Source organism: Mus musculus, chromosome 2 (genome assembly GCF_000001635.26).
Source record: "Mus musculus strain C57BL/6J chromosome 2, GRCm38.p6 C57BL/6J".
Classification (NCBI taxonomy): domain Eukaryota; kingdom Metazoa; phylum Chordata; class Mammalia; order Rodentia; family Muridae; genus Mus; species Mus musculus.
This window is the reverse complement of record NC_000068.7, coordinates 164521722-164574198: the sequence shown is the minus strand read 5'-3', so window position 1 is coordinate 164574198 and position 52477 is coordinate 164521722. Positions and strand designations below refer to the sequence as shown.

Below are 52477 nucleotides of genomic sequence, written 5' to 3'. Positions count from 1 at the left end.
CTCTTTCAAGAACAGCACCTCCAGAGTACCTTGTACTGAGTTCCACCTCTTGAAGATTCAACCATCTCTCTGCAGTGCCACCTTGGGGACCAAGTTTCCAAGACTTGGACCCCCTTGTTGACACCCTCCCATCACGTCCAAATCTTCCTGGGCTTCTGTGTAAACTTCTTAGACAAACAGTGTATGAAGTGTATTCTGTGTGGTGCTTGGGAACACAGAGGCACACAGTCAGTAGTAACTGCTGTTCAGTTCCTGTTGCAGGGGCTTCTGTAATGAAACGGTGGTGGGTTGGCTTTGGAGGTCAGATCAGATAGATATGTCCAGGAGGAAAGAGACTGGACTGTTCCAGAAGAAGCCAGCCTGGTGTGCCCCAGCAGTGAGAGGTTAGTGAGCAAGGTTTGGGGTCAGCCCCTCCTCTTAGTCTCTTGTTGTTGGAAACCGGGCCGCGACTAACATGAACTGGGTTACACCTGAGAGGCAAACTGGGGCTGAAAAGAGCGGGAAAACTAGGTGGACGAGAGAGAAATGGAGCCAAGACAATGTTCTGATCAAGGCTCAAATGTTTAATAAAAGTCTGCACTTATAAAGAGGGAAACCCATCCCCTGTCATGCCAAGTTTCTTGATGTTGAGATGCTAAGTTGTCAGCACAGCCTTTTAGCAGAAAGTCACCAAATTCACAGGTTGCAGTTAACTTGGAGAAAATCTTGGAGAACCAGTTAGACCTCATGGCAGGTGGCAGGCAGTGTTACATCAGAGGAAACTAGTTGAGTCGGAGAAGCAGCACCTCGGGTGGCCCTGCCTCAGTGGCATATGGTCTGAACCAGCCTGCCTAGGCTGAAGGAGGTTACATCTTGTCTCTCTAAATAAGACAGCCCCAGGCTGGGCCACTGCTGGCAGACACCATGCAGCTCCAGGCCTACTTCTTCTTGTTCCTGATCCTCATCTTCTGCCAAGAGCTTTGCGCAGAACCAAATAATGGTAGGTATGGAATGGAGGTCTCAGTGTAGAGAGGCCCTGCGGTCAGGATCTAGTTCTGATCTCGCAGGATGGGGAGCCAGTTCAAGTCATCGACAGATACGGTCAGGTATCTGCTATGTGCCAGGCACCGTTCTAGGAGCTGAGTTACAGCCAGCAGCCAAGGACACCGCCTTTACAGAGTTTAAATTCTAGTGGGGGACAAAAGGCATTTAGCATCTGTGATTGCATAGTAGACAACGAGGGAGCCATAGCTAAAAAGAAAAGACCTCGTGGGAAAATGGGTTTTAAAGTTTGGATTTGTGGTGGTCAAAGTTAGACTAGGCAGGAGAGATATAAGCTCACATTTGATATTGAGAGAATTAGCTCAGTTGGACCTCCCTCCAGGCTCCTTCCTGGCTTTCTCAGCTGTAGCTTAAAAAGTGGCTGTTAGAAGATGAGCTCAGTGGGGAAGCACTTATTAGCATGTGCAAGCCCTAGGCTCCCAAATCAGTGGCATCAGGGTTCCGATGTTGGCCCCACTACTTAGAAGGCCCAGGTGTGTTGTTTGGTCTCTCTCTGAATGTCAGTTTCGTCCTCTAAAAGTTAAGAGTAATGGTTGTGTCTGCTTTCTTGATCACATCTGGTGTGTATAAGTGTGTTCGTGTAACAGTTCTCAGTGGCTCCACACGGAAGACTCTAGTCACATTTAGAACACACACTGTTACACACAAAAGTAAATGATTAAGTGATTTCCTCTTGGCTTTAATAGCAGGGAAACCAGGACTGAGAAATTTAAAAGCAGGTGGGACTTCACCTCCTGTTGAGTCCCCTGGGGTTAAGGAGGATGCTACTGTGACCAAGATGTCCTGGGAACACTCCAGCCTCCCCCCTATACACACACACACACACACACACACACACCACAAACACACACATCTGTTTCCATCCTGACTGGATACACTCTTTGGCTCTTTTCCCTTATCTTTTGTCTATCTTTCCCTTATCTTGTAAGGCAGGAGAGAACCTAAACCTTCCCCTGACTAGGCTGCTGCCAAAATTCCACCAAAGATGTGTTCAATAAGGGAGACAAGATGAGAATCTGCAGACCTTTGCTATGGACTGTGCTGGCTTTGTATGTTGGTACCCACCCCTGGCAGTGGGCTGCTCTTTCTTCACATAGCATCCTATGTCATGGCAGCTGCAGGGAAGAGACCCAGCGGTGCAGTGCAGAGGCAGAGACTTGCTCAGTACACACACACACACACACACACACACACACACACACACACACTCTAGGCAGGCCCTCGGCATCTTCCACTTGCCCCAAAGTTACTGTGAAGAGTAATTGCAGGGACTGAGGAGATAAACCATTCTGTAACGTGCTTTCCTTGAAAGCACAAAGATTTGATCTGCAGAACCTATGCCAAAAAAAAAAGGAAGGAAGGAAAGAAAAAAGAAAAAAGAGAGCCATGATGGCATGTTTGCAATCCCAGAGCTGGGGAGACAGAGACAGGGGATTCACTGTCCAGCCAGCCTTGCCTATTTGGTGAGCCCCAGACTAGTGAGTGACTTTGACAAAAGAAAGAAAGAAAGAAAGAAAGAAAGAAAGAAAGAAAGAAAGAAAGAAGAGAGAGAGAGAGAGAGAGAGAGAAAGGAAGGAAGGAAGGAAGAAGAGAAGAGAAGAGAAGAGAAGAGAAGAGAAGAGAAGAGAAGAGAAGAGAAGAGAAGAGAAGAGAAGAGAAGAGAAGAGAAGGAAAGAAAGAGAGAGAGAAAGAAAAAAAAAGGGCCAGGCAGTGGTGGTGCACGCCTTTAATCCCAGCACTTGGGAGCCAGAGGCAGGTGGATTTCTGAGTTCGAGGCCAGCCTGGTCTACAGAGTTCCAGGACAGCCAGGGCTACACAGAGAAACCCTGTCTCGAAAAACCAGAAAGAAAGAAAGAAAGAAAGAAAGAAAGAAAGAAAGAAAGAAAGAAAGAAAGAAAGAAAGAAAGAAAGAAAGAAAGAAAGAGAGAGAGGGGGGAGGGAGGGAGGAAGGAAGGAAGGAAGGAAGGAAGGAGAGAAAGAGAGAGAGAGAGAGGGAGGGAGAGAGGGAGGGGGAGGAGGGGGAGGGAGGAAGGAAGGAAGGAAGGGAGGAAGGAAGGAAGGAAGGAAGGAAGGAAGGAAGGAAGGAAGGAAGGAAGGAAGGAAGGAAGCAGGCTGGTCTGAATAAAGACTCCTAAGCTTTTACTTTGACCTTCTCACCATATGCGTGTGTCCAGTACACACACACACACACACACACACACACACGCATACACAGACAAAAATAGTAATTATGAAGATAAAACACATAGTGACTACGTCTTTGTTGAGTGCTTGCTGTGGGCAGAGGCTGGCCTGTGCTGGGGGCTAGGGCTGCAGGTTAGTGAGTAGGTCTGTGTTGCTGGGTCTCATTGCTTGAGAAGGAAAGGCTACTTAGTTCACTGTTATCCACTGACTTTTGAGCTGTTGGATTTCCTTGTTCTTTCTATCATTTGTTTTTGTTCGGTTTTGTTCCCTGTGTGTTGCAGTGATGGTGGTATTTTGTTGAGAGGGCTCTCACTGTATAGTCCTGCCTGGCCCGGCGCTCTCTACATAGACTAGGCTGGACCCCAACCCACAGAAATCCTCCTGCCTCTGCCTTTCCTGAATGCTGGGATTAAAAGTGTATTCCAGCACACCCGGCCTTTATTAATTATCTTTAGACTCTCAATTAGCCCCGAAGTGTGAACATTAGACTCCATTTGACAGTGAAGAAAACTGAAGGGATAGGTCCTTTGTTCAAGCATTGAACAAGTCTGTCTGTTCTGAAACAGACCGTGGGATGGGAGGCAGAAGCCTATGGGGTCCGACTATGGGAAATCAAATCTGAGGGGGCAAAGGAGACACAGTGCCCTGCTCCTTGTGTCAAAGACAGCAAACTGGAGACGTCCAAAAGTGAAGAGATGTCTCCAGTCTCATGCAGTAGTACGTGGCAAAGCTAGATGTGAATCCGTCTGAGTTGGGAATTTAGGTAAGGGAGTCTCTCCACTTCCAGAAGCACAGACCTTGGCTTCTGTAGAGCTGGATAAGGCTGGATGGGAAGGGGTGGCTGTCCTGGGTGACCTTGACCTTGAACCTTGTGGCCATGGAAACCTCCAGAAGAAGAGAGAGCAGCCGAGGGGCCGGGACAGGGATGGATTTGGTCTCCTTAACCACTCTTCTTCTTCCAGTGCCCAGGAAGTCCTTACCGCCTATGTGCATCCTTCCTAAGGACATAGGCGGATGCCGAGCTGTGTTTGTGAGATGGTACTATAACTCCAAAACTGGCAAGTGTGAGTGGTTCCGCTATGGAGGCTGCAAAGGCAACGAGAACAACTTCCCGAGCAGAAGTCAGTGCCAGGCAGTTTGCACCAACACCTGACTTGTCAAGCCAAGCCAGCCCTCCATGGAGTCAAGCTCCCTGGGGACCCCTGAAGGGTTTTGTTTGTGAATAATAATAATAATAAGTGCATTTCCCTAAATACATTTCCCTAAGATTCTGTCTATCTCCGAAATTGTACAGATGTTGTCATCATGTTTAAAACTCCTTCCTTACGGAGTGCACATATTGAAGTACATTGGGAAAATTTAGAAGTGCCATTCACTTCTTAGTATGAGTTACTCATTTTACCCGCCCAAAGAAAAATGCTTCAGCGTGAGTGTGCGAGCTGGAAGTCAAAGGGCCTAAACCGAACTCAAAAAATGACCCTGGGTGTAAGGGATGTTGGTGCCAGGCCCACGCTAAGCAGAAACAGGAAGAAAGGGGAGAAGGCACGGGAAAAAAACTGAAGATTTTAAGATCACTCTTAATGTTTAAAATAGGGAAGTTTTACCTATTACTAAAGTCGAGCCATGTCTTTTTGTCATACGGGAAGAGAGCTAAAGAGCCTTGATCCCAGGGTCATCTGGTCTTCCTTAAGCAGCAATCATTACCCTCTGAAGGAAGAGGAGGGTGGCATGGAGCTGGACCACTGTTATTTCAAGGATGCACAGGTACAAAGGTAGGCAGGGACTTCTTTTTAAACCACGGGGTGGGGCCAGCGAGATGGCTCCCTGGGTAAGGGTGCTTGCCACCAAGTCTGACCACCTGACCATGATCCCTGAACACTCACATAATGGAAAAAAGAGAACCATTTCCTGCAAGTTGTCTCTTCCTGAACCTAGTACTTGGCTAGCCTGGCTGACCAAGAAGATCTGGGAGTTAGCCTGTCTCCAGCTCCACCCCCGGGTATTCTGTTGCACTTAGTTGTTTTATACACGTGTGCTGGGGATTGAACTCAGGTCCTCTTGCTTGGACAGCGGGCACTTAGCTGACAGCGAGCATTCTCGCCAGCCCCCTGGATTGCTATGAATTACCCTGAGGGCTCGGAGTGTGTCTCTCAGCACTGTGGCTGGCACATAGACGTGCAACACATGGAGCAGTGGGTCTGAGTGATTTCAGAAGCATTCCCACACCTCTCTGAGGCCACGTTGTCTCCATGACCCTTGGAGAATAAATAACCAGCCCCACAGGCCTGGTGTAAGGACCCACTGGAGAAATCCTAACACCGCAGGGGCACACCTGAATTACTGTTCACAACTTCAGAACCAATCCCTCCCTGGATTTTGTACCTTGATGGCCCAGTTGTCCCGCACTGTCCCACCCATCTAACCCAAGTCAAGAGAAACAGAAGAAAGTGAGGCAAGCAGGTGTTATAGCTTCTCCATTGCTGAAAGCGATCACTTTATTGGTTAGAAAAAGGAGATGCTTTCATCGGACCAGGAAGAAATGCAAAGACCAGAGAGAAAGGAGGCCACAGGAACGACTCCAGATGCACAGTCCGGCAGAAACAACCTCTCTCCATTCCTCAGGCTGCTGGAGGCTGAAGCTGGAGGGAGAGACCATGGCGCTGTCATCAATAACATGTCATACTAGACCCAAGGGTCACCCAGCTCCCACCAAGCCTGTCACACTTGCACACACAGCAAAGCACTACCTTCTTGTGGCCTCTGTCTGCATCTCCCAGCAAGTTCCAGGCTTGCCTCTTATGCTTCAAATCAAACCTGTTCCAGGACCTACTTGGATATACAATGGTCCTAATGACCGTTGTGGCCTCTCTGGAGACCCATAAATATTTATTTCCCTAAGAATCTTTCTTCTATCACCAAAAAGCCCCACCATGCCTTCATTCCTTAGATTGAGCTGAGTTAAATTGACCAAATAGATGCTCTTTATCCCCATACCGAAAGCACATAACTGTGGGCAAGGAGATAAAGAGGCTAGGTAAGGGTCAGAGCTGGAGTCTGCATTGTGGTCATCCTACTTGCAATGCCCACTGTGCAGTTTGGCATTGAAGGAGATAAGAGACCATTAGCCTCATAGCAGAGTTCAGGAAAACTATAGCTCTCTCCTACCCACTGAAAAGCATATCAGGCATGAAATAACAGGCATGAGGCCTTGGGCACGCTCCCCCTCTTTGGGTTTCAGTTATCTCTGTGTGCACTAAGGGAGTCCAGCACTCTGTGTTTGCAACCAAAGGCTTGTCCAAGTTCTTGCTCAACCTGCTCCCTCAGCCTCAGACAGCATCCCCGCCCTGAATCTCACCAAACCAACAATCATTGCCTCACACTTTGATGCCAGCTCACGATAACCCCCCCCCCCCCGGGAAGCTTTCTCTGGCTGCTTCTACTCCATCCTCCCTCGCTCAAGCCTGGGTGACATTTCCTCATCTGTTTCCCACAATAGTGGGCACTGATGCACTCATTGATGACACAGACCGTGTCACCAATCACTGCACTGCAAGCTGGGGGGGAGGGGAGAAGAATGGTCACCTTTCTGTCCTAGGAACTCAGACAATCACACTGCAGGATCACCTAATGGGACAACCAAGTATCTGTCTCAGTTTCTCCCTTTTTAACACTTGCCGTGTGGCATAATTCCTATTCTGTGGTTATTTTCAGTGAATGTATGTTTTTCCTGTGTGTATCTGTGGGTACCTCATGTGTATGCAGTACCCTTGGAAACCAGCAGAGGGCATCTGAGCCCCTCAACGGGAGTTAGAGATGGTTGTCAGCCACTGGGTGGGTACTGGGAACCAAACCTATGTTCTCTGCAAGAGCAGTAAGTGTTTTTAAGCACCCACATCACCTCTCTAGCCCAATTAACAGTATTTTAGTATTTAGTTTAATCACATACAAAGTGAAGGGTGACTCACAAATTTCTCCTTTTAGTGCCTGAGACACTAAAGGTACTGAATTTAGTCCTAGCTATCTCAGATTAAATACTTAGCCCATTATCAGACACAACTAATAAATGCAACCAACATTAGCGACCTTGACCACATTTGTCCACAAAGGTGGGCCTTTGGAGGAAATGCAGATCGACCCTTCTGACTCTCACTAACCTTGCAAAGGGATACCATCTCCTCAACTCCACCAGCCATTGTCCCCTCCCCTAGGACACAGCTACCCACTACCACATCGTAACTTACTCAAGTCCTGTTAAACAAAAAGGAAGTTCTGATACTTATCAGCAAACCCCCATTGTTCATCATGAAATGGTGAACTGGCCACTGCTCTTCCCTGCCTCCATCCTGAGGACCCTCTCATCTGTCCGTTCTCTGGTGAGTCTGGGAATCTTCTCCTGTCCTCTACAGTCTAGCTACATGGTAGCATACTCTAGGAGAGTCCTTTGGAAACATTGGGACGAGTGTCTTTCTAAGGACTCACCTCTCTGGGTGTGCCTCGAGACAATGACCTTTAAGGCTCTAAGATAACTGTCCCAGGCCCCATATACCTTTGATTTCCTTTTACACATCTATCCAGCCAGCCTTCCTGTTCTTCCTTAAATGCCCCAGCAATGCTCTTGACTTCATCTCGATCGCTGCCTCCTCTGCCTGAGTGTGCTCACATTCCTTCTTTTGTTTCACGCCTTCTTGGTGAGGCTTCACCCACTGTCCCACGTACAAGTTACAGTGATGCCCCTTTCGTCCCCCTGCCCCGGGTACACTTCGCTCCTGTTCTCCTGTCACACAGCATGCACCTTCCTGTGACACGCTATAGAAACAGCTTGCTTCTTTCTCTCCTCACCACTAGACAAGAAAACCTAGCAGCCAGCCTCTCTAGTCTGCTTCGTCGGCTTGCACATTATCCGCATAGTGTAGATAAATAGTAGTTAAATTAATGAAATGGGTGGACAGGTCTGTTATCAGCCTCTTCCTTTTCAACTTACTGTAAGGGCCCCATACCTAGGCGTTTCTGAACCTTCTCTCCTGTTCCCACCTACCTCAGAATTTGGGTGTGGTGCAGGCCATCTTCCCACATCCATTGCGGCAGCATTTCATGTTGCCAGAACACTGGCTGTCCACCTGACACTGGTCCTCACAGAGGCCGAGCTTGGGTATGTCCACGCTGGGGCAGGTGCCCTGCTTTTCTAGGTAAACAAGGGAGTAAGGAGAAACTGAGGGATCCAGGGAGACAACCAGCAAAGCCCGGCTGAGCACCACCCTGGTTCACCAACAGCAGAGCTGCCTATCTGAGTTCATCATGGGACCCTGAGCTGCTCTCAGGGGTCCCAGGGAGAGACTATCTACAAACCTCTATTCCTGCTCCAAGATAACTTTGAAATCACAGAACCTCAGTTTGAGTCCCACCTCAGCCATTTTCTATCCTGGTGGCTTAGAGTACAAATCTCCCAGAGCAGCAGTCTTTAGATGTCGCATGGAATCTCTGTCAGCACACTGTGGGGTTGTCACAAAAGCAATTGTCCCCCCCCCCCACAGCCCACCCAGAAAGATCAAACTCCTTGGTCTGAGTATTCATAAGTGCCCCCACCTAACCAGCTCCTGTGGTGAGCCAGACACCGATGAGGCCCGAGTTCATCCAGTTCACCCAAGAATCTTAAAACAGCTAATGGTTCTGCTAATCCTTCCTTCCATTGTGGCTGGAAACGGAAGCAGTAAAGGGTTAAGTGTTTTGCCTAAGGCCATGGAGGACAGAGGCAGGATTTGAACCACAGATCTGGCTCCAGGGTGTATGCATTTGCCACCAGGCTCTGTGCTACTTTATAAGCTATAAAGTGCAGTGCCCATGAGAGAGGTGACACACATTCCCCACAATGACTCCTATAAGTCCACCGCCAGGTACACTCACTCAGAGCCACGGCCCTCCATACGTACATGGTCACCCATGCATATGCAAAAACCACCACCACACTCCACACACACCAACCCCACACCATGTTCCATTCCATAGAAGTACCAGGTGGGAGGCAGGCCCAGCGAAAGGAAAGATGCATACAGTGAAGTGTGTAGGCAGGTAAAGGAGAGGTGGACAGCATCCTGGCCTTGCTAGTACAGGTGCTCTTGGTGGCTACCCTGAGACAGAATGAGAATAACCAGGAGAGAATGTAGTACAGAAGGAAGCAAGCTATCTTGTGCAGAATTCGCACTCTTTTGAGAACCTTCGCATCTTGAGTACCATTGCATTTAGCCCCCACACCTACAGGTGGGTATTAACGTGCCCACTTTGCAGATGAGCAGGCAGAGTTTCAAAGAGCAGATTATTCAGGCTCACGCACTTAGGAAATGGCTATGATTCAAGCCTCCAGGCTCCTCCCGGGCTCAGGAGACCATCTGCCCTGTCCATCTGACACAAGGAAGCAATATCTTTATCCACCTGACAGCTGGATGTGCCAGTTGGCTCAACTCCATCTTTCCTGGTCCCTCTTTGTCCAGGTCCGTCCATAGCACATCCACAGCCAAAATCTGCCCTCCGTGGGCAAGTCTCATTTCCCCCTTCCACCTTCCTGTTCATAGCACCTTAGGACTCCTAAGTATAAATTGCTTCCAGTCATTCCTGGCATCTTTGAGAAAAATAATAAAGGCAAAAGAGGGGCAGGGGCTGTAGCCCCCCCAAAAGACCAGAAATTACAAACTTTGGTTTCTGTTCCCCCACCCCACCTCCTAGCCTCAGCTTTTCCCTCTTGGAAATAAGATGCTTAGATTCCACACCTCGGACACCTAAGCCTTCCCTGGTCACAGCTGGTGGCTTCGTGGAGACTTGACCTCCCGGTGGTTTAGTAGTGTGGTCAAGGCCCGCTGATTGAGTAGTAGTCCCAGTCTCTGAGAGTTTAGTATCTGTCCCTGAGAGCTCTCCTTCGCTCGGTCCTAAAGGTTGTGGAAATAAAGATACAAGAGGAAAATCCAGTGTCAAAGAAAGAAACGGAACCTCTGCCAGCCACAGGATGGCGGTGTAACTTTGTGCGAGAACATTTATTTTGGCGGCTCACTTCCACAACCTTAGGATGTGGCAAAAGATTTCTCCCTCCCTCAGGTACAAATCTTGAGTCTTGCTAGGCCAGACCGTTGAGGGCCCTGCGGGAAGAACCCCAAGGGGCAACAGGTCCCTAAGGCTCGGGTCCCGGCACTGACGCCACCCAGGGTTTGCCCTCCAACTCCAGCCTAGGAAGCCACTGCTCTCAGGTCCCGGAACAAAGTCTCGCTGTGCGTGCCCGGAAGCCCTTCATGCACCAGAGAATCGAATCCAGCCAGGAATGGGGGGGAGGGGGGCTCCTTCCCCTGGGCCGCGCCTCTGTGACGCCTTTGTCCCTCGCATTTACCCCAGGCCAGACAAGGGAGGCACGTGTGGATCGGGTTTCCACCGCTTTTCGGGCTCCCTGGATCTGGGATGCCCTTCTTCGCCAAACCCAAACCCGGGCCGCTCCCACCTCTCACAACCCCGCCCTGTCCCCGCCAGGTCACCCCGGGGCTACCATTAGGCTTGGAGCAGACAGAGCTGCAGCCCGCCTGGCAGCACTTGCGGTTGTCCGCACAGTCCTTGTCCAAAGTGCACTCCAACACACAGTCCGTAATTGGTTCAAGCTGGGGGCACTCGCCGGGTTTCTCTGCATCGGTGCCTTGGGATGGGTGGGTGGGAGCAGAGACTTGTCAGGGAGAACCGAGCCCAGTCCCACCCGCATATCCTCTCCCTGCTCCGAGATCCCCAAATTTCAACCCCAAGGATTTCGGATTCTTTGGCCCAGGGGCCCCCATAATATCATCCCAGAGAGCCTCACCCCCGAGCCAGGGGTCTCTGACACTAGAGAACTCCCCAATGCTTGGCTTCAAAGTCCCCAGTCCTCTGGGACTTGAGCCTCTGCTTGGAAGCTTCCGCCATCCCGGGAGTTTCCCGCTCCTCTTCATCAGGTCTCTGCTTTCAGAGCTGAGAGAGCCCCCGCCCTTCCAACTTTAAGCCTTCATTGATTCCCCCTCCCCCCTTCCCAGTACATTCCCCGGACCCTAAGCTTCAAGGATAACTAGCTGTAGGCCCCAGAGTTGCAAAAATTAAATATTCACTGGCCTCTCACCTTAGTCCCAGAACCCCGGCTTCTGAGACTCCGGCACTCTGGGCTGCACTCACCTGTGGCTGAGATGGGGGTGAACAGTAGCAACCCTAGTAGGAGGCCAGCGGCCAGCAAGCAGAGGCGACAGGCAGGCATGGTGCAGGTGTGACCTGCAGCCAGGATGGGGGGGATTTAAGCACTCGCGCGGGGAGGGGGGCGGGGCCGAGTGAGGGGTACAGGAGGCGGGTAGGAAGCACAGCGGGCAGCGCGGGCGCCCTGCCACCTCACGCCATTTCACAATCCCCCTGGATCAGGTGTCATTCTTGGCTCTGGTGGGAACCAGGAACCGAGACAGCTTCCAAGCCGGCTGCAGCCGGACACTTGTCCACCCCTCCCTCTCTTCCTACCTTTCTAAGGCCTGAGGGCAAGGCAGGGCAGTGAGAGCTGAAAGCTCCCTGGGATCAGTTTTAAAGAGTCTGTTGACTCCCCAGGAGTCCAAGATTAAGGAGAAAACGGCAAGGCTGCAGTGATGGAGCCAAAAGGAGGCAAAAGATGCTGGGGATTAAATGGCTGAGATTGGGGCCAGATGAACCACAGCATGCAGAGCCCTGTTCAAGGATTAGTAGAGGCTGGTGTAGTGGAGGCTACAGAAATAAGACTTATTAACAAAGGAAGCCAGCTGACAAGGAACACATCCAGGAAGGAGCAACACCCGTGCAATTTCCAGCTCTCTCGGGCATTTCTTTTGCCTTTTCTTACCCCAGTCCATTGGGGCAGGATAGAGTGTTTCACTACTATGACTAGAGAGTGATGCACAGGCTGGACCACTTCAGAGGCTTGTCCCCAACCGAAGTTCCAGGCTAAAGTTTTTGGATCTCCATTTCTTCCTCCAGGCTCTGTTTCCTCCAGATGCCTACCAAATGACACATAACAGAGAGAGTGTTATGGTGGTGACTATGCAACGCTGGCACTTCAGGATATCCTTCCCTTTATTATCAGGTAAAACTTAGCAGCGCAAACCGGGTGTCTTAGCATTTTACTGCTGTGAACAGACACCATGACTAAGGCAACTCTCATAAGGACAACATTTAATTGGGGCTGGCTTACAGGTTCAGAGGTTCAATCCATTATCATCAGGGTGGGAGCATGGCAGCATCCAGGTAGGCATGGTGCAGGAGGAACTGAGAGTTCTACATCTTCATCTGAAGGCTGCTAAGAGAAGACTAACTTCCAGAAAGCTAGGGAGAAAGGCCACCCCCACAGTGATACACTTCCTCCAACAAGGCTACCCCTCCAAATAGTACCACTCCCTGGGACAAGCATATTCAAACCACCACACTGGGCATGTGCAGGAATAGACTTTTCTCTAAGAACCTCCCTGTTTGGATTTGTATAGGCTTCCATAATAAATTCCTCACCCTTTCTAACCTTCCTTTGTTGCTTGATAGTAGACTCCTTGTGGAGTCTACTATCGTGTGCTCCTGGCCTCACATGATGTCAACCACCATATCCGGTTACCGTAATCAAAAGGGGGCTGTCCGGTGCTGGTCCTGGAGTGACAGGGACCAGGTTCCACCTCCTCCACTTCCCATTTGAAGGACCTTGGGTGAAACTCCTCTCCTTTTTGAAGAGCCATTTTTGTCATCTGTAAAAATGATGGTCGAGGGGTGGGGGATGTGTCTCAGTGGACATGGCATTTGCCTGGTGTGTGTGAGGCCCTAGGTTCAATGCTCAGGGCTACAGGGAGAGGGAAAGAATGACGATTAAAGTCATGCTCCCGCCAGGAACAACCGTGAATTCCGTAGTTGTTGACATAGGAACCCTAGGGCCTGGCGTGTGACTACCACATACAGAGCCACGAGTCCCCAACAAATAATAAATGCCCACTGTTACAAAGGAGCCTGATGAGTGTAGCCTACCTTCTATGTTCCTGAGCCCCATGTCCTTGGATTCAACCGACCTCTGGTGGAAAATATTTGGGGATAAAACTGCACCTGGACCAAGCACATGCTGGCTCTCATTCTTCTTGATGTTCCTTAAACAATACAGTGCCCAGTCCTTTATGGTGGAGGGTGTTTCGCAAGATTGAAAGCGCACCAGAACATACATGTGTTGTAGGCAAACACTGCAGATTTTTATTTAATACATTTTATCTTGAACCCCACTCCCCCCCAAAAAAAAACCATTTTATTTTTCTAACCATACAGCCCATTGAACCTGTCCGTGCATCTTTGCCAGTGGCTGGGCCTTCTCCACACATTGTGTTTCTGATGTAAGTTACTGGGGTTCAGTGTTTTGAAGCAGTTTGATAAGACCTTTATTAAATTGTTCCCGAAGGGCTTCCTGACCAGGGAACCCCAAGATTAGCATCTCAAAGACCATAAACTTGTAGTCAGGACCTTTCTTACAGAGCTCTGTTGCTGTTGGACTAGGTGATCATAAACTCGTAGTCAGGACCTTTCTTACAGAGCTCTGTCGTTGGACTAGGTCCCGCTGAGCACATCCTGACCTGGATTTGGGCTCCTTGTCAGCCTTGCCCCAGGATCTGTTTCTGTGACTTCATCTTTCTTGGCCAGCTCTCTGGCATCTTTCTCTTGCCGTCCTTGGGCAGTATGACACAGTTGTGAGAGCAGTGGTACCCAAGGTCACCTCACTAAGAGGCAATGACAGACAGAGGTGACAGATGACTCCAAGGGGGCAGAATCTTCCAGGTGTAACATGTATCATCCGATACGCGTAAGAACTCACAGAGGCCGGGGCAGCAGAAGCAACACCTGCACAGGTTCACAGCAGACAAAATCCCTGTGCTGAGAAAGGAAGTGGGCATCGAGTCCCAGCCCTAACTAAGAAGCTAGCTGAGCTATTTGCCATAGGCACCTGCAGAGAGAGAGAGACAGAGACAGAGACAGAGACAGAGACAGAGACAGAGACAGAGACAGAGACAGAGACAGAGACAGAGACAGAGACAGAGAGAGTTTTTTCCAATGCAGTGTTGCTTGGCTATATCAACCATACTCTGGGACAGGCTCCATGCCAGGGGATAGTGGGCCAACACAAAATGAACTCTTTTGTGTGTGTGTGTTCTTTTTGTTTTGTTTCAGCATTTTATGTCTCTCTCGGGTTTTTTGTTTGATTTGATTTTCAATTTTTTGGGGGGGAGCGGGAGGGTGGTGAGAGAGAAAGAACAGGAAGTTGGGTGGGTAGGAAGATAGTGTGGAGGGTCAGGAAGTCGGGGGAGGGGGAGAATGTGATAAAGATATATTATTTATTTTTTTTAAAAATTAGAACATTAACAAAAAAATTAAACAAAAAAATTAAGACAAGTATTGCGAGGAGAAAATGTCAGGTAGGATGTGAGGGCCCACTCTGCTTTATAACAGGGGACTTGGGCCTGCAAATGCCAAAACAATGACTAAGGGAGTTACACAGGAAGCACCCTGTAAGCGGCTTCTGGCTCCTGGGATCGAGAGTCTGTAAGGCCCCGGAGGATTCTGCTGCTGGAGACGAGAGACTTCTGCAACATTAAAAGCTCTAAGTCAGATGGGTAGCCTTTGCCGACATGAGTGCATCCAACCGCTGAGCTAAAGAAGGACGTTGGTAAAGTGGCCCGAAAAGGTTTCCTCCAGCTTTGCAGGCCCAGGCGGGGACCGGAGACATGCCATTGTTGGGAGGGGCTGAGGCTATTTACTCTGAGCTCAGAGAAAGTCAACCGCAAGGAAGGTAAGAGCTAGGTGGGGTCACGGTTGGTTGTAGGCAGGCAACTGAAACCCAGGGCACATGGAGGACACTTTGGTGAACAACTGGTTTAGCCTGTGGACCAAATGGCTACTGAATGTTTATTCCTGGGCACGGCCGCACACGAATTTCTTCCAGCTTCCTTGGACTGGGTATCATCAGGTCCAACCCCTCCCAAACTCTCATAGGATCCCTGGCTGACTGGCCCCTCTCTTACCGGAATGTGGATTAGTGTGAGGGGGAGGGGAAGGCAGGTAGAAGATGGGAAGGAAGGTTCTTAAGGTCGGGTTTATTTGGGGGTGACAGATTCTGAGCTGGGCTGGCATACAGTTTCTCTTCTGCATACACAAGAAGAGCAGGGGCACCAGTATGGGCTTGCGAGTGAGGAGTGAATGGCTTCTGGCGTGTGGCTCAGAGCAGTGCTTCACCTTCAGGATCTACGACGTCTTCCACAAAGCAAGCATCATTGCAACATCTTGTAGGACTGACTGTTCAGAGGATGAAAGAAAAGAGCAGAAAGCAGGGGGTGGCAGATCCAGCTGGAGCCCGTATATTATTAGCTCACACGGTTCGTTTCGAAATTTTGAACTAGTTGCCAATGTTTAAAAATGGAGTTTCACATAAAGAAAAGAACCTTCTCAATTCTCTCAGAAATAGTATTGGATCTGGCAGCAAGTCCTAAGATTCATAAAGCAATCATCACTCAGAACACAGCCCTCAGAACTGGGCCTGCACCATAGTCACCTGGAGGGCTTGTTCGAGTGTAGCTTGTGGGGAACTAGGATTATAACACAGTTGGTAGATTGCTTGCCAATCATACAGGAAGCCCTGGGTTCCGTCTCCAGAGCTCCATAAAGTGGGCATGGTGGTACATACCAGGAGGCAGGAGCATCCCAGTGGAACTTACCTGGAGGCAGGAGCATCCTCTTGGTACACACCTGGAGGGAGGCAGGAGTATCCTGGTAGTATACACCTGGAGGCAGGAGCATCCCAGTGGTACACACCTGGAGGGAGGCAGGAGCATCCCAGTGGTACACACCTGGAGGGAGGCAGGAGCATCCAACATTCAAACTCATCCTTGACTCCATAGCAAGTTTGAAGCCAACCTGGGCTACATGAGATCACCTCCAGAACAGGTCTGAGTGGAATCTGAGAGTACACACTTCTAGCAAGATTCCAGATGCTGCTGGAGAAGCAGCCACATTCTGAATGCTGTGTCATAGAGCTAAGCTGGCATGCTTTCTCCTTATGAGAGAAACCATCATTCCTTGTCCCATGTGCTCTACTGACCCGTTGTTCCTAGTAACCACTGGTCCCAGTACATTTAAATCCGTGCTCTGTGGAGTGGGCATGCCCTGGAGCTCACTAGAAAGTAGCTTGCAGTTATTTAGCAGTACTATGGATTCAGAAACATCACTCCTATTCTGCAGATTAAAAACCTGTGGTTTGGTAAGGCAGAGTGACTAGCTGGCGGGAGCCCAGCCCATCAATCAAAAGACACTTGACGGTACCTTTTGTTCCTATGGCTTCGGTTATATCAATATTAAACCCACCCACCCCATTCCACACATACTCCTGAGTTTTTAAGAAAAAAGAATTGCATGTTATTGTGAGGCATGCCTTTAATGCCAGAGTTTAAGAAGTAGAGGCAGGCAGATCTGTTGAGTTTGAAGTCAGCCCAGGCAAGCCAGGGCTAAAAGGTGAGAACCTGTTTCAATAAATAAATAAATAAAATTTTAAAAATAAAAGTTAATGTATTGGGTTTCTGAAATGGCTCAGAGGGTTATAAGCACTTAAAATCGCTTGCCCTACAAGCCCTGGCAACCTGAGTTCAAGCCCCAGAGACCACGGGATGCAGAGAGAAGCAGCTCTGCCAAGGTGTCCTCTGACCTCCAGCCGCGACACATGCACACACACCCCAGTCACACACAAACGGTCCAGAACTCTGGGCACCGCTCCATGAGCATGGAAGAATATTCATGAGAGAAGGAAAAGAAAGGATGAGAGGGAAAGAGAGAGATACAGGGAGAGAGAGAGGGAGAGACTGAGGGAGGGAGAGGGAGGGACTGAGGGAGGGACTGAGGGAGGGAGGGAGGGAGGGAGGGAGGGAGGGAGGGAGGGAGGGAGAGGAGGAAGGGAGGAAAGGAGGGAGGGAGGGAGGGAATGATTTACAATGGGAGCACTCACCTGCATACATGTGCACTCTAAAATACTGTGACCAAGTTCACTGTGAAGGTTTGAGAAGTTCCAAGAGCAGCCAGGCTGTCTGGACCACATAGTCCACATAGTGGCCTACTCTTCTTGAACTAATGAATGCTACTAAACTTCCCTTCAGTTCGTGAAAATATCTCTTTCTGGACGTATCGGTTATTTTGTTTGACCACCCAGCATGCGTCTATCTCTTTCTGGACGTATCGGTTATTTTGTTTGACCACCCACCATGCGTCTATCTCTTTCTGGACGTATCGGTTATTTTGTTTGACCACCCACCATGCGTCTATCTCTCTTCTGATGAAGCGCCTTGATTTATTTGGGTTAGGAATGTTCTTCCTACATCAGGATAGCGGGCAGGATGGTCATGCAAAGCGCCTTCTCTACCCAGACAAAGCGCAGCCAATCACATGCTGTTCTGGGGATATTAGTCTTGAACAAAGGACAGCAGAAGACCCCAGCTCCCTCACAGGTGTCCTGGGAAGGCCTCAGTTCTTCTGCCTTGCCACCCTTACAAGGCAGGGTGCCTTTTAACCTTCCCTTCCATTCTATGAACCAAGCCAAGTCAGTAATATTTTAGTTGCCCGCAGTGAAACCCATCCCTAGTTCTATCAGGAAGGGAGAAGGGCCTGCTGCATCTTCACACCTCTTTCATAACTTTCCTGGTCGACTCAGCCTCTGCAAGAGTAAGATTTTCCTGGGGCCTTAGGAATTGCAGGTCAGGAAATGTGGGTTCAGATACTTCTGAGATGCTGTTCAAAGAAAGATAGGGAAGAGGGCAGCTAACTGGGCAGGAAGAACAAGGGTGCAGAGATTCCTTTGTAGGGGAATTTAGAGAGTTCAGGTGATAAGGACCATTTCACCAGGAAGATGGAGAGAAGAATGCACAAGCTTAGTCAGAGTATCTGAAAGGTAAGGGCCTGGCCATGTCTTGACGTGTATCTTGAGGAGCCCCTGGGTTAGAACTAGGGTTAGACTCATACAGCCTAGATGCAGGCAGAAGGAGGTGTTGCATGGCTCAGTCCTCTGTGGCTGTGTGAGAAGTGTGGGGCTCCTGTGTTGAAGTTATGCCGGGTTCTGTCTCCCGGCCCCATGTTCCCAGAAATAGGTCTCAGACTCAAAATATACTTACGAATATCCTGGCCACACAGCTAAGCTCTTCTCTGACTAGAATCATAATTTAAGAGAACCCACTTATTTTAACCTACATCCTGCCACATAGCTCGTTACCTGTGCTCAGGTACCAGACATCTGTCTCCTCACATCTTCTGGACTGATCTCCCTGTACCTGGCTGTATCCTAGAATTCTTTCTCCTCCTGGATGTCCCACCTTCAATTTCCTGTCTAAGCCATAGACCATGGGTTTTGTTTTGTTTTGTTTTTTGGTAAGATTTTTTTATGTATACGAGGACACTGTAGCTGTCTTCAGACACACCAGAAGAGTGCATCGGATGCCATTACAGATGGTTATGAGCCACCATGTAGTTGCTGAGAAAACTTGGGACCTCTGGAAGTACAGTCGGTGCTCTTAACTGTTGAGCTGTCTCTCCAGGCTTTCTAGTTGACAGGTGATGCATTCATACGATACATAAGACATCCTCTCTACAGTCCTGTCTCCAAAAGACCTTATAACTCATGGGGAACACGCTCTTCATGCTGCTTTCGGACATTTCCCGCTTCAATTTCACACCGTTGCTTTCTGGCTAGCAACCAATGTTACCTGGCACCCTGTACCAGGGTAGACACTAAGGCCCCCATTTGTTTTTACAACTGCCGGCTTTTTCTCAGTCTCCCTCCTTTTAGACGCATAGACAGTGCCCTCATGGCACAAATACAATAATACTCAAGGCAAATCCTTTATATAAAAGTCAACTTTCTCCACATAGTTTCAGTGTGAATGTCCACAAAAAGCACAGCATCTGTTTTGAAGTCTCTTGACTTCTCTGACTGGGTCTTCAGGATTCTTAAAAGACAAGACTTTAAGCATCACTTGAGAGGCAGAGGCAGGCAGATCTCTGTGAGTTTATGGCCAGCCTGGTCTAACAAGTTCCAGGATAGCCAGGACTCTACATCGAGATTCTGTCTCAAAAAAGCAACAACAAAACAAACAAACAAAAGCAGAAATTATTTTATTTTAAAGCTTTTCTTCACAGGACAGGGCCTGAATCGTGGTCTTGAAGTTGAATCTTCTATCAGTTTACTTTTCTTGTTGCTTTGAAAGAAAACCCAACCAAGCAATTTAAGGAAGGGAGGGTCGATTGGACTCAAGGTTGAGGCTACACCCTATCACAAAGAGGAAGGCATGGTGGGAGCCTCTGGATACTCAGCCTCCACTGTGTGGAAGCAGAGCATGGTGAATAATGATGCTCAACTCACTTTCCCCTTTGTCCTCGGTCCAGGACCTCAGCCCATGAAATGGCTCCACCCACATTTAGGATGAATCTTTCTACTTTAGCTGACCCAATCTAGAAACTCCCTCACAGGCTCACCAAGAAGTTTGTTCCCATGGTGATCTGACAAACTATCAAGCCAGCACTCAGTATTGACCACCAAGGACACCAACTGCACCATCATTGCCTACATCCCCCTGGAAACTTTGCTCACCCTACCAACTCCACCTTGTTTGACTCTCACATGGGGACCAAACTCCTCAGACTTTTGGAGTTTGCCACAAAATACAGACCCAATAAGTGGGAGTAGGTCTTTGTCCCTGTCTTCTTCTTGAAGATTCTCATTGGCTCGGTGGCCTTCACCATTGCCCCAGGACAGGAAGGCTACTCTGCTGCTATGTGCCATTAGTGATGTCCAGGAATTGCCTCACCTTCTCTGCGTCTGTTACCTCACATGTAAATAAAACTATAACACCCTCCCTAGCGGTGCCTTTTCCATTTGCTTGTTTGTTTTACCTACAAATGTGCCTGTCTACTACACGTGTACCTGGTGCCCAAGGAGGCCAGAAGAGAGTGTCCGATCCCCTGCAATTGCCATTGAGGATGGTTGTGAGCCACCATGTGGTTGCTGGGAATCAAATCTGGGTCCTCTGGAAAAGCAGTCAGTGCTCTCAACCACTGCACCATCTCTCCAGCCCCTGGAGTCACCTTTAAAGAGTTGCTTGTGACCATCCCTGTGAGGCACCCACATTATGTCAGGCACATGGTGAATGGAGTCCCCATTGTTTTACATCCCCTACCCCTCCTCAGAGTCTGTAGGACTCACTCTTGTTCTCTCTCTCTCTCTCTCTCTCTCTCTCTCTCTCTCTCTCTCTCTCTCTCTCCCCCAGTTGTCTATTGTCCAAAACCTCATGGGTTGAAAGTTTGGTCTCTCAGAGGTGACATTAATGGGGAGGTGACAGGATCATGACATTATCAATGGATGGTTTAATGGCTGAACAGGCTTTTAGCAAGTGGAGCCTCCTGGAGGAAGCAGGTCGCAGGGAACATGCATTTGAAGGGCATATCTTGTTCCTGAACACCCCTGCCCCTCTCTTGGCTTCTTGGCTGACTGGGGTGAGCAGATTTCATCCTTGTCACCTTTCCACCACAGGCCTGGGAGTAATGAAGCCACCTCTGAAGCCATAAGCCACAGCAACCCCTCCTCTGCGTTGTTCCTCTCAGGCATATTGTCTCAGTCCCAGAAGGCTGAGGGGCAGTCTCACGCCAACACCCCCAGTCAAGGCAGCCGAGATCCCTCTAACACTGTCCAGTCTCCCTTTTCTTCCTTGTCCACCTTGCCAAACTCAGTCTTCCTTCTAACTCCTCTCACGACACTCTTCTTTCCATTACCGCCTGTGCCATGCAGGCCCTTTTTACCCAAAGCTTAGATGACAACCTGCCCCTGTATCCCCCTCAACGCCCTGCCATTGTACGCCCACTGTGCATCCCAAATACACATCCAAACTCACATGATATGTCTTTTTTCATTTTTATGTAGGCTTTGTGCTGTGTGTGTGTGTGTGTGAATCATCTTTAATTTCTCTTCTACCTTATTCAATGAAGCACATCTCTCAAGTACATCCAGGGCTCACAAATACAGCCTTACAGTCTTACTAGCCAGCTTGCTCTGGGGATCTCTCATGTCTGCCTCTGTAGGGTGGAGTTACAGGCAGATAACCCTGCCCACCTGGCACAGACGCAGCTTCTGGGGAATCAAACTCTGCTCCCTACAGTGGTGGGGCAGATGCTGGAACCACTGAGTCATCGCCCCAGACCCCTAAGCCATGTTCTTGATCCCCACCACTTTAACCTGCCTATCCTGTCTCCCAGGAACTGAAGCCAAAGGCCTGGTGGGCATCCTCAGTTGCTACCGGATCAGCCCAGGTTCTCCTGCAGAACTCAAGATAGGAATGATGAAGGAAGAAGCTACTCCAGTTGAGCAAGGCTTTCTAGGGCCTATGCTTGAGCACAGAGAAATAGAGTCTGGGAGATGGAGGGGGCGGGGGGGGGCAGTCTAATCCACATTATATGAGTGAGCCTCCGACAGTCTGACAGATGTGGTACGGAGTAGCTTGCTCTTAGCTCTTGGGACTGCACTAGGCATGGTGATCTGCTCATACATAGTGGGCTCGTGTGTATTCATCTCGCAGACAGCCAGTAGAGGGATCATCCCTACCATCTTGGGAAGGTCATAGAGTGGTCAGAAACAGGTATTCGGCTCCTATAAATGTGTTAGGACATATAGACATAAATTTTTTGCAACTTACTTTTAATAAGGGTTCAACCTCTCCTCTCGCCCACCACCTAGCAGAGGTCGTGGAAGAGAAAAGTTGTTAGGATCTGAGGGAAGTGGACCTGTTTAGCAATAGTTCTTTGGAGGCGAGCTTGATCTTCTTGGGCAGCAGTTCAGTCCCATGGCAAACACCAAATACAACTCAGCCGCTGCAGACCAGTCCTCTAGGCAGGCAGACAGCAGACATGAACCAGCAGCTACAGTCCAGTCCTTGCTACAGGCAGACACGAGCAGTTGTAATTCAGTCCTGAAGAAACCACCATGCGGGCCAACTGGCCTGAGGCGAGGCTACTGAAGTGGCAAGCTGCCCCAGTAACCTCACGAGCAGTTCTTGGACAAGTTTCTCTTAATGGTGGCATTATCACAAGTTGAACCAATACATTCGTGTCTTTAGCAAAGAATAGTGAGGCAGAGCAAACCAAACCAAGGCTCAGTGCTCCTCTCCCACTGTCCGTGGAGTCATATTTATACTCTTTCATCAAGAGTCCTTTCGCGTGTTTGCTATAGCCAAACATCCTTTCACGTGTGTCTGCTCCGGGAAAACAGTCTTTCACGTGACTACTTTAAGCAAAACATCCTTTCACCTGTGTGCCCCAGCAAAGCATCACTTGACATAACTGACTTTCCGAAGCACTGGAAACTTCTACCTCAGAGAAATCCCATTTTCAAGCCTTAAAGGAAAAGGTTTTGAAAACCCCTGACTGTCCTGGAACTCACTTTGTAGACCAGGCTGGCCTGGAACTCAGAAATCCACCTGCCTCTGCCTCCCAAGTCCTGGGATTAAAGGCGTGCACCACCACCGCCCGGCTCCACCAGCTCCTCATTCAGAACAGAGCATGGAGGTCCCCAATGATTCATCGGACTCTGGTCCCATGGAATGGCGCCTTTCTGACTCTGTCCCACAGTTACTCTCTGTTAACCCACACAGGACATTGGCTCTGGCTTCAGGTATATAAACCTGTCCAGAATTCATTTCTTACCATTTCCACCTCCCTGTCTGGTGCTGTCACACTGTGTGCATGCACCTTCTCCACTGTGATGCTTTGTGAACTGTAGACTTGTGTATCTGAGCACACCTTTAGGAAGTAGAGTGTCGCTGGAAGAAGTGCCTTATTTGGGGATGGGGCTTTGAGGTTTTATACAATTGCCCACTTCCTGCCCACCCCGCCCCATGTGGGGATGAAAATGTGACCATCCAGCTTCCTGTTCCTGCTGTCACACTTACCCCCTCTGCTGTCATGACTGCCCCATCCCCTGCACCCCTACTCACCCCTACCCCTATTCCCACCATCTCCCTGCCCCCATACACACATATAAACTCTATCCCTCTGGCCCTGTAAACCCAAACAGCTCTTCCTCCCTTAAGCTGCTTTTGTGAGCCTATTTTATCACAGCAACAAGAAAGTAACTGAGGTGCCCACCTTCCATCTGTGCAGCCCTTTCTCTGCACACAGCCAGAGGGATCCTTTCAAATGCACTCCAGACCAGCGCTCCTCAGCTCCCGCGCCCCAGCAGCTCCCATAAGTAAGAGCCAGAGCCCGAGGTGGCCCATCCTGTCAGCTTCCAGTCTCCTCTTCTGCTGCTTCTCCTTCCAGCGCTGTCTAGCAGGGCTGGAAGAGCCGATCTCCCTGAAGCCTGCCAGCTCACTCCCGCCTCAGTGCTCTGGACTTCTTGGTTCCCTTCTGCCCAAAGCTTCAGCCCCTCCCCCACCTCAGAGGCTGTCAACACTTGTTCAGCATCCTCAGTGAGACACTTTTTGATGGTTCCATTTAAGATCACAGCTCCCCCTGCTCTGATGTCCATACACCTGTGGTTCTCTCCCCTGGCTGCTCTTACCAGTAAGAAGCCATGCTTGCTTATCTGGCTGTATTTCACTATGCAATATAAAGTCTAGGAAGCCAAGAGTTTGCTTGTTTTGTTGACAGCTATACCCTAGGTTCTGGGCTGGAGATGCTTGGGGGTGGGGGGCGCGGAAGCGCAGGGCTGAAGATGTAGCTGAATTGGTAGAGTGCTTGTCTAGTGTGCAGTCAGCCCTCTCTGTCCATCCCCAGCACTGCATAAACCAGTCACATGCCTGTAATCTCAGCATGTGGGAGGTAGAAGCTGGAGGATTAGAAATTCAAGATCATCCCCAGCAGCCTAGAGAGGCCATCCTGGGGAGAGGTGAAGGTGCAAGAGACCCTGTCTCAAAGAAACAAAAAGGGACAATCAAAAGGGAGGGGAGGGGAGGGGAGGGGAGGGGACAGGACAGGAGAGGACAGGATAGAGCAGGAGAGGAGAGAAGAGGGGAGGGGAGGGGAGGGGAGGGGGAAGGGGAGGGGAAAAAATCCGAAATGCTAAAGTGAGCTCCCAGACTCTGCCTCACTTGATCCCTGTCCCTTTCTGAGCCTGGGTTTCCCAGCCTTCTCCCTCTGCCCTCCACACTGTTTGCCCTGGGGTCTCCGTGCCTATCACTTCCTCTGCCTGGAATTCACTCTCACCAAAAAGCCACCAGCTTACATCTTCCCTATGTTCTGGGCTCAGCCCGATACAGTTTCCTCTAGAGCCCTTGGCAGATGGCTGCATGGAAAACAGAGCCACCCCCCCTTCCCCACTCAGCTTTCCCACCCTCCATGGCACTCCCCACCAGTGGCTACACTGTGCGTTTATGGACTCACTGTGAGTCGCCTCTCCCTTGTAGGTCATCAGGAATGCTTTGGGTTCTCTGGCATCTCCTTAAGCCTTTGCCAGGTGCATTGTGGTCATAAGCACTTGAGCAATATTTGTTGAATGGATAAATGGAATAACTCATTCTAAAAATAACTTTCATTGTACCCACTTCCTGGCTATCACGCTTTTCAGAACCAGTCCCTTAACCTTTAGAGCAGTTCTTCCAGGTGATTATTCTTGACTGCTCTGTGAACTGAAGACAAGGACGAGATTCAGAGAAACAGAGAGGTTGCATCCATTTCTCAGGGCCCAGACGGTGACACTAAGGATGAAGACCTAGCTCTGTTATCCTTCAGGCTTTATACCCTTCCTGTACTGGTTCCAATCCATAGCAAGAAACCACCCTTGAACAGGTAAGGATTCTCTGTGTGGATTCCCTGAGTGTAAACTTTGCTGACCCTCTGTTGCCATAAGGAAAACACTGGCCTGGTTAGTCTGATTTCACTTTTATTTTAAATGAGTTTAAACATTATATATGTATGAGTGTTTTACCTGTAGGTGTGTCTGTGCACCAAGTGCATGCTGGGTGCCCAAAGAGGCCAGGGAAGGATGTCAGATCCCCTGGGACTAGAGCTAATGGCAGTTGTGAGACATTAGCTCTGTGAGGTGAAGGGCTGGGAGTCAAACTGGAGTCTTCTCGAAGAACAGCCAGTGCTCTTAACCCCTGAGGTACCTCTCCAGTCTAATGAATTGTGTCAGTCTGGCTCTAGTCCTAGGCATAGCCTTTGCTCTGCAAGGCACAGACCTCCCCCAAGACACTGTCCTATCACAGGTCCCCTAATCCAGCTGACACGAGAGTCTTCTTTTGCAAAGGTCCCCAGAGGCTGTTTCATAGCTACAGTCAGATTATCCCTCGGTACAGAATCTCTGCTACATGCCACAGTGAAGTTTTTGTTTTGTTTTTTTTTTTCTCTAACCCTGAAGATCAGGATTAAGAAAGTAAAATTGTTTTTGCCAAAGATTGTAAATAGTTCTTTGTTTGTTTATTGGGCCAAATTTTCACCACTGAGACTCTGCATTTAGCTAGAGCTTCATTTTTATACCAAAGATTAACAGCAAATGAATTATAAAAAGGTTTCTATAGAAAATAGAAAAAAATAAAGTAAAAGGGCTTCAAACCTATGCAATAAGTATTTTCTTGTGGGTAAGTTTTTCCTCCCCATTTAATTCACTCATTAAACAAATATTTGTTGTATCCGTAACACTGCTGATACAAGAAGGGATGTTGAAACTGCAACATGCAAGACTGTTTTCTAGAGACTATGGCAACAATGTCTCCCTTCCATAATTCTTCTACAGTATAACCTAGCTATTCACCTTTTATGAGGTGCAACTGGGGCTACTGGGATGGCTCAGTGGATAAAGGTGCTGTTGCAAACCATGAAGATCTGAGTTCTATCCCCGGGACTCGCATGGCGAAACTCTTGCAAGTTGTCCTCTAACTGTCATCTCAATGGCACATGCTTGCACACACACCCTCACACATAAACGCACAGAGGAATAACTGCAAAAACATTTTTTAAAGAAAACATGTGGTTGGTTGTTTGTTTGATAAGTGAAATTGACTTCCCCATTCACTTGAACGCTGGTGGATCTTCCAACTGTTCCCACTCAGAGAATAGAGCAGTAGGTCTGGAGGTATAGCGCAGTGGTAAAGCACTTCCCTGGCATATTCAAGGCCACATGGTTGAGCCTTGACATTGGAAAAAAAAAATACCAAAAATCTAATTCATTGAGTATTCAAGACTTGATTGCTGGGGATTAGCAATCCATAGCTCTCTGACATAACCACATGTTAGAGTCATCACCTCATCAGCATCTATGGCCTCTTATTTACAAGAAGTGAGAAACCAACCAGGCATGGTGTAGCACAGCTTTAATCTCAGTACTTGGGATGCAGAGGCAGATAGAATTTGAGGCCAGCCTGGTCTACAGAGCAAGTTCCAGGACAGCCAGGACTACACGGAGAAACCCTGTCTTGAAAAACCAAAAGAGAAGAAGCATGAGACCAGCAGCATGGAGAACCTGGAAATGGAGATGTTCCGCTGGTCAGGGGCTACCACAGTTGAGTCGCTTGTTGGCGGAACTCTCTCTGGTCAAAGCTCCAACAGTAAAACCACGCAGCCATGGTGACGGAGTGCTGAGATTATTACAGGGAAATCATGAAAACCATCACTCATGGAAACCTAACTTCACCAAAGGAGTCCTTGAGACATACGGCCACCATGACAGGAAATCTATTGGATGAAACTGGAAAGAGAGAAGCCAGAAAAAGAAAGACCAAAGCTTTGTTCCTGTAGGCGGGCACCAGGAAGCATGGCTACTCTACTGATGGCTGTAAGGGTGGAATAGCCCCAGGTACAATTCTCATTAGAGCGAATGGGAAGTGTGAGGCAGATTCAGCCATTGCTTTGGCTCTAACATCTGTCATCGTAACTGGTAGCTACTTGTCATCCATATGGTCCCTCGGCTTAAGACAAGTGGGACCAATGTCATCTTGAGTTTCTCCTTTATTTTGATTGATTTATTTGGGTCTGAGGACAGAGACATTGGTTTTAAGGAAGAAGGTAACTTGGAGAAATAAAACATCAAGTCGTTTGAAGGGATGAGATGATGGGTAAAGGCATCCAGCCATGCAAACGTGAGGGCCAGAGTTCTGATCCTCTGCATTCCTGTGAATGCTGGCCCTTGTGTCTCTAATCTCTAGAGATGGAGACAGAGGCTCCTAGGGCAAGCTGGCCAGCTAAACTAGACATATTGGCAAGCTCTGGGCTCAAGCAAGAGACCCTGCTTCAATATTCAAGGTGGGCAAGAGTTGAGGAAAATGAACATGTATCCCTAGACAGACATGCACCTGCACACACACATAGACTCATGCACACATAGACACTAATACACATACAACGTACATTATACACATGTTAGTAACTCAATGAAATTTCAGTAAATCGAATAAAGTAAATGAATAAACTCTCTGAAATAATGTCTCTTATTTAACTGAGTCCAGCCCATAGCATCATGGAGAATCAGGAAACTGGTGGGTGATTGCTAGGAAGAACAAGACCGCCTTCAGTAACTTCTGTGGTGAAAACCGTTTCTGAGTCTGGGATAGCAAAGGTACCAAAGATACCAACACTCTAATTCTGAGCCTCAGGAAAGTGAGAGACTATGCTGAATCTGACTTGGGGCCTTAGACACTACATCACCCTCAACAGAAATAATCAATGCTGGAAGATATAGCTTAAAGAGTCAAAAGAGGCTAATTCAGATGGACATCATTTTAACAAACTATAGTTAATCACCATGCTCTGGGGTGGTTCATTGTACAGCCATAAACACTGTCTTAGTCAGGGTTTCTATTCCTGCACAAACATCATGACCAAGAAACAAGTTGGGGAGGAAAGGGTTTATTCGGCTTACACTTCCACACTGCTGTTCATCATCAAGGAAGTCAGGACTGGAACTCAAGCAGGTCAGGAAGCAGGAGCTGATACAGAGGCCATGGAGGGATGTTCTTTACTGGCTTGCCTCTCCTGGCTTGCTCAGCCTGCTCTCTTATAAAACCCAAGACTACCAGCCCAGGGATGGTCCCACCCACAAGGGGCCTTTCCCCCTTGATCACTAATTGAGAAAATGCCTTACAGCTGGATCTCATGGAGGCATTTCCTCAACTGAAGCTCCTTTCTCTGTGGTAACTCCAGCTGTGTCAAGTTGACACAAAACTAGCCAGTACAAACACCATAGAGATAAACCATATGAGATCTCTGTTCCCATGGACCACAGGCCTGTAGAGATCAGCAGATAAATTATAGTGAGAGCCCCCATCGCCAACAAATGCCATAAAGAAAGCAGTCTGAGTCATGTGCGTGTAAGCTGAAGGTGAGAAATCCAGGAAAGGCTCTCTGAGAGAGTGACGTTTAATCTGAGCTCCGAATTGTCACACAGACATCTAGGGAGGGCCTGTGAGTTATAGAGAAAAGGTTAAAACAAGTCCAAACACTTCCAGCCAGAAACGAGGAGCCCTGGGTGCAGAGGCAGACAGAAAACTTGCATGGCTGGGACAGAGGGGACAGAGATAAAATCAAAAAGGGGGGGGGGAGAGAAAGAAGGAGAGAGGGAGAGAGGAGCAGGAGAAGGGAAGGGAGAAGGAGGAGAGGGAGGGGAGAGTAGGGGAAGGGGGGACAAGGTTATGTTCGACCCTGAAGACTGTATTGAACCATATGGGATACCTTCTATATGCAATGGGGAATCATAGGCTAGTTTCAATTGGGAAGTGAGGTTACAAAATTATCCAGTTTGTAATTTTTGAAAATTATATGGTTGCTCTAAAGAATAAATTACAAGAGAGAAGCTGTAAAAACTGGAGAATTGTAAGGTTGATTTTTTGTTTTGTTTTGTTTTGTTTTGTTTACTGTTGTCTTGGCAAAGGATTGGTACTAATGACCTCTTTTATTGGCCAAAGGAACAAACAGGAAGCCTTTGGTCCTAGTCAGTCTGTTACATCTAGAAGACAGATCTGACTGACTGGACTGCACCCTGAGGTGAAGTTACACGGATGTGGTTACCTCCTTGTGTGTGTTACCAGTGTACCAGCCTATCCTGCTACCCTTTCCTGTAATGGGGAGGCTGGGGACACACAGAACTTCCGAAAAAGCCACAGCCCTGACAAAAGGAAGCATGCTGGGGACGGGAGAGATCTCCTGTCCCTGAGAGTGATGTGGGAGTGTTGAAATGCAACAGTATTAAATGTACAGTGATTTCGGAAGTGAAGGCTGAGGACTAGAGGGTGCGGTTTGTAGATTGTTTGCCTAGCATGCAGGGGGCCTTGGGTTTCACCCCTAGCACCACACAAACCAGGTGTGGTAACCCTCACCTGCAGACTTGGCAGGAGGGTTTGAACTTCAAGGTCATCCTTTCCTTAGTTACTTAGAGAGCTGGAGGCCAACCAGGGATATATGAGACATTGCCAGAGGGAGGGAGGGAGGGAGGGAGGGAGGGAGGGAGGGAGTGAGAAGAGAAGGAGAGAGAGAGGGGAAGGGACAGAGGGTGGGAAGAAGGGAGGAAGGAAAAGAGAGGGAGGGAAGGAGAGAGGGAGACCCAGAGGGAGAGGTGGAGGAAAGGAGTGGGGGGCGGGGGGAGAAGGGAGGGAGGGGAGGCAGAAGAGAGAAACGGTGTCTCTCCTTTGCTTGGCTGAAGGAGGTTTTTGCTTCAACTAACAGAGCTTAGTACAAGTAGCTTAGTACAGAGCAGTACAAGTAAATGATGGAGCTTTCTCACAAAAGCTCAGAAAGGGCGGTTTCTGCTCTTTTCACCAGAGCTCTTGGAACCTGAGCCTGCCTGGAGTTAGTCTAAAGAAGCCTCAGTCCTAGACCTAAGAGGCTAGTTCACTCACACCCTACCAGCTCTTCGTGCCCAGGACATATTTGTGTGTGTGTTGATTTCTGGGTTTGTCTCCATGGGAGTCTGACATAATAGACAGCCTCAGGCACCTACCTCAACCGCTGCACTTCTGAGCACACATTCCTTAGTGCTATGACTTGAGGTCTTTCCCTCCAAAGTTCAGTCACAACCCATTAGCAATGAGATGATGTGGAGTGGCCAAGCCAGCTCTGAGACTGAGGCAGGTTTAATTTTTTACCAATCTGCTTTTATACCATTTTAACTACATGCAAGTATTAAAGTCAGCTCTAGGTTGTGAAACAAGCAAGGCACAAAGTCCTGTGATCACTCCCTTGAGGTCTCTGTTTTTAAGGGCTTATCAGGATGGCCAAAATATCTGAGCCTACTTTCCTGTCCTAGCCTCAAATCAGATTCTTGCCTGAAGCCTAGTTCTTTGGTCCACCCAAAACTAGATTCCTGCCTGAGCTTACTTCCTTGCCATGGTCTAATGTCAGGTTCCTGCATGAAGCCCATTTCCTTGTCCTTGGCCAATGTCAGACTGCTGCCAAGCAACCCCCAAAGCTATCCACAGTCGAGCTGTAAAAGATGTTAGATTAGTCCAGCAAGATGGCTCCTCTGGGAAAGGAACTTGCTCCACAGGCGTCGAGACCTGATTTCCATCCTCAGAATCCAGGTAAAGGCAGAAGAGGACCAACTTCACAAGCCTGCCTTGACTGTGGCACAAACCACATACATACATCACACTCATGCAGTAATGGGAACCAAGACTTTTTAAGATGTGTAAGTCGTAAAAGTAACTTTCATTGTCCTTGCTGGTGAATGAGCTTGCCCCATTCTAGTTCTTTCTAATCTTTGCCTGGCTGGTCACCTCATCTCTTCTGACTCAAACTCTTCTCCAAGCTGACTGATACAGTCTAGCTTCTCTGAGTTTCTGACTTAATTGCTCTGCTTGGCCTCTTTCTAACTGGCAATCTGTTCTAATCTTCTGGTTCTTTCTCATTCTCTGGCTTGTTCTATCTTTACCTGCGTCTGAAATGCTCTCTTTCTGCAACTTGTCTCTGTACCACTGCCCCAGTAAGACTGCCTGCCTCTTCTTTCTTCTGTCTGCTCTCTTAAGTAGTTTCCCTTTCCTCTCTCAGTTGGGCAGATCCTAGTCTGTCAAATCTTTCCCTGATTCATCACTTTGTCTGCCACTCAATTAGACAACACTTTCAAACATGGATGCTTCCTTCTACAAACTTGCGGGAAGTGGGTGTGGCCGTAGGCCCCGTGAAACCCACTTGTTTACTGCCTTGCCCGAGCATGAGCATGCGCAGTGAGGTTGCATGCGTGGGCTGCCTGCCAGGCTGGACAGTTCCTAATGATCCAGACCTGTCAGCCTATCAGTGACCGACCTGAGCTAGTGCCTGGCTACAAACTAACTTTACTTTGTTGTTTGGGATTAGAGGTATGCACTAAAGGTGTGTCTGTATTCCAGCCAGGAAGATTAAAGGTGTGTGCTGGGGGCTGAGCCATGCTACAGCAAGAAAAACAGCTTTTTTTTTTTCCTTTTTCCAGTAAATAACACGATCTTGGGGTTCATGGTGTGTTCAGATATCCCGCAACAGCAAGTCATTCAGACGATCAGTGCTGCTCTCTTAGCAGGGGACACTCCTCAAGCAGGACTGGATTAATCCATGGGAGCGAGCAGCTGAGCCGTGAGAAGCCAGAAAGCCTGATGTGGTCCACCCCTTTCCCTGGAATCACTCCTTTCCATGTGGGCTGAATGCCCACGTGCAGCTGTCTGATCTCAGGATTTCTATCATCCAGAGTGTGAGTCAAGATAACACTCTTTCTTTATAAACTCCCCACTCTCAGTGTAAACTAACACACACACACACACACACACACACATACACACAGAGCCTCATTTTGGGCAGTAGCAACAAGTACCCTGCAGAAAAGCTGGGCATCATCAGCTCTCTGAAGCTGAGGTTGTTCATGGCTCACAGCTCTGCCCATGGAACACAGGCTGTATGTCCTAGTGAGGGTTGCCCACCTCCAAATAAAGATGTGAAAAAAAAAATCACAGAAAGGAAGTATTAAAGCACCTCCATTTTATTGGGAACAGAGGCATAATGTGTAAAGACCAGCTGTTGTGTGACCAACCATAAGGTGACAAGCAGGAACAGGGAATCATTGTGAGCTGGACATCACTGGGTCCTATCAAGAAAGATGCCAAATGAGGATCGCGTGTGCCAGACTGCTTCATACACAAGACAATTAGACTCTCTACTTACTTAAGCCATGGTCAGGTTTTCCATGGCTCGATGCTTTCCGAGGTCATGTAGAGAGTTACCAGTTCCCTAAGCCTGCTGTCACAAAATTCCATAAACAGGGAAATTTAAACAATAGGAACTTACTCTCCTTCACTTTCCTTTGGAGAGTCAAGACCAAGATGTGGCAGAGCTGGTTCCTTCAGATGTCTGTGAGGAGTCTTGTTTCTTGTCTCTCCCCCACCCACCACCACCTATTTCCTGGTGGCTTGCTGACAAACATTGCTATCTCTGGATGTAAAGGTCCATCACCACCCCCACCACCCCCATCCCCCATCTCTGGCTGCATCCTCACCGCTGCCCTCCCTGGATGCATGTCAGCCTCGAGTCCTCTTTGTATAAGGGCTCCATTCTGATTGGACTAAAGCCCACTCCGGAACTACAATTCCACCTGATTCCCTCCCCCATAAACATCGCTTTGAATAAGGTATCATTCTGAGCTCCTGAAGTTCAAAATGAAAGCCAGGGACGGGGAGGCTACCATTCAAGCCATAACGGAAACCACTGTTGTGTGTGCTCAGTTCAAATCGTTTCCGCAGATTCTCTGGAAGCTCCAGCGGGGTTGGCCCAGCTCCTGGCTTCCTCTCCTGGCAACAGCCTCAGGTCTTTTTGATGAATTGAATGAGAAGTGGAGCCCTCAGGTCCAGTCCTGATCCTGCAGGTAAGGTGTGTGTGACTTGCCTCAGTCTCTACCTCTTGCCAAACAGCTTGCCAAACAGCATCACTCATCACAGAACCAGCAATTACATTTAAATGGCTGCTTTCTCCAATGGCCTGAGGGCTCTCATAGAACAGGGCTTGAGCTAGTGAGTTCACCTCCTGCTATGGCTCCCAAGCCTAGGGACTCAGGAAACAAACCCAAGGAGTCTCTAACCCACACTGGTGTGTGCCCTCTGTGTACTAGAGACACAGATGTTGGCCTCTAGGAGTTTGCCACCCTGGGTGGGGACAAACACAGACCGAATAAGATTCTATGCTCCTTGTAGGGGGAGGGACCAAAAGGCAGTGAAGTGAAGCACTCACCAGAAAGTCAGGCAGGGCTTTCTGGGGAGCTGAGCTGGGAATTATCCCAGCAGCTCAGAGAATGTAAACACTTGGAGATCAGAGGGCTTTCTGACATTTTGAGATGAAGCAGAAAAAAAAAGTCATGGAAGGAGAGATGGGGCCAGGGGCTGGGGCGGAGGGGGTGGGGGGCACGGGGTGGGAGGCACGGGGTCAGGGGAGAAGGTGGGTGATGAAGGAGCTTGGTTCTGATGCACTCCTCAGATAGAATCAGAGGAATGTCAACAGGCTGTGTGGTTAGTGATAGGATAGGAGCTGCTGAGGCGGTGGCTGTGGGATAGAGAAAAAAAAAATACTGGAATGAGATGCTAGGGATATGTCCTATATTCAATGGTTTGGGGTTTGTTTTTTTTTAAGATTTATTTATTATTTATTATATGTAAGTACACTGTAGCTGTCTTCAGACACTCCAGAAGAGGGAGTCAGATCTCTTTATGGATGGTTGTGAGCCACCATGTGGTTGCTGGGATTTGAACTCCGGACCTTCGGAAGAGCAGTCGGGTGCTCTTACCTGCTGAGCCATCTCACCAGCCGGGTTTGGGTTTTTTAGTTGTTGTTATTTGCTTTTTGAAATCTCCCCCCTCCCCCAGAGTCTCATTTTATAGCCCAAGCTGCACTTATTCTCATCATCATCCTTCTCCAGCCTGCTGAGTGTTGGGATTACTAGCACGTGCCAGTCATAACTGGCTGGATGGCTCAATTGGAGATGTTGAAGAACAAGCACCCTTTTGCTTGGTTCTGAAAAGCATCCCTCCTCCTGTGCCTAGGGTCAAGGCTCAGCTAGGGGCTGCAGCTGTTGGAGAGCTAGTGAACACCCAGGTCTAATAACAAAGGAAGACTCAAGGTCCTAAAGCCTGAAGTCTAAAGGAAGGAGAAACCAACGTGCTCACCTCCAGGGCTCCGGAGAGCACAGTGGACCTTTGAGTCACTGGGCAAACGTGAATCCTACCGAGGACCTGGTGTTAGGGATGGAGCCATAATTAAGACATAAGCCCTGCCCCTGAGACTTGATGGAGAATGTTGGTTTGAAGGGTTTTTCAGGAACCCTAGGGCAGGTGAAGGAGATGAGAGATGAAGGAGGCTATTCCACCTGCCTTGGGAATGAACACGCAGAGGAAATAGCACCTGAACTCACTGGGTATGTGGAGAGATATTGAGAGACATGCAGCGAGGGGAAATATTCTCCACCTAGCCTGGAAGAAAAAGGGGGAGGGGGAGGGAGAAGGAAGAAGAAGAAGAGGAGGAGGAGGAAGAGAAGGAGGAGGAGGAGGAAAAAGAATGATGATGTTGGAGTCCATGCCCAGTGAATTCAGTAACCCATGATAGAAGTGTGGAGTCAGCAGAAAGAAGGCCTCTGACCACCTGTTGAGGTTCAAGCAAATGGTCCCGAATAGATCCAGCCGTCTTCATTTATACAGAATTTCAGAGCATTCAAACATATGCCATTTCAAATTTTCCTTTAATCATTATCCAAGAATATCCACAAGTACTTATTAAATTTCATTTTAAGTTCCCTTATTTCTCTGAGGTCAGTGATTAACCTTTACCCATATCTAAGCAGTATAGTGTTACAATCCAAACGATTATGTCATATCTAAGCACACCCGAGTATTACAACCCAAATGATTTAAATATTGTATTGCAAGCCAAATTATCATATCTAGTCAGGCACATCTAAGTTTACACAGGCCGGCAGCACACATGCAGCTTCAAAATAAAAGACAATCCGAATCCATGCATAAACTTTTATCAGAAATATAACCTTGGTATTTTATCACCATCTGATTCAATATGCTCACAGTATGTTTTAAGTTGTCTTCAGGCCATTTTCTGTTTTAGTTTTACAGTATGGTCCTGCTCTATACAGCTTTTCCATAAAGAATAGAAGCTAACAATTAGCATTTTCTATCAACACACCATTTCTTTTTTTGGGTAAGCCCTCATCTAAAAGCAAAAACGAGTCTATTCAACTTATATTTCTTTTAAGAGCGTAATCAGTTTTACTTACTAACGTGTCCCTAGCATGAACTCTTCATTGCTGACCTTTAGGCCCTATCTTCAGGTCTTATCTCTTTAGGCCCGATCTTCTCCTAGTAAGTTTTGAACTTTCCCTCACTACAATGTTTTGGCATGTTTAGGTCCTCAGAAGAAGCACCTGACATTTCCCAGCCACCTCCTTTTTCCTCATGTACTCAGGTCAATTTTTGAGACCATCCAATAAGGAGTCTTTTGTAAAGGTCTTGATCAGCCATGTCTTCTTCACTTAACCTTTTTTTAAGTAATTATTTTATTTACATCCCAAATATTGTCCCACTCCCTGTTCCCCCTCCTAGTGTTCTTCACCTTCTCCACTTCTCCTTTCAGAGGGTGCTTCCCCCACCACCACCCCAGGCATCCCCCTTCCCTGGGGCATCAAGTGTCTACAGGACTAGGCACACAGACAAGGCAGCCCTCTGCTACATATTTGCTGGGGGCCTTGGACCAGCCTGTGTATGCGCTTTGGTTGGTGGCTTAGTCTCTGGGAGCTCCCAGGGGTCCAGGTTAGTTGACACTGTTAATCTTTTAAGTAAGCAGGAATCGTGGTCCCATCTCCTTAGGGTTGGCACAGTCATCCCTGATATCGTTCCCACTGGTCCTTGCGAAGTGGGAGGTCCTACATTGTTACTTTTTTTTTTTTTTTTTTACGAAGTAGCAGACAGTACAATACATTCATGAGGTATATTGAGAATACAGAGGCTAACAGCCCTGCAAGCCTTGTGACTCAGCACGGCTGGTAGACTGTGCTGTTGTTAGCTGGGAGGATCTCAAAGCTTACTGGTACCTCTCTTGCCTTTCCATTCCCCCTCCCTCAGAGCCAATAACCATGTTTTGTGCTTACTAGGCTGCACTTTCCTTCACAGTTTAACCACATGGATATTTATCCCTGAACAATATTCAACACACATATTCTTATTCTTGGGGTCGTTGCTCCCTCTGCCACTCCCGACTCTCCTTGAGTGTGCCTTGTTTTCTTTCTAGTTAGTATTTTTGACAGTGAACTCAGGCTTCTTCCAGCTTTGACTGTGTGTAAATTCCTCCAAGGCTCGTTTCTGCTCTTTTTGGGACACCCGGCTTCCCCAGGATCTCTTTAAAAGAAAGGAGCATTTCAAGGCTTCCTGGATATGCCTATGTTTTGCTCCAGAGTTCTCAACCCACAGGACAGCCAGCCAACTTGAGTTCAAAGCCATAGGGAATGGGGCACGCCCAGATCCTGGATGCTGAGTCTCTGCCTTGTGTGCCCTGAGAAGTCCTGCCAGCTAGGCCACTCCTGCCCCAGTACAAGGCTCTCCGGGACATAGAGCTATACAGCTAAGACCTTAAGTTGCTCTTGCCCAGACTCCCAAAATGGGTAAGCAAGCCCTCCTCAGAATCCTGCCTCCGATCTTCCCTCTGTGTGACTTTAAGAAGTGACTGGAATACTCTCATAGCTCATTTTTCTTCTGTGGCATAGGGGTAGGATAAAAGAAGCCTGTGCTGACTCAGCACTTGCCAGTAAAAGTTATTTTTCAGGAGAGATGGGAGCAGGATAAAAAGAGATGGTTTTAATCCTCTACTTCCCCTGTAGCAGGTGCTTGCTCATGAAGCTTACACAGAACTCATGTGACCACGAAGCCAAGGTGGCCGAGAGAAGGCAGCTTCCTGGAATCTCAGCCTTCCACCAGGCCAGGAGCCAGTCTGCTGCTTCTGTCTGCCTGTACCAAGCATCTCCCTCAGAGGGAGGAGCCATGGCCCCAGAAGATGCTAAGCACTAAAGGAGGCCATATGCTTCTACCTTACCAGGTGAGGGGTGATGGAGGAAGAGGCGGCTCAGGTCAAACACTGACCATCGACCTAATGACCACCACTCCAGGGCTCTGCTGGAAAGAAGAGCCCTAGACAGGATGCCTAAAGTGGGGAGGCGGGGCTGGAGAGACAGCTCTGTGGGTAACAGCCCTTGCTGCACTGAACAAGGACCCTGGTCTATATGGTAAGTTCCGAGCCAGCCAAAGTTACATGGCTGGGCTGGAGAGATGGCTCAACAGTTAAGAGCACTGGCTGCTCTTCCAGAAGACCTGGGTTCAATCCCTTAGCACTCACATATTGGCTTACAACCATCTGTAACTCCAGATCCAGGGAATCCAATGCCCTCTTCTGACCGACTCAGGAACCAGACATGCAGAAATACAAGCAGGCAAAACACCACACACAGAAAATGATAATTGAAAAAGTACACTACATGCAATTTTATATACTACATTTACTTGATACTGACTATAAACGACTAAGTTACTGGCTTTTGTACTTATTATATGATTGATAGATAGATAGATAGATAGATAGATAGATAGATAGATAGATAGATATGATATGATATGATATGATATGATATGATATATAAATAAACAAATACATAAATCCAAGCCAGGTATACTATGCATTCACAAAAGCTCAGCCCAAGAGGAGCAGATCAGAGACAGGATCATGCCCAAGACTATTGGCCATCAGAATGATAAAAATAAATAAATAAGTAAACTCCAGGTCCAGTGAGTGACCTTGTCTCATGGGAGTAGACAGAGAGTGATGTAACCAAACAGTTGATATTCTCCTCTAGTCTCCTTGGTGCACTCACAGGTAAGCATGCCTGCAAGAACCTGCACACACAGACACAGACACACAGACACACAGACACACAGACAAAGACACACACACACACTAGGGAGGAAGAGAAAACTAAGTCCTTACCCCCCACACGCTAGAGCTGGGGCTGGGTAATATTTGTTTGGAGGACGGGAAAGTGGGAACAGAAGAGAATCAATCTTTCTTACACCTAACCTTTGTCCTCTTTCTGTCTGTCTTCTTTCTTTTTCTCTTTTAAATTTTTATTTATTAATTTTCTTACTGTATCCCTTTCACATTTGCTTTTATGTAGCTCAGGCTGGCCTGGGATTTATTATGTAGCCGGGGATGGCCTTGAACCTCTGATCCTTGCCTTCACCTGTCATGTGCTCTTCTGTCACATCTGACAGAACTTTTGATTATAAATTCAAAGTGTGCACAGGACTGCAATAAAAATTAAAGATATTTAAATAAAAAAATTTAGGAGACCAATTGACCTGCGCATTTGAAAACTATCTCAGCACAAGGCTCTCCATGGACTCTCTGGGTGGGATCAATACACACTACTTTTTATTGTGCATGGCGGTACAGGCCTATGGTGCTAGCACGTAGGAGGCAGAGGCAGGAGGATCATGAGTTTGAAGTCAGTCTAGGCCACATCGCAAGGCTCTGTCCCAGAAAACAAACAATCAGACAAAAATAAATAAATTTACACGTAACAACAGTAAGCTAAGTCACAGCATGAACTGTGGGTGGAGAACTTGTCTGGCTCAAGACCCTGATCAACAGCTGGTGCTAGATAATAATAATAATAATAATAATAATAATAACAAAAACATGAAATTCTAGTAAACTGTCAAATAATTCCAAATGGGATCTGGTAATATTTTTTTTTAAAGAGTGACAAAAAGGCTGTGAGTATTCTTATTTAACCTTTTTTTTTTTAAGCTTTATTTAATTTATTTGGTATGTTGAGTGCTTTGTCTGCATGTTTATCTGTGCACTACAGGTTTTCCGATGCCCGTGGAGGTCAGAAGAGGGTACCGGACCAATGGAATTCAGGTGGCTGTGGTGAGCGCTGTGGGTTGTGAGAACTGAACCTGGGTCCTCTGTAAGAAGGACAAGAGCTCATGACTGCTTATCTTCTCTCTGGCCCCTCATTTTACCTTCACGGGGTCTTGCGTGGCCCAGCCTCACCTCTGAGCTGCTGCTCAGAGAAGGGTGAGTTTGAACTCCCGATCTTCCTTCCTCTGCCTCCCAAGTGATGAGAACTGCCACTCCAGGTTTTTGCAGAGCTGAGGACTAAAGTTGGTGCACCAGAGATGGTGGTTTCTCTGCTTAGCCCTGGCTGTCCTGGAACTCCCACTGTGAACCAGGGCTGGCCTCAAACTCACAGAGATCTGCCTGCCTCTGCCCCCAGAGTGCTAGGATTAAAGGCGTGCGCCACCACTGCTGGTAAAAAAGAAAAACAAAACCCAAACCCTTGTTTCTTCCCGCATACCCTCTCAGTAAGTTTATCTTCTCCTTGTGGCTTCAGAGCCCTGAGCAGAGCAGGGTTTATCAACCCCACATCACAGAGGAAACATAAAAGGCCCATTCACCCTGAGAGCAGACGGCTCAGCACAGTGCCCTGGGGCGGGCTACGGCTGCAACATACTGCGGGTTGTTTCACGAGAGTCTGGGGGGCATGAACATAAAATGGGTCTTTAGGGCAATGTATCTACGTTACTACACGGCTGCAAAGGTTATCATGTCCCAAACCACCATAAAAGAGAGCCCAAGGTAGCCTTGATTTCTTGATTTCTTTGTTCTGTTGCTGTTTTGTAACTCAGGATTAAAGCATCCACCCCTGTTTCACCACATTCCGTCTGGGAGACGGGGTTAGAACTGAGATAAAAGGGGGGGGGGGGAGCCTTTGCTCACACCCCCCTCCACTTTTAATATTTACTATTATTTTGTGTGTGCGTGTGCGTGTGTGTGCGTGTGCGTGTGTGTGCGTGTGTGTGTGCATGTGTGTGTGTGTGTGTTCGTGTGCATGTGAGTGCACGTCCTCTGACCCCTGTGGAGGACAGAGATACCAGACTCCCCTGGAGCCATAGTTACAGACATCTGTGATTTGCCTGATGTGGGAACTGAACCGGGGAGTTTTGGAACTGGGACAGCCCCATTGCTGCTCATCCTCCCTGTGCCTCGATGCTTTGCCCTCACCTTCACAGTGGTGGAGAGACTTCAAAGAATGAAACAAGATGGCGTGACCCCGGGCCCTTTGAAACTGAGCCAGACCTGGAATCCAGCCCCTGCCTGCTTTCTTCTGCACTGAAGAATAAGGACCTTCTAAGCCTTGTGTATCCGCTCTTCCTTAGCCTGGGATCGGGGGTTCAAGACCATTCTCGCCCACTACACAGCATGTGTGGAGCTGGGCTGGTCACGTGAGAACCCTGCCTTAATTAATTAATTAATTAATTAATGAGTTTTGGAAACTTTCTCTTGGCCTTCCATGTGTTTTGGTATCAGGTTTCACCTGGTATTATTTGTTAGTGAGAGTTTCACATCTAATTGCTGTCCCACCCCCAGGGCTGGGTATGGGACTCCTGCATCCATCCACAGCTACCTAGCTCCTCTTTGCCCTGTGACCTGCACCACTCTCTTCATAGCAGCTACCACAACTGGAAACACGTACCTTACCTTCACGGATGTTCTTGCCCCCGCTAAGCCATCAGCTCCTGGACCACAGGGGCAGGAGACTGGGTCCTGTGGTCACTGCTGTGACCCAGTGCCTGGGACACACAGGATATGCTCACCTGAAACATGACCACTGACTACCCGTTGCTGCCCCCCCCTCCCCCACCCCCACCCCGGTACCGGTATGATCTCAAAGTCTTGACTGGACTGGATTGTAAAGTTTTCTGGGGTCTTCACAACCAATGAGGCAGGTGCCTTCACCCTCACTTCCATTTTACAGAAATGGTGGATCAGTGGTTTGGCTGCCTCTGCCATCAAGCCTGAGTGTGTGTGTATGCGTGCGCGTGCATGTGCATGTGTGTCTCTCAGATGGGTGCCCCCGCACTGTCTTGTCTGTGCTTCCAGCCCTCACGAGTACACTCTTCCTAAGAAAGGATCCTAGGTGTGTGAGTGGACGAATCCGTGTCTACCTAACACCCACACCTGGATGCTCCTTAGGTGCCTTGGTCTCAAGGTCACAGACATCCTCCTCGACCACACCCTTGATTGCTCAGGCCAGAAAAGTCAACCATCACCCTCTGTCTTTTCTGTCCCTCGCCACCACGTGCCATCTACCAACTACCATCTATGTGCCATCTACTAGGAAAGCACCCCTAACTGTTCTCTGGTGAGCCAAGAATACTGTCTTCTTCCAGCTAATCAGTTGCCATGACCACTGCTGCCTGGGTGCCTCCCCCCACCCCCTTCATTCACTCTTGTCTTAGGGTTTCACTGTTGGGAACAGACAGCATGACCAAGGCAACTCTTTTTTTTTAAGACCTATTTATTATTATACATAAGTACACTATAGCTGACTTCAGACGCACCAGAAGAGGGCATCAGATCTTACTACGGATGGTTGTGAACCACCATGTGGTTGCTGGGATTTGAACTCAGAACCTTTGGAAGAGCAGTCAGTGCTCTAACCCGCTGAGCCATCTCTCCAGCCCCCCAAGGCAACTCTTATAAATTATGACAACATTTAATTGGGGCTGGCTTACAGGTTCAGAGGTTCAGTCCACTATCATCAAGGCAGGAACATAGTAGAATCCAGGCAGACATGGTGCAGGAGGAGCTGAGAGTTCTACATCTTCATCTGAAGGCTGGCTTTCAGGCAGCTAGGATGAGGGTCTTAAAGCCCACACCCACACTGACACACCTACACCAACGAGACCACACCCACTCCAACAGGACCACACCTTCTAATAGTGCCACTCCCTGAGCCAAGCTTATACAAACCATAGCAACTCCCAAGGGTCCTGACTCTTCCCCTGGTCTTAGGATAGCACCCCAAACCCTCAGCTTGCCCCACAGCTCAGTCCATCGCTTACAAGACTTGGGGCGTCCTGCCTCATCTCCCCACTTGAACCCACGTCTCTTACTTGAATCATCCTTGTGTTGTTTTGGCTCTCATCCACCACACTTGGTAACTCTCACTCACGCCTCAGAGCTCAGCTGAAACTTCTCTTTCTGGGGTCAGCCTTCCCAACTGCCACTATTGCCACCTGCACCCAAGCCAGGTCTCCTGTGGAATCTGCACCATAGCTGCATGCCCGTTCACCAGCAGTCAGCATGTTCATTGCCAACCACATGTTCAACATCTATAAGAACAAGCACTTCGTGAGAGAGGAAACTGTGTCTGGATCGTCTGCTACAAGTACTGATGATGTAATGCTTATGCTAATTATTCATATTAGCCTGCATTTTAGAAACTTGGTTTCTCAGCAAAAGAGAGGAAAAATAAGCTAGGGAGCTGCATCCGGTGCTAGAAGGCTTTCCTGACATGTGTAAAGTGTGGAAATCTATCCTCAGAATTGAAAAATAGTAAGACAGAAAGAAGAAAGAAGAGACAGAGGCAGGGAGGACAGAGGCAGGGAGGATAGAGGGAGGGAGGGTCCAAAACTAGCAGGCATCCAAAGAAACGTTTCATGTCATGGGGAAAAGTACCGGTAGACTGTGAGGGTACAGTTCCTTCTACTGCCACCAGAGGGCAGGCTTTTCAAGGCCTGGACCAAGTGAGGTTATCCTATAAGCAAAAGGCTGCAAGCATTCTCCCCAGAGAAGTCTGGAATCCATATTCAGAAGAGAGAATGTAGCATGCCTGATGTGTTGGGGAGGGGTCCCTTGACCTACTTCCAGGAAGTGACATAATAGAAAATAAACGTATTCATGTCTTTAGTGCAATAGACAACACATTGAGAAAATGCTAAGAGCTGAAGTGTGGGTTTTCAGAGTGGGAGCTTTGGCCTGCAGTATTCAGAGCACATCAGATCATAATCAACACAGACCTTTAGGATGCCCAAGCCTGTGAACTTCCTGAGGCCTATAACATGACATCAATGCTTTACAAAAAAGGAAACTGCTTCTGACAGGTGTGTCTTGCTCATCTTCCAGCTTGCATGAGAGACTAAGCCCAGGTTACAGCTATGGCAGGCTACCTCTCCACTCCTTCCTCCCGTCCCATCGCCACCTGGTAGTCCTTGCCTTCTGTTCTGAAGAACCCCCGGTTAAGACAGACCTAGCATTGGACACTTGCACCACAGCTGGAGAGTGAGCTCTCAGTCATCCTGTCTTCCTTCCACCAAAGGACAAAGACCTGGGTCTGTCAAATAGGTCTGGACTCTTCCTTCATCAGCTACTACGGACTGATGTGCATCTCCGTGCCCCTAAAAGGACATGGTGGAGTCCTGATCTATAGGACATCAATCAGAATGTGACCTTATTTAGAGAAAAGCATGTTACTGAACTAATCACATTACAATGAAATCATTACAGTGGACCCTAGTCGTATTCTTATACTGAGAGACAGACAAGGCACCTCTGTGAAGACACGGTTTATGTGGCTATGAGTCAGCAGACTTCGAAAAGCTAGGAGAGATTCCTGGAACACAGCTTTCCCTTACAATATGACAACTTTAACCGCCAACTTAATACAAACTAGAATCTCCTGGGGAGTCTTAATAAGAGATTTTCTACACTGGGTTGGCTGGTGGCCATGTCTGAAGAAGATTCTTTTGAGTTAATTATGTAAGAAGACCCCGCCCACTGTGGGCAGCACCATTCCCTAGGCAGGGAATCCCGGACTGTGAAAGAATGGAGAAAATCAAGCTCAGCACAAGCAGACAAACATGTGGCATGCATGCATTAATGCTGCTCCATTCTTGAGTGTGGCTGTGACTAGCTGCTACAAGATCCTGCGTCTCTTCTCACTCTGGCTTGCCCTACAGTGGTGAGCTTTAGCCTGGAGCTATACAATAAAATAAACCCTTTTGTCAGGGTATTTTTTATCACAGAGACAGAAATGAAACCAGTCGTGTGCAGGAAGGCACATGACTGTCTCAGCGTCTTCATCTAGGACTTTTGTGATCCAGAATCATTGGAGAACAAATTCCAATTGTTTAAGCCACTCCATTAATAGTACTTTGTCGTGGCAGCCCCAAGAAGTTTGTATACCAGCTTTGTTATGTCACCATGCCTCCACATATGCCTCTGTAAAATGGGAGCATTTACTCTTTGTAAAGCCTGCTGTGTGGTCAGTGAGGCTCTGGGTGAACTATTGTTCCCTTCTCCTTTAGAATACAGGAGAAGCCAAGTGCAGTCCCAGCCACTGGGGATGCTGAAACAAAAGCATTTCCTGAGCCCAGGAGTTTAAGCCCCGTCTGCATTGGAGAGACTTGAACCCTCTCCCTCGTTTAAGATTTTATTGACTTTATGTATATGAGTACACTGTAAATGTCTTCAGAAGAGGGCATCTGATCCTATTACAGATGGTTGTGAGCCACTGTGTAGTTGCTGGGAATTGAACTCAGGGCCTCTGGAAGAGCAGTCAGTGCTCTTAACCACTAAGCCATGTCTCCAGCCAGAGACTCTACCTCTTTTAAAAAAACAAACACTGGGATGAAACCAGAGTCCAAGCCAGGAATCAGGAATCATGAGGTAGTGGCGGCACTTGGGCAGTGGAGAGAGGAAGATCCGAAGTTCAAAAGGAGTCTCTGCTTCATGGTGAGTTCCAGGCCTGCGTGAGCTCAGTCTGCAGGTAGGAAAGGGGGAAGTGCCACCGTCTGTCTCAGAGAGGCACCTAGACCAACACTGGACATCACTGATGCTCAGAACTGGATGCCAGAAACTCCACCTTTGTCAACATGGGAAGGGCACAGATGGAGGACACAGGTGAGGATGAGACCTGGGGCTAACATTCTGGCTGCAACCCCAACACTGCAGCTAGCGCTGAGCAGAAAATAGGTGCTTATGCATGCATTTACAGCATGTGTATGAGTGTGAGAGAGAGTGTGTGCATGCTTGTGTGTGTGCGCTCACAAAAATAAAAGAGCATGTGCATTTAAGACAATGCTAGGGGAAAATGATTTTAAAAAGAAAAGAGCCACCCAGGAACTAAGGAGATGACTCTGGATAAAGTGCTTACTGTACAGGCATCAGAACTCAGGTTTGGACTCTCAGCACCCATGTAAAAGCATTGTGTGGGGTGTGTGCCTAGAGCCCAGGACCAGGAGTCAGCAGCAGACAGATCCCTGGGGCGTGCTGGCCTGCAACCTAGCTAGCCTAATTAGTGATCTTCCGGGTCAGTGAGGGCTCCAGTCTCTTTCCTGTTGCTGTGATGAAAGCACTCCGACCAAAGCCACTGAAGGAAGGAAAGCATTTATTTGGCTTTCACTTCCAGATTACAGCCAATCATTGAAGGAGTTTAGGGAAGGTGCTTGAAGCAGAAACCATGAAGGAACAAACTTGCTAAGTTGCTCAAAGGCTCATGTTCAGCTAGCTTTATTATATACCCCACGACCATCCGCCTAAGGACAGTACTGCCCGCAGTGGACCGGGCTCTCTGCCATCAACTAATAAGACAATCCTCTGTAGGTATACCCACAGAGCAATCTGATCTGGGCAATCCTGCAATTGAGAATCCCTTCCCAGATGACTCTAGACTGTGTCAAGTTTACAAAGCTAACTAGGACAGTGAGGGACTGTCTAAAAAGATAATGTGGAGAGGTGATTTTAAAAAAAAACATCCTGATTTCAGTGTCTGGTATCCACTTGCACCTGCATGGAGGAGGGCTGTACACACCAATGAGGAGTGCATGTACACTCACATGTATGGGGACACACACACACCTGCAGCATATGGTTCTTATTCCCATGGTGTGTTGAATACATGGATAAGACAACGTGAACCAAGTGAACTCTGGAGTGATCACCTGGAAAAAGTAGAAAATGGGGTCTGGATTGAAGGATGGTTTGAGAAGGAGATGGAAAAGGGCTGGACCTTGCAGAAGACAGCCACAGCACAGGCCTAGGGCCTTGTACTTCTGCATCTATGTCAGCACAGATGTCAAGGCCTCCACAAGAGAAAGGAATGTGTGACTATCATGCTCTTAGCCTGGACCCTGTATGCCTGGCAGATCAGTCTAGGACCTAGACCATCCCAGAAATGAGCAACTGTGGCCCTTGGAGCTGACATGGGAGAATCCAGAACTAGATCATAAAGACTTGGTAGCATGGCAGATCCCCTGTGCAGGGTCTCTGTTCCCATCAGTAAGGAAGGAGTGGGTGATGGCTCTGATGATGTCAGGAAGATAGCTGTGATCATGTCTGGGGCTCGCCTCCTGCCTGGCTGTCGCAGTGTATAGCTTCACAGGTCACAAGACCACTTCCTCATCCCAGACTGGAGAGCTTCACTTGATACCTGAGTGACAGCATGCAGGTGTGTACTGTGTATCTGGTTAGACTCCATCTCTCTTCCCAGACCTTCCCCTTCAGCCACTCCCAGCCTTAGTCTGTGTTCTGCTCCCCTAAACCCATTTTCCCCAAAAGTGGTCTTCCTTCTCTCTGCAACCTCCATATGCGAATATCTCACAGAGTCCGGAGTTGGCCTTGATGACGAATCTGGTCATGGGTTCCTGCGTGGACTCTAGGGGGCGTGTCCAGGCAGAAGGCAGCTGGTGAGCTGCAGGGATGCACTGTTTGCTCTCTCTCATGGATGTTTGCAAAATGAAATTCTGAAGAGCCCCCGCTTTCAGAGGAGAGAAAACACTCTGTCTCCTTCAATTTGGCTGTCTCCCTGGGGTAATGGAACATTGCGATGAAAGCCTCAAACCTTCTTCATGCTTCTTTACATCCTGCCTCTAGCTGCAGCTCAAAAAACTAAATAAAGACAGCTGACGAGCCTGCTCAGGGAATAGGAGAAAAGAGGCTTGCCACAAAGGCTGAACTGCCACAGTCTCCGATCCGCAGAGACAAGAACAACACGGACACCAAGGCGGGTTCACGCAGCAGCTTTTTCACTTCCAGCTCTCTCCCCCAGCAGCTTCTTCCCCCTGTCCTTCTTGCAGCAAGCGCCATTCTCCTATATTCGCAGCAACTGACCTCATCTCGCTCCACACCACCTCATCCAATCAGAATCACACATGCTCCAGGCACGAGCTCAGGTCAGTCACAGATAGGCTGACAGATCCGGGTCACGAGGAATATTCATGCTTTTTCACTGCGCATGCTTGGGCAAGGCAGTAAACATATGGGGTTCACCGGGCCTGGCAATGGGCCAGAGTGCCATCTTGGCCCATGCGGCCGCACCCGCTTCCCGCATCTCCCCCTTTTTGTTTTAGTAGTAGCTCTGGGATCAGCATCTGTCTTAGGTTGCCCCCATCTGTGCCACATCCTTACCTGTTATGGGAGTGACAAACTCACTTTCGCCATCCTGTCTTAGGTTGGTATGCGCACGTGAGGGTCTTACCTGTCATTGATTACTGATTCAGCATGTTGAGCCAACATTGGGGGGATGTTCCTGCTTCCAAGGCTGCCATAGCCTGCACTAAGCATATCAGCCCTGTGCCACCTTCGCATACGTGCCATCCACCAAAGCATTCCTACACACACAACAGTCAACAGGAACGCTCAAAAGGCCATCCCTCCCCAATTTTTTAAGAATCCCACAGTTCCCTGGATGATCTCCAGCCATTGCTTTGCAGTTGCAATCTCCACACAGGTGTTGTTCATGGCAACAATCGATGCTCGCAATTCCTTCATCTTTGTGTCGAGATCATGACTCCAATTTCCTAGCAGCATCGCACCAATTGCACGCAACAGATTTGCAGCTCTGGAAAATTCTGATACTGAACAGAGGTTACACACATTCCTGCCATATGAGTAATACAGGAAGCAAATACTAACTGCTCCAAAATATTCATCTGTTCCTGCAACCAATCCACTCTTTGATTAACCATAAGGATACCAGCTTTCAAATTTGTATTTCAGTGGAGCCAAAGCCCCAATTTCCTCTTTTCAGTCCACTTGAAGGGAAGCTAGCATGGTGACTAGGCAAAAGCAAAATTTGAGCAATTCTATCTCCCGGGGAAATGGCAGACATCTCTCTGGGGGAGGAAACCATGATCTTAACCTCTCCCTTATAGTCAGGATCAATGACACCAGGATGGATAATTAACCCCTTAATGGCTGCTGAACTACGTCCTAATAAGAGGCCAACTGTGTTTTTAGGCAAAGGACCCTTAAAGTCTGAAGCAATCATCTGCACACCCATTTCTGGGGTTAATATGAGTCTGGTGGTGGCGCAGATATCCAGTCCTGCACTTCCTGTTGTAGCTCTTCTGGGGACGCCCGTAGACGATTGCGCCGAGAAATGTGTTGAAGGTTCGGCCATGGTGTGGGAGTCTGCTGCATGGCCCCATATATTTGTGGGCCCTGAGGCTGGGGGCCCCGCACTCCGTTTTTTGGCCTAGCGCCTGTGGAGTGAGAAGTTAGGGGGTGACCATCTACATCCCACTTGGATTGACATTCTCTGGCCCAATGATTTCCTTTGCAACAGCGAGGACATAACTTGGGCTGCCGCACGCCTGTCTGAATCTCCTGTCTTCCTTTATTAGGATAGTCTCACTTGAAATGACCTGGCTGCCCGCAAGAAAAGCATCCCCCCTGCCGTCCACCCTGACGAGGAGTCTGCCTTTGAGCCTGAACTATAGCTGCCGCTAACCCCTGGTTGGTCAGTGGAGTGTCCACCACATCTCGGCAAACCTTTAGCCATACATCCAGTGGTTTGCTCCTATAAGGGTGTATGGCGTCTCTGCAGGGCTTAATGACCTGCTCATAGGCTAATTGCTTGACCAGTGGCATTGCAGCATCAACATCCGGAAATACTCTCCCGGATGTCTCCACTAGTCGTGCTAGGAAGTCTGCAAACTTCTCATTGGGTACCTGTATCACCTTAGACAAGCTGGCCCCAAGGTCTCCAGTGCCTGATAGCATCTTCCAAGCTCTAAGAGCACAGTTATTAATCTGCTCATAAACCTGTATAGGATAACCTGTTTGACTGTTGGCAAAATTCCCTTGCCCCATTAACATGTTTATATTCCAGGCTGCATTGGGAAGTCCAGGGGCAGCATTAGCCACAGCCTGCTCAATGGCATGCTCAATATAAGCAGTCTTCCATGTTAAATAACCTCCTCCCAAAAGAACGGCTTTGCAGAGGTTCTGCCAATCAAAAGATATCATACAGTACCGCTGTAGGGACTCAAGCTGAGTTACAGTAAAGGCAGCCTGGACCCCATAAGTCGAAACTGACTCCTTCAATCTTTGTACAACCTTCCAATCCAGGGGTTCATGATACCGTTGCCCCTGTTGGTCCTGAAATACTGGGAAGGCCCCCGCAAATGGCAGGCACATTTTTCCAGACGTTTACATGAAGACTACGCTTTCCCCTTTTGTCTCCCTCATCTTTATAGGGGAGAGGAGAAGGCAATGGAGGGGCTGATGGTTCGGGCGACCTACTGTGCCTCAAACTCCAGCGGAACATCCGACTATAGACATCACTGTCACCATCAGTCCCGTCGCTGTCACTAGTAGGCCCTTCAGAGCTAGATTCCTTTTTCTCTTTCTTATCTTTGTTTTGTTGTCTAAGCTGTTTAGGTTTTCGGCGGCTAGCCTGAGGTGCAATCTCCTTAGCCTCCTCAAGTGCAGCTGCTCCTTCCTCTATTTCAGCATTGTACTTTCCACTGGCATCCCTCAAGCACGCCCTGACCAAGTTCCAGATGACTAACATTTTTACTTTCATTTTAGTCGCAGTTGAACCCATATCATTTAAATTCCCTCTGTCTCTATATCTGAGATCCTTAGTGCTCCGTCCCCTTTTTTCCGGGGAACCTGTCAGGCCTATGCTTTCTTTACCTACCGCTGCTTACCAAAATTTCCTTACTGCTGCTTACCAAAATTTCCCCGTGCTGAAATTCCCTTTGTCTCTATATCTGAGATCCTTAATGCTTCGTCCCTCCCGCCCCACCCCCACCCCCGGGAACTTGACAGACCTGTGCTTTCTTTAATTCCCTTCGTCTGTATTCCTGAGAACCTTAATGCTCCATCCCCTTTTTTCTGGGAAGCCTGTCTTTACTTACCGCTGCTTACCAAGATTTCCTTACCGCTGCTCTTACCAAAATTTTCCTACCGCTGCTCTTACCAAAAACTTCAAAGGCTTCTTTACTTACCATTGTTGCTGACCAACACGATGAGTTCCCTGTACGGGCCACCACTTGCCACTGTCTCTGACCCACAGAGATAAGAACGACACAGACACCAAGGCGGGTTCACGCAGCAACTTCTTTACTTGGTGCTTTTCCCCTTACAGCTCTTTCCCCAGCAGCCTCTTCTACTCCTCCTTCTTGCAGCAAGGGCTATTCTCCTATACTCACGGCAACTGACCTCATCTTGCTCCACACCACCTCATCCAATCAGAATCACACACACACCAGGCACGAGCTCAGGTAGGTCACAGATAGGCTGACAGATCCGGATCACGAGGAATATGCATGCTTTTTCACTGCGCATGCTCAGGCAAGGCAGTAAACATGCGGGGTTCACGGGGTCTGGCAATGGGCCAGAGTGCCATCTTGGCCCATGCAGCCGCACCTGCTTCCCACACTGAACAACTTGGGCTTGACTCCCATGGCACACAGTGAAAGGAGAATGAATCTTCTGTAGCCTTTGCTACTTTATGGGTTCTTCTTTCTTTCACCCTTCACCCCTTTCCCACCCTTTCAACTCCTTAACACTAGAGGGGAGAGAAAACAGGATAGAAGAAAAAGGGTGTGATGTTACCATTAGACTACTTCCTGCTGATTGGGATGTGGAGTTCCTTGGAGGAAGTTTCATCCTTGCCCTCAGGATATCCGATTTCTTCTTTCTTTTTCTTTGTGTATGACTACTTAACAAACTGAGACCAACAACAACCATAAGCAACCAACCAACAACCCACCACCCCACCTACTGGGGCTCTAGAATTCCAAATATCACACAATTGCAGAAACTATCTACAGTTGGAAAAATTCTGCCCTTGCTAGAGCACGAGGCAAATCACAATCAGCTGCTGTGGACAGTCTGGAAAAAAAAAATTGCCACTACAACGTTCAGAGTTGTGCTTTACAATGCACATGCATTCACATTGCACAGGCATACACACGAGTGATAGGTTTTTAAAAAGCGAATAAGTACTTATAGAACACAGACATGACACAGCCTTAGCAGATCGATACTTTTAAAGGAACAGTTATTGCCTTGGGGAAATGGTTGCCATGAATTTTGAAGATGTCCTATTTTTGTAAGGACTGAAATCCATGCTTTTTATGAGATTGTGGCTTTGGGACTTCTGTCATCATTAGGTTCCACTTTTAAATAAAGTCACACCAAAGAAAACTGTTCCAGGCAGGTCCCTGGATTTAGAGTACCGAACCCCATTCTCAGCTTGCTCACTAGCTCCTTCCCACGGCTCCTGTAGTGCTGGGATTAAAGGCGTGTGCCACCATGCACGGCCAAAGGCTCCACCCCACAGCCCAAGGGCTCAGGAAGCAGCTGGAAACCGCCAGACTCTTCTAAGACTCTTCTCAGTCTCTGAGGTAGTGGCCGCCACACAGTTCTGCCGCCTTGGGTGATGAAAACTGAGCCACTGGCAAGCCAGATGCTTTTACGAGGTACCACTGTGAGTACCAGGGGCTAGTCTTAGTTTTGACTATTGAGTATTTAAAAGTTGGGGTTCCACAAGCCATCTCAGGTTGATAATCCCCTTGCTGAATTCAGGAAGGCACTTCGCTCAGTGTCTAGGTTACAATTAGAGGACACAACTCTAAAAGAGTCCAGATGTAGAGACGCACGGGGCAAGGGAGCTCCCACGGTGTCTCCAGGGAGCGCCTCCCTCCAACCACAGGGTTGTGTTTGCCAACCTGGAGGTTTTCCAAACCCACAAGCTAGGGGCTTTACTGAGGTTTTGTTACGTAGGTATGACTGCGTCCCTCATTGGCTATTGGTAATTGAACTCCATCTCAGGAGTCCAGGGCTTCTTTGGAGATTATGAAGGGCGGGGTTGAAATTGCTAAAGCTTTAACCACCTGTCTGCGGGTTTTCAGCAACCAGCCCACATCCGGAGGCTCTTCAGCTCCAGCTTTGAGTCATCTCATTAGCATATGCAAACCAGTAAATGCGGCGAGTCCCTGGAGAACCTTTCTGGGAACTGGTGACAGAGCTCGAATATTTGTTTTTCTTCTCTTTTGTTTTGTTTTATTTTCTATCATACCACAGTGAGGTTCAAGGGAGGGACTGCAGCCAGGGAAGGGCAGCGACAAAGAATACAGACAGCCTC

General features: G+C 48.3%; 2 protein-coding genes and 2 long non-coding RNA genes across 12 annotated transcripts; 2 read left to right on the top strand and 2 right to left on the bottom strand.

Moving 5' to 3' along the window:
* Positions 1-742: 742 nt before the first annotated feature.
* Spint3 (serine peptidase inhibitor, Kunitz type, 3) lies at positions 743-4504 on the top strand. Its single transcript, NM_001177401.1, has 2 exons — positions 743-979; positions 4188-4504. Exons 1-2 carry the CDS (start codon positions 904-906, stop codon positions 4376-4378), a joined length of 267 nt encoding a protein of 88 aa, NP_001170872.1. The 5' UTR covers positions 743-903; the 3' UTR covers positions 4379-4504.
* A 1184-nt stretch (positions 4505-5688) lies between these two features.
* On the bottom strand, positions 5689-11484 carry Wfdc2 (WAP four-disulfide core domain 2). Of its 2 annotated transcripts, NM_026323.2 has the most exons (5): positions 11395-11483; positions 10748-10891; positions 9987-10142; positions 8261-8407; positions 5693-5864 (listed from the first exon to the last, which is right to left on the bottom strand). In NM_026323.2, the coding sequence occupies exons 1-4, from the start codon at positions 11471-11473 to the stop codon at positions 8262-8264; spliced, it is 525 nt and encodes a 174-aa protein (NP_080599.1). In that variant the 5' UTR covers positions 11474-11483; the 3' UTR covers positions 5693-5864; position 8261. The 2 variants fall into 2 exon arrangements, with proteins under 2 accessions (NP_001361584.1, NP_080599.1); NM_001374655.1 differs by lacking the exon at positions 9987-10142 and having other exon boundaries at positions 5689-5864; positions 11395-11484.
* A 2984-nt stretch (positions 11485-14468) lies between these two features.
* Positions 14469-23669, bottom strand: Gm14317 (predicted gene 14317). Its single transcript, NR_152178.1, has 3 exons — positions 23410-23669; positions 15960-16091; positions 14469-15540 (listed from the first exon to the last, which is right to left on the bottom strand). It is a non-coding gene; the product is annotated as a predicted gene 14317 (long non-coding RNA).
* A 1154-nt stretch (positions 23670-24823) lies between these two features.
* On the top strand, positions 24824-42010 carry Gm36090. Of its 8 annotated transcripts, none has more exons than XR_375205.4 (6): positions 24824-25050; positions 31655-31909; positions 32952-33073; positions 37079-37293; positions 39119-39330; positions 40326-42010. It is a non-coding gene; the product is annotated as a predicted gene, 36090 (long non-coding RNA). The 8 variants fall into 8 exon arrangements; XR_003954087.1 differs by lacking the exon at positions 24824-25050 and adding an exon at positions 25828-27055; XR_001783538.1 differs by lacking the exon at positions 40326-42010 and having other exon boundaries at positions 31742-31909; positions 39119-39523.
* Positions 42011-52477: the final 10467 nt, after the last annotated feature.

Excerpts from the sequence above, each read along its gene's own strand:
- Spint3 (NM_001177401.1), top strand. The coding sequence starts at position 904 with ATGCAGCTCCAGGCCTACTTCTTCTTGTTCCTGATCCTCATCTTCTGC. Across the intron at positions 980-4,187 it reads TTGCGCAGAACCAAATAATG|TGCCCAGGAAGTCCTTACCG; the intron begins GTAGGTATGGAA and ends TTCTTCTTCCAG.
- Wfdc2 (NM_026323.2), bottom strand. The coding sequence starts at position 11,473 with ATGCCTGCCTGTCGCCTCTGCTTGCTGGCCGCTGGCCTCCTACTAGGG. Across the intron at positions 10,143-10,747 it reads TGTCTGCTCCAAGCCTAATG|GACCGAGCGAAGGAGAGCTC; the intron begins GTAGCCCCGGGG and ends CACAACCTTTAG. Across the intron at positions 8,408-9,986 it reads GGAAGGCTTAGGTGTCCGAG|AAAAGCAGGGCACCTGCCCC; the intron begins GTGTGGAATCTA and ends TTGTTTACCTAG.